The 72,089-nt window shown below is 40.5% G+C and overlaps 4 protein-coding genes across 5 annotated transcripts in view; 1 reads left to right on the top strand and 3 right to left on the bottom strand.

The window, feature by feature from the left end:
• The first annotated feature begins 13,261 nt into the window (after nt 1-13,261).
• On the top strand, nt 13,262-51,192 carry fbxl13 (F-box and leucine-rich repeat protein 13). Its single transcript, XM_034175504.1, is given in 21 exon segments — nt 13,262-13,271; nt 13,576-13,643; nt 20,619-20,797; nt 21,941-21,965; nt 22,521-22,628; nt 22,712-22,798; nt 24,818-24,906; nt 24,978-25,147; nt 33,728-33,780; nt 34,739-34,839; nt 35,299-35,337; nt 35,339-35,420; nt 42,632-42,718; nt 42,848-42,968; nt 43,054-43,216; nt 43,332-43,451; nt 43,545-43,668; nt 43,763-43,843; nt 49,300-49,434; nt 49,535-49,698; nt 51,033-51,192. Coding segments are annotated over 21 exon segments (2,166 nt in total).
• On the bottom strand, nt 24,462-35,588 carry LOC117515930 (leucine-rich repeat-containing protein 17-like). 2 transcript variants are annotated; one of them, XM_034176719.1, is made up of 7 exons: nt 35,361-35,588; nt 31,314-31,470; nt 30,746-31,222; nt 30,327-30,544; nt 28,827-28,982; nt 28,294-28,435; nt 24,462-28,199 (listed from the first exon to the last, which is right to left on the bottom strand). In XM_034176719.1, the coding sequence occupies exons 2-7, from the start codon at nt 31,433-31,435 to the stop codon at nt 27,917-27,919; spliced, it is 1,398 nt and encodes a 465-aa protein (XP_034032610.1). In that variant the 5' UTR covers nt 31,436-31,470; nt 35,361-35,588; the 3' UTR covers nt 24,462-27,916. The 2 variants fall into 2 exon arrangements, with proteins under 2 accessions (XP_034032610.1, XP_034032611.1); XM_034176720.1 differs by having other exon boundaries at nt 31,314-31,407.
• A 6,315-nt stretch (nt 51,193-57,507) lies between the features above and the next one.
• On the bottom strand, nt 57,508-63,796 carry fam185a (family with sequence similarity 185 member A). Its single transcript, XM_034176722.1, has 8 exons — nt 63,334-63,796; nt 61,238-61,347; nt 60,986-61,078; nt 60,714-60,852; nt 58,215-58,256; nt 58,045-58,137; nt 57,803-57,937; nt 57,508-57,707 (listed from the first exon to the last, which is right to left on the bottom strand). The coding sequence occupies exons 1-8, from the start codon at nt 63,734-63,736 to the stop codon at nt 57,595-57,597; spliced, it is 1,128 nt and encodes a 375-aa protein (XP_034032613.1). The 5' UTR covers nt 63,737-63,796; the 3' UTR covers nt 57,508-57,594.
• Nucleotides 63,797-68,351: 4,555 nt separating this feature from the next.
• LOC117515929 overlaps nt 68,352-72,089 on the bottom strand; it is a 6,216-nt gene continuing 2,478 nt past the window's right edge. Inside the window, exons 1-2 of the mRNA XM_034176718.1 lie at nt 71,015-72,089; nt 68,352-69,135 (exon numbers count right to left, since the gene is read on the bottom strand). The exon at nt 71,015-72,089 is cut by the window's right edge and continues 2,478 nt beyond it. Coding sequence (XP_034032609.1) covers nt 68,426-69,135; nt 71,015-72,089 — 1,785 coding nt within the window. The 3' untranslated portion in view covers nt 68,352-68,425. The remainder of the gene's footprint in view (nt 69,136-71,014) is intronic.

The following is a 72,089-nucleotide window of genomic DNA, read 5'->3' as shown; positions in this document are numbered from 1 at the left end:
CAAATCCATGCACAATAAAAATCTCTTAGTATTGGAGTTTTTCTCTTCAGTAAAGCAATGTCAAAGTGTAAAGCCAATTCAAGAAGTACTTTTAAGGATTTCGACATCATTGAGCTTTCAGTTCCATGTCAAAACTGAAGGTTCTTCCTCACTACCAGTTGTTAAGCAGTTACCTCTGATTTTTACACGAGGCCTTGACCTAGTTTAAGAGGTATTGTAAGAGGTTAAAAAGTCACATTCTGTTTCAGTCTGTTCAGTTTAGTTTTTGAGTGGCGGGGGTGACAGCCAATCAGAGTAGACCTGCACCATGATGTCACATTGTGGTTGTTGGCTGCAAACTAAGTTTTATTTGTGTGTAAATAAATATATCCTCTTTGTCATATATTATGTAAAAGTGAGCGAGAACTAAACACTTCTAAAACTGAAAACACTTTTTTTTTAGAACTTAATACCTCTGAAGTGATTTAAGACATTTAGCAGATATTAGCATGCACACTAATGTCTGCTAACACAAAGCTAACTTCCAGTCTTTTCAAAAGCTCATGTTCATATATTATGTAAAAGCTAGCTAGGAAGAAACACTTCTGAAACTGAAAACACTGTATTTAGAACCTAATAATTACTTAAACTGCAAATTATAAAGAACTCAATGCTCATACGGCCGAGGGTGTTTAAGAATTGCATTATATTTCAGTAATGCACACCTTTATGAAGCTTCACAAGTTGAAAAGAGATGTGCATAGATTTTATATTTTATTTACATATCCAAAATTTGTTTGAAGTAAATAAAGCCAGCCACACAATACACATTGATCTGATACTGCTGTATTAAAACTGCCATACTCAGTCATATTGCAGAACAATCATACACTTTATGGCATTTATTGCAGTCTGCTCTGTGCAGGGAGGAGGGAGCTGCAGGAGGTTAGCGCCACACTCTCACGAGCGCCACTAGCTTAGCTTATGGCAAGCTAAAAGTGTCGCTCCAATGACAGCCGCACACTGAGCAGGGTGGGTTAGCTCCAGTTTGATGGAAATATCTTGAAGCTGAAAGTACAACTGCACAAGCATGAAATTTTGTATTTTCCCACGATTTTATTAGTTTGCGTGCACATGGACAGCTACTCAATACCAAATTTGGAGAGCACATAACACACTGGATGACAGGCATTGTGCATTTATGGGTAATACAAACAGAAATACATTTGAGCACAGAATAGATTGTTTGCTCAGTAATGCAGCAGATAACTGAAAAAATGCTTCAAATGGTGATGCAAGCACCAAATTTGGCACACATACTCCTTAGACATTACCCTTTTAAAAATGCAGAGTGGCCACATGAACTTTCAATAAGCGGCCAGGAAGGGGTCAATCAAAGAATTACACAGGGGACAAAATTTTAAAATGCTCCAATCATACTGAATCATATTATTTGTCTGATCATAAAGATTCCAAAAGGGTATAGTTTGGATTATCTGTGAATGAATGGTCTGGAGTTATGGGGTAAATACAGCAAGAATGGTGACAAAGGTCAGTTTCAATTTGTACAGTGGTCAAAAGTTAATTTTAGTAAAAAGTGATGCAAATTATTAGTTGAGTGAATATGGTTTTAAAAAGGAATAGTTTGCATCATGTTTCATGCTTAGTTATGTTACAGGGTAGCATATGTCACATGTCATACAACCCCTGGCAAAAATTATGGAATCACCGGCCTCAGAGGATGTTCATTCAGTTGTTTAATTTTGTAGAAAAAAAAGCAGATCACAGACATGACACAAAACTAAAGTCATTTCAAATGGCAACTTTCTGGCTTTAAGAAACACTATAAGAAATCAAGAAAAAAAGATTGTGGCAGTCAGTAACGGTTACTTTTTTAGACCAAGCAGAGGAAAAAAATATGGAATCACTCAATTCTGAGGAAAAAATTATGGAATCACCCTGTAAATTTTCATCCCCAAAACTAACACCTGCATCATATCAGATCTGCTCGTTAGTCTGCATCTAAAAAGGAGTGAACACACCTTGGAGAGCTGTTGCACCAAGTGGACTGACATGAATCATGGCTCCAACACGAGAGATGTCAATTGAAACAAAGGAGAGGATTATCAAACTCTTAAAAGAGAGTAAATCATCACGCAATGTTGCAAAAGATGTTGGTTGTTCACAGTCAGCTGTGTCTAAACTCTGGACCAAATACAAACAACATGGGAAGGTTGTTAAAGGCAAACATACTGGTAGACCAAGGAAGACATCAAAGCATCAAGACAGAAAACTTAAAGCAATATGTCTCAAAAATCGAAAAATGTACAACAAAACAAATGAGGAACGAATGGGAGGAAACTGGAGTCAACATCTGTGACCGAACTGTAAGAAACCGCCTAAAGGAAATGGGATTTACATACAGAAAAGCTAAATGAAAGGCATCATTAACACCTAAACAGAAAAAAATAAGGTTACAATGGGCTAAGGAAAAGCAATTGTGGACTGTGGATGACTGGATGAAAGTCATATTCAGTGATGAATCTCGAATCTGCATTGGGCAAGGTGATGATGCTGGAACCTTTGTTTGGTGCCTTTCCAATGAGATTTATAAAGATGACTGCCTGAAGAAAACATGTAAATTTCCACAGTCATTGATGATATGGGGCTGCATGTCAGGTAAAGGCACTGGGGAGATGGCTGTCATTACATCATCAATAAATGCACAAGTTTATGTTGATATTTTGGACAATTGAAAGGATGTTTGGGGATGATGAAATCATTTTTCAAGATGATAATGCATCTTGCCATAGAGCAAATAGGGTCAATGTCATGGCATAGGGTCAATGTCAATGAGCAGATCTGATTTGATGCAGATGTTAATTTGGGGGATGAAAATTTACAGGGTGATTCCATAATTTTTTCCTCAGAATTGAGTGATTCCATATTTTTTTCCTCTGCTTGGTCTAAAAAAGTAACCGTTACTGACTGCCACAATCTTTTTTTCTTGATTTCTTATAGTGTTTCTTAAAGGCAGAAAGTTGCCATTTGAAATGACTTTAGTTTTGTGTCATGTCTGTGATCTGCTTTTTTTCTACAAAATTAAACAACTGAATGAACATCCTCCGAGGCCGGTGATTCCATAATTTTTGCCAGGGGTTGTAGAATCCAATGGATGCCGACATTGTTTAACCTTTACTTTGCAAACCAAGCATGCAACACAATCAAAACGATTCCATTTATTAATCCTATTAGCTCAACCAGTAATTTGCACCACTTTTTACCAAAATTGGAGCAACTTTAACTTTTGACCCCTGTACAAACTGACATTGACCTTTCTCAGTGTTTTTGCTGTTTTTACCCCATAACATAACATTCATTCACAGATAGTCCAAACTATACATTTTTGGAATCTTTATGATCAGACAAATAATATGGAATACCTTTCAATATGATTGGAGCATTTTTAAATTTAACCCCTGTGTAATTCTTCACTTGACCCCTTCTTGGCCGCCTATTGAAAGTTCATGTGGCCACTCGGCATTTTTAAAAGAGTATGTCTAAGGAGTATGTGTGCCAGATTTGGTGCTTACATCACCATTTGAGGGATCCCTCAGTAAATATTCACTTATCTGTTGCACTACAGAGAGATAAGTAGTTATATGAGCAGTATAAGAACTGCCTTTCCCTTGATACAGGAATTGCTAACTTGGCCATATGCACTGCCAAAATTTATGTCCTGCTGCACACAATTTAATCAATATGTGAACAAACGTATGGGGCCATTATTGTAGCAAAAGTATTTGCAAATGTGTATTTCAATCTGTGCATGTATAACCACATCCACAAATGTATAAAAAAAGTGTGTATTTCAGTTTGTGTGGGTGTGTGTACAAATGTGTAAAAAAAGGTGTGTGTAATCAGATCTACAAATATGCAAAAAAAAAAAAAAAAAAAAATCTGTGTTCAATAGTATTTGCAAATATGTATTTCGATCTGTGCGTGTGTAACCAGATCTATAAATGTGTAAAAAAAAAAAAATTGTGTCTGTATTGGCTGTGTTCTTACACATGACTTTTGCTAGTCTTGCCACGTTAGATCTGTAAATGCGTGCAGTGCAGCCAGTGGCGGTCCTAGAGTGATTTACTCACCGGGCGAAACCCCCTGCGTGCGCCCCCCCCCCCCGCGCACACTAACATGGCCACCACCTCCGCCCCACCACCCATGAAAACACTAACTTCATCCAGAACACCCACAATCCCACAAATGAACTCACAACAGCTATTTTCAAGAACAAATTTCCGGTTTTAATGACTACTGCAATAACAAACACAAAGAAATTGGCACAGTCTAATCCATGTCATCATCCATGGACTTATCTGCAATGATCATCTCAAAAGTTAGCAGGAGGGCATCATAATTGTTTGCCACAGTGCTCACTATCCGTGATGTTAAATTCCATCGAGTAGAAGCATTTCTGGGCAACCTTGAGCAGCCTGCACTCAAGAAAAGACATCCTCTTTGTGGATTTTGAGAAAAATGTGGTAAACCCAGAGAGTGATGCAAAAATATTCTGCACTCAGATAAGCATTTAGCCCCCTGAGACAGAACCAGATTCAGTCTGTGTGCATAGCAATGCACAAACATTGCACTGGGGGCTATTGCTTTAACTTTGGCCTGCAAACCATTGAGAGCTGTACTAGAGCCTATTTCATCAAAATCACATACATTATGATTTATTTCTCAGCTTGTAAGGTCAAAAATGCAAAAGTTTGGATCAACTAAAAGACAGGTCCTAGGGGATGTTGTGGATGCAAAAAAATTGAAAGTAAATAATACTTGGTAGGCGTAAATGAGTCCCCCCCACCAAAAAAATGAATTCCAATTTATGTCTTTATTTGCTTGGCGTTTCAGCTGTGGTTAGTTGATATGTGATTGAAGTGGATCCTTTTGTAGAGGAGACTTCGCTTGACATTTTGATGTATAATAAGTTTATGTTGCTGTCAGCACTGATTAGTTATGAGTGTTCAGATGTTCCAAAACAGGGCAAGTCCCCAAATTTGGGGACTCTAGGATTTAAGAGGTTTACAATTGAAACACAAAAGAAGTCATACTCTAGAAAAAAAAAATAATTCAGTTGTTAAATTGTCTGCTTTTTGTACAAATAGCTGTAATTGCTGGGCACTACCACAGCACTACATTTGAGCACGATGAAACAAGGCATTTTGGGAGCACATTAAACAACCTGACCACTCATTTGTGTCATGTGTCATGTTTCATAATTTAGACATCAAAACCACCTATGGACATAATTTTAACAAGCTTGAATAAATGTCAACATGTTCACCATAGCAGTAGCATAAAGCACTGCAATCTGCAGAATAAGGACGCATTTATTTATCAGTTCATTTTACCCAGAATGCATTGCATCCAATTTGAAGTGGTGGCCAGGCTTGGTAGGGGTGACATATCTTGCACCCCCTGGTGGTGCAAAGCTGAATAGCCATGGCGGCACAGACAAGTCTCCACACACACACACACACACACACACACACACACACACACACACACACACACACACACACACACACACACACACACACACACACAAATCGCAGCACTCATTTACAGATCTAGCAGCAGGAGTATAGCAAAAGTCATGTGTAAGAAAACAGCCAATACACACTTTTTTTTAATACACATTTGTGGATCTGGTTACACACGCACAGATCGAAGTACACATTTGCAAATAGTTTTGCACACTTTTTGATATATACATTTGTAGATCTGGTTACACAGGCACAAACTGAAATGCACACAAATTCCCCACATTTGTGGATGTGGTTACACACGCACAGATCAAAATACACATTTGCAAATATTTTTGCTACAATAATGGCCCCATACAAGCGTCATGTGCATACAATAGCTTCATCTTTTTTCCGCTCTCTCTGTGGCTTTGTGAGTGTGTCCTGGACTTTATGTCCACACCTTGGAAGGAATTTACTTCCTAGGTGGGCAGCCATTTTTAGCTGCTTGATTTTGGGATGCAGCAACAGAAACATCCACCTCACAAATTCTTTATGCAAGTTTGGTGGGCCTGTTTCTGAATTTAGCCACAGGCCAGTTACTCTATGGGCTAAGCAGCTTTTTGGTACCACTTAAGGTCTAACAAACACTTAAAATCCAGCCCTAGTATACTATGGTCTACACAAAAATGTAGGCTGGTCAACCTAAGGTAGTGGCTGTACTCAGGTAGGGGTTAATGTATGATGAAACTGGGCTCAACATTTAAAAATGCTCTAGATGTTTTCTAAAATCTAATAAATCTGATAAAGATTCCAAAAATGGTACCCTGAAGTTGGATTCCAAGTGTCCTTTAGTCCCATTCAGTGGTACCACTTAGGTCAGAATCAGATCTGCTCGTTAGTCTGCATCTAAAAAGGAGTGAACACACCTTGGAGAGCTGTTGCACCAAGTGGACTGACATGAATCATGGCTCCAACACGAGAGATGTCAATTGAAACAAAGGAGAGGATTATCAAACTCTTAAAAGAGAGTAAATCATCACGCAATGTTGCAAAAGATGTTGGTTGTTCACAGTCAGCTGTGTCTAAACTCTGGACCAAATACAAACAACATGGGAAGGTTGTTAAAGGCAAACATACTGGTAGACCAAGGAAGACATCAAAGCGTCAAGACAGAAAACTTAAAGCAATATGTCTCAAAAATCGAAAAATGTACAACAAAACAAATGAGGAACGAATGGGAGGAAACTGGAGTCAACATCTGTGACCGAACTGTAAGAAACCGCCTAAAGGAAATGGGATTTACATACAGAAAAGCTAAATGAAAGGCATCATTAACACCTAAACAGAAAAAAACAAGGTTACAATGGGCTAAGGAAAAGCAATTGTGGACTGTGGATGACTGGATGAAAGTCATATTCAGTGATGAATCTCGAATCTGCATTGGGCAAGGTGATGATGCTGGAACCTTTGTTTGGTGCCTTTCCAATGAGATTTATAAAGATGACTGCCTGAAGAAAACATGTAAATTTCCACAGTCATTGATGATATGGGGCTGCATGTCAGGTAAAGGCACTGGGGAGATGGCTGTCATTACATCATCAATAAATGCACAAGTTTATGTTGATATTTTGGACAATTGAAAGGATGTTTGGGGATGATGAAATCATTTTTCAAGATGATAATGCATCTTGCCATAGAGCAAAAACTGCAAAAACATTCCTTGCAAAAAGACACATAGGGTCAATGTCATGGCATAGGGTCAATGTCAATGAGCAGATCTGATTTGATGCAGATGTTAATTTGGGGGATGAAAATTTACAGGGTGATTCCATAATTTTTTCCTCAGAATTGAGTGATTCCATATTTTTTTCCTCTGCTTGGTCTAAAAAAGTAACCGTTACTGACTGCCACAATCTTTTTTTCTTGATTTCTTATAGTGTTTCTTAAAGCCAGAAAGTTGCCATTTGAAATGACTTTAGTTTTGTGTCATGTCTGTGATCTGCTTTTTTTCTACAAAATTAAACAACTGAATGAACATCCTCCGAGGCCGGTGATTCCATAATTTTTGCCAGGGGTTGTAGAATCCAATGGATGCCGACATTGTTTAACCTTTACTTTGCAAACCAAGCATGCAACACAATCAAAACGATTCCATTTATTAATCCTATTAGCTCAACCAGTAATTTGCACCACTTTTTACCAAAATTGGAGCAACTTTAACTTTTGACCCCTGTACAAACTGACATTGACCTTTCTCAGTGTTTTTGCTGTTTTTACCCCATAACATAACATTCATTCACAGATAGTCCAAACTATACATTTTTGGAATCTTTATGATCAGACAAATAATATGGAATACCTTTCAATATGATTGGAGCATTTTTAAATTTAACCCCTGTGTAATTCTTCACTTGACCCCTTCTTGGCCGCCTATTGAAAGTTCATGTGGCCACTCGGCATTTTTAAAAGAGTATGTCTAAGGAGTATGTGTGCCAGATTTGGTGCTTACATCACCATTTGAGGGATCCCTCAGTAAATATTCACTTATCTGTTGCACTACAGAGAGATAAGTAGTTATATGAGCAGTATAAGAACTGCCTTTCCCTTGATACAGGAATTGCTAACTTGGCCATATGCACTGCCAAAATTTATGTCCTGCTGCACACAATTTAATCAATATGTGAACAAACGTATGGGGCCATTATTGTAGCAAAAGTATTTGCAAATGTGTATTTCAATCTGTGCATGTATAACCACATCCACAAATGTATAAAAAAAGTGTGTATTTCAGTTTGTGTGGGTGTGTGTACAAATGTGTAAAAAAAGGTGTGTGTAATCAGATCTACAAATATGCAAAAAAAAAAAAAAAAAAAAATCTGTGTTCAATAGTATTTGCAAATATGTATTTCGATCTGTGCGTGTGTAACCAGATCTATAAATGTGTAAAAAAAAAAAAAATTGTGTCTGTATTGGCTGTGTTCTTACACATGACTTTTGCTAGTCTTGCCACGTTAGATCTGTAAATGCGTGCAGTGCAGCCAGTGGCGGTCCTAGAGTGATTTACTCACCGGGCGAAACCCCCTGCGTGCGCCCCCCCCGCGCACACTAACATGGCCACCACCTCCGCCCCACCACCCATGAAAACACTAACTTCATCCAGAACACCCACAATCCCACAAATGAACTCACAACAGCTATTTTCAAGAACAAATTTCCGGTTTTAATGACTACTGCAATAACAAACACAAAGAAATTGGCACAGTCTAATCCATGTCATCATCCATGGACTTATCTGCAATGATCATCTCAAAAGTTAGCAGGAGGGCATCATAATTGTTTGCCACAGTGCTCACTATCCGTGATGTTAAATTCCATCGAGTAGAAGCATTTCTGGGCAACCTTGAGCAGCCTGCACTCAAGAAAAGACATCCTCTTTGTGGATTTTGAGAAAAATGTGGTAAACCCAGAGAGTGATGCAAAAAATATTCTGCACTCAGATAAGCATTTAGCCCCCTGAGACAGAACCAGATTCAGTCTGTGTGCATAGCAATGCACAAACATTGCACTGGGGGCTATTGCTTTAACTTTGGCCTGCAAACCATTGAGAGCTGTACTAGAGCCTATTTCATCAAAATCACATACATTATGATTTATTTCTCAGCTTGTAAGGTCAAAAATGCAAAAGTTTGGATCAACTAAAAGACAGGTCCTAGGGGATGTTGTGGATGCAAAAAAATTGAAAGTAAATAATACTTGGTAGGCGTAAATGAGTCCCCCCCCCCCCAAAAAAATGAATTCCAATTTATGTCTTTATTTGCTTGGCGTTTCAGCTGTGGTTAGTTGATATGTGATTGAAGTGGATCCTTTTGTAGAGGAGACTTCGCTTGACATTTTGATGTATAATAAGTTTATGTTGCTGTCAGCACTGATTAGTTATGAGTGTTCAGATGTTCCAAAACAGGGCAAGTCCCCAAATTTGGGGACTCTAGGATTTAAGAGGTTTACAATTGAAACACAAAAGAAGTCATACTCTAGAAAAAAAAAATAATTCAGTTGTTAAATTGTCTGCTTTTTGTACAAATAGCTGTAATTGCTGGGCACTACCACAGCACTACATTTGAGCACGATGAAACAAGGCATTTTGGGAGCACATTAAACAACCTGACCACTCATTTGTGTCATGTGTCATGTTTCATAATTTAGACATCAAAACCACCTATGGACATAATTTTAACAAGCTTGAATAAATGTCAACATGTTCACCACAGCAGTAGCATAAAGCACTGCAATCTGCAGAATAAGGACGCATTTATTTATCAGTTCATTTTACCCAGAATGCATTGCATCCAATTTGAAGTGGTGGCCAGGCTTGGTAGGGGTGACATATCTTGCACCCCCTGGTGGTGCAAAGCTGAATAGCCATGGCGGCACAGACAAGTCTCCACACACACACACACACACACACACACACACACACACACACACACACACACACACACACACACACACACACACACACACAAACAAATCGCAGCACTCATTTACAGATCTAGCAGCAGGAGTATAGCAAAAGTCATGTGTAAGAAAACAGCCAATACACACTTTTTTTAATACACATTTGTGGATCTGGTTACACACGCACAGATCGAAGTACACATTTGCAAATAGTTTTGCACACTTTTTGATATATACATTTGTAGATCTGGTTACACAGGCACAAACTGAAATGCACACAAATTCCCCACATTTGTGGATGTGGTTACACACGCACAGATCAAAATACACATTTGCAAATATTTTTGCTACAATAATGGCCCCATACAAGCGTCATGTGCATACAATAGCTTCATCTTTTTTCCGCTCTCTCTGTGGCTTTGTGAGTGTGTCCTGGACTTTATGTCCACACCTTGGAAGGAATTTACTTCCTAGGTGGGCAGCCATTTTTAGCTGCTTGATTTTGGGATGCAGCAACAGAAACATCCACCTCACAAATTCTTTATGCAAGTTTGGTGGGCCTGTTTCTGAATTTAGCCACAGGCCAGTTACTCTATGGGCTAAGCAGCTTTTTGGTACCACTTAAGGTCTAACAAACACTTAAAATCCAGCCCTAGTATACTATGGTCTACACAAAAATGTAGGCTGGTCAACCTAAGGTAGTGGCTGTACTCAGGTAGGGGTTAATGTATGATGAAACTGGGCTCAACATTTAAAAATGCTCTAGATGTTTTCTAAAATCTAATAAATCTGATAAAGATTCCAAAAATGGTACCCTGAAGTTGGATTCCAAGTGTCCTTTAGTCCCATTCAGTGGTACCACTTAGGTCAGAATTGGCTTCTGGCTAATTGATCATTTATGCCCGTGCCAGGTGAAAATGTAACATCTGTCTGCACACATGCCTTTGTGTCCCTGTAGTTGTGTTCTTCTTTGCCTGTAATAAAACCATTGCATACATATATTGATGCTATATGGCACCGGATGTGCCACAGGATTTTCTGAGTATGCTGGAAAAACTCCTATGTGGTCGAGTCTCACGAAACCATTGTAATTGCAGTTCCTGCATACATACTTAAAACGTGTGATTGCCTGCACTCCTTGCCACAACTCAGATTTGCATTAGATTCTTGTGCACTGTAAGGCCAGATGATTCCAATGCAGCATTCAACTTTTGCTGTGTCATATTAAAAGTGGTAGATATTACAAACAAGTGCATTTTGTACTGAAGCAATATACCACCAGGGTGCATATTTATCAAGAGTCTCAAAATGCTTTTTTAGTCTTAAGTGCAGAGAATTCCTGAAATTTACTCCTACTTTCAAATGTTTTAAAGTAAGCATTTACATCCTCAGCATTCATTTCATGGGCCAGTGTTTTATTTTTTTAAATCATTGACACTGTACCATCTTATGTCTTGAATGACAAGATTTGTCACTGACTGAATTTTGACCGTTGGGGTTTTTATGTAATTATTGTATGGCCTTGTCTTGGGGCAACTGTTTGTTGTTATTTGGCGCAATATAAATAAAATTGATTGATTGAATGATATCTATGTTAGTTCTGGGTTATCACAAAGTCCACACCAGAGTTTTGCCTGAACACCACAAGGCCAAACATACAGAGGGTCCAAATAAAGAGAGCAATGGATAGTTCAGGTGGTTTATTTCTCTCCTTTTGCAGGCAATGAGGTCATGTGTTTTTTTTTTTGTTTGTTTTTTACAGCAAATAAAAACAAAATACACCAATGAATCTCTTAATCTCCAATAAACAGAATAAAGGGAGTACTGAAATTACTACATCTCCATTTGCCTGCAATAGCCACCATCACAGCCTTGAAAACACACTTCACCTTAGCATAACAACACACAAACATGATATGACAACATTTATGTTAACGCTCATTGTAAACTACACGAGCCGGAGCAGCAACATGTGACATACACTCGATCAGAAGGTGAGCTAAATGCTACAACCATCTTAAACAGTGATCATGGCAAGTGCTAAAGCTACACATCAGAACTGATCTACATCCGCAGCAACGCAAATACAGTACATCAATCATTGAAGTGGGAGTGGGTGTCTTCTGCAAGCCTCCCGTCCTGGACTCCTAAAATTTACAGTATATTTATATTATTGTGTCAGTAATATGGTCCAAGCGGAGGGTCACCCCTTTGAGTCTGGTCTGCTTGAGGTTTCTTCCTCAAATCAGAGGAGTTCTTCCTTACCACTGTCACCTGTGTGCTTGCTCTAGGGGTTGGTAAGGTTAGACCTTACTTGTGTGAAGCACGTTGAGGCAGCTTTGTTGTGATTTGGTGCTATGTAAATGAAATAAATTGAATATAGACACACGCATACTCAGGTTTCATCCATGCACAGACCACTTGTCGCATTGTTCATCCTTCACTGCTGACTCACCGGAGCACACTTTCTTCTGACCGAATGCAGTCATTTATGCTATATAACCAACAGGGGGGGTACTCCTGTATGAGCCGGACAACACTATCTACAAAAACATCACACGAACATAATATGCCCCGACTTTGGAGCCTTTTCTACAATCTAGGCTTTATATAGATGGTTCAGATAACAGCACATCACTTTCAAACTTTTGTGTTGGAATATGAAATTTTTTTCCAGTCATTTCCGACATCACACTCACTCTTCTTCGGGGGAGCTTGAGCCCATCCTAGCAGTCGGGGAGTGAGGCGGGGTGCACCCTGGACAAGATGCCAATCTGTTGCATGTCTTTGGATGTGGGAGGAAGCTAGAGCATCCGAAGGGAACCCAGGTGGGGTGCACCCTGGACAAGATGCCAATCTGTTGCATGTCTTTGGATGTGGGAGGAAGCTAGAACATCCGAAGGGAACCCACGCAAATTTCACAGGTGGGAATCGATCCCATGACCTTCTTGCCGTGAGGCAACAGTAATAACCACTAATCCACCGTGCTTATGTCACATCTGTAGCATATAGACTCCACTTAATTTCATCAGTGTGACATTTACAGAGAATATTCTTAAATATGGAAATTCATTCAATGTTTGATTCTTTATCTATTCATCCAAAATCCTGTTTGCAGCACAGCAACGTGTGATGAATTGGCTCCAAGACTGACACTAAAGGTTCAGCCTGAAATTTTGCTTAAATTAGGACTGCAAAGTGTGATAACATAAATGCAGCATTGAGCTAAGGTTTTTTTTTTAACTCTGCAATTCTTAGAAGTATTTTCCTGACTAATTCTGAGATGCATGATAAATATGGGCCCAGGTACCCAATTGTACATTGTGTTGATTAGCGCTAAATCCTAAACAAGTTACAAATTTGAGAGCCATTTCATAGGAATAACTTGTGAATTTATTTAGTCAGAGATATAAATGTTTTATTTTGGAGGTACCAATTTTTTGATCCAGGAAAGGATACAGCAACTACATTCCAGGACACTGTGGAACCAGATGATACTGTGGTACAGTATAAATTTAGTTGTTTGTATTGTCAGAAACTGAAGTAACCAGATTTCAAACAGTTTATACAGTTTTGCGCTTGTCAAAATGTGTTTCATGTTCCTTTGCAGCTACCTTCCAGTATGTACGAGAAGGCCTACTCCCATCACAGGCAATATTTCACAAGTTGTTGCTTCAGGTAGGCCTACAGTGAAGGCAAACAGATGATTGGCAGCGAGTCACATTTTTAAAAAGCCAAGCTTTAAGCGATTTTGGAAGAGTGAAAAGCGACTCAATTTTTGACTCAACACCATGCTTGTACACACTTCCTAAAAGGCTGATGTTCACCCTATAGTTTGAGGATATTTTCTGCTAAATGTCCTCTTTGAAGACTTAAAGCTGTCAACACAAAAGAATGTTCAGATACTCAGTTAACATCTTCATCGCCAGGATACCAGCAATTATGGACCTAGGTTTCTGTGACTACAATCCTAATCAATTTCCTATGTGACAAATAAAATGCAAAGAAAAAAGCTTTTAAAGTTTGGCATTTATTAATTGAAATGCCTGAATCACAGATGTCCCTTCAAGTGAAGCTGGCCTTGGATCCTGTTTATAAAAACAAGAGTTAAGACATTTTATTCAGCATGTCAGTTTTTTGTATTTATTGGGCGTGCATATTTCCAAGAGCACTGTCAGTTTATCCTAAGATTTACTAAAAAAAATATATTAAAAAACACTGTAGTAGGAATATTGGCATACCAGTATTTCCATGTAAACAGTAATGGCACATGACTCATTTTGTTACACTGATCTATCCGTAGGTTGACTTGATTCTATAAATTGAAATTTACTTACACTTGAATGAAAAAAAAAAAGTTAAAAATTTAAGAATCTACTTAATTAAAATGGCAAAACAAGTTGAGTTGTGAATAAAACAGCAGGTAATGGTAAAATAATTTCAACTCACCTTTGAAAAAGTAGATTCTGTACTGTTCTAGTTCTTTCACACCATGGGAGAGGCATTTTCACATTCTGTTGACAGCTGGCTTCTGTAGATTTAGAACAGTTTGGCCATTTGCTAGTCTGGATGGTGTATAACTGGTCTTTGAAAAGAACATCCTTGTCCAAATTCTTCTGGAGTTCACTACATTTGTAGTTACAGGTGGTGCTGCAGTATTAATTTCAACAGGTTCCCTTTGAAAGGGGTCAGTCGGATTAGAAATTGAGTGTTTGAATACAGACAGTTGTTTCCTAGGTTGGTGAAACATGTTGCTGGGACTCTTAAGCATACGAGCTGGATGCTTTTGTAGTGAGGCTTCAGTAGGCAGCAGCAAGGGCCTTGCAGCACTAGCTGTAGTTGCACTCCCAGGTCCCTTTTTGGTAGAAGAGGAGATTGGGGCATTTTGGTCCACATGTTCACCAAGCAAAGTCCTGCCAGAATATTTTCTGGTGCCAGCATTCTCCGATACCGCTCTATTGCCAAAATAATCATGCTTGATTTCCTTCAATGGTGGTGAAGCTTGAAGAATCTGTGGCACTGAAGTCTGGACTAAGTTATGTTTAGCATTAAACCTCCCATAGTCAGTGCGCCAAGATGAGATCCCATTTTGTGAAGAACTCAAGCCACTAGAAATAGGAATAACAGTATAGAGATGGTTTTGTTTTGGAACTTGAGTGAGGGAGACCATTTTCTGTTTGGAGAACTCCGTCTTCTCACCAGTCTGGCTGGAAAGGTGTGTCAAATTTTGATACCCAAGAAGGCCGTTGTATATGCGTGAAACATGAACATAACTGGAAGGTTTTCCCAACAGAAAGTGAGGATGGAATTTGCTTGACTGGTATTTGGAAAATGCTTGTATCTGAGGGTCAGGAGGTCTATTTCTTTGGATGCTCATGCGACTACTACTCATTTGTAAGCGGTCAGAGCTTGAACCAAAACCACTAGATTCTTGTGGGTAGACAGTTGAAGTGTGGTTTACATCATTTGACCCCTTACCAACACGCTGATTTGTCTGAATGGATGGGGTTATCCCTTCCTTACGTTTAGGGAGTCGATTTAGGATGTAGAGATGATGACCTCTTGGTACACTGAAATACATACTTTTTGTATATGTACGTGTGTGCTTTTGTGCAGAATGAATATCAGCTTGAGACATTTCACCCAACTTCTTCCTTTGGGAAAGCTTGGAATGTTGAATCCCATCAGAATGTTCTTTATATCCTGTAACAGAATTATTCTCGTGAGAGTCATAGTTTGGCTGTTGGACATTGTACTCAGAGTTCAGAGAGGATATGTTCCAAACTTTACTCGAGGTGTATCTGAAGTCTTTAGATTGACTGCTTAGAGGCCTGACTGGCGCTGCAGTCACAAAGCCTTCAGAAAATCGAGAGGCAGGCGCCAATGGTGGTGATGGAGACCTGTAGCTGAAGGATTTCATGTCTTTATATAGGGGATTTAAAGTACTTGTGAACACTGGCTTCTCAGTAAAAATCCAAGCGTTAGATAACCCGATATTGTTTGAAACAACTGTTGAATGAGGGTCATCGTTGCGATACATTGTGGTAGGAATGACACTTGGGTTGGTGATAGAGTCGGGGATAATGAGACTTTCACTTGGCATTTTGTAGTTAGAACTCTCTTCACTTTGTGCAGATACAACATTCATTGAGTCACCATGAACTGCTGCATTTCTGTCATCATGAACAGATCCATTTACAAAAGTAGACCTGTAGTCACTGTAAAGCTCTTCCCCAATATTTTGGGTATTCAGTGTGCCCCCGTTTTGTGTTTCATTTGTTGTTTGAAATTGTCTGCTCATCTCGCTTCCTGGCTTCAAGTGTGAATTTTTAGTCGTCAGAAAATAATGTTGCTCTGCACTGTTGCCATTTGTGTACACTTTCTTTGAAATATCAGAGGCTTTCTGATGACCATCACTTGCTTGCTCGTATAGTTGTACAAAAGTGGAGGGGACCACACGATACAGATTTGCCTTTTCGCTGTCAGACTTATTTCCCATCAGCTTGTCACTCAGAGCTTTAATAGAAGCGCCATCATTCTCGCTATGGTGATGTGAGACTGGTCCTTTCTGAAGGTAGGCAAAGCTCTTCTCACTCATTTCTTGCATTTTACTACCATTTGCCAAATCGGTCATACTCATTGGTTCTAAATCTTGACCAAGGGAGACCATTTTCTCTTTGGAGTTGACTTTTTCAGTCTGAGCAGCAAGGATGGACGGGTGCCTCAGACTGTGGTCCCCTTTATGGTCTTCATGTTTACCCAAGTCAGGATAACTGGAATGTTGGACAGAAACAAAGCCAGTGTGGATCCTGCCTGGTTGTTTTGGAACAAATGCTCAAGCCTGAGGGTTATGAGGTTTGCTGGTTTGAACACTCAGATGACTGGTACCACTCTGCAGCAAAAAGTCAGCTCTTGAAACATGGCCTCTAGGTTGATAGACTCTCAAACTGTCAATGTTCGAGTTCTTGCCAACAGTGGCGTGAATTGATGTGGCTGGTTTTTCATGACATTTCAAGTGTCCATCTGGGATGTAGAACTGACCTCTTGGTGCATTGATGTTTATACTTTTTCCACATGAACATGCAGGCAGGATATCAGCTTGAGGCTTTTTGTTCATCACCTTGCTTTGCAAAACTTTGTCAAGCTGAAGCCGAGTAGATGATTCAGCCCCTGTAACCGACTCCTTGCTGCGAGATGCATGTTTTGGTTGTTTGCTGTTCTTTGAACTTGGGGATGTTACATTGTGAGCTTTACTTGAGTGGTAACTGAAATCTTGAATTGGCATTCTTTGTGAGTTGACTGTAGCAGCAGAAACAAAGCTTCCAAAAGAAAAGTCTTCACCAGAAAATTGAGGGGAGAGAGCTGGTGGTGGTGGAGGCGGCTTGGGGATGGTTGACTGAACACCCTTATTTAACAGCCTAGGAAGAATTGTGTACTCCAAATTCCCATCATAAGACAATCTTCTGATATTACTTGAATCATCTATGACTGTTGATTGAGGTTTTTTGAATAGACCAGGGCGTGGGCTAATAGAAAAGAGGCTTGGGTTGGCAATAACAGGATTAGAGACAGTAAGGCTTTCACTTGGCATTCCGTAGTCAAAACTCTCTTCACCATGCCTGACCACTGCGTTTGTAGCTTTGTCCAAAATATTCTTTCTGGCATCATAAGAAGAACCAGATGTCATAGCATTATAGTTAGTGGAAGGCTCTTCTTTAATGTTTCAGGGAAGAGAAACCAGCTCGGCTATCGTTTCATGTGCATTTTGAAAAAACTTGCTCACGTCACTTCCTGGTATCAAGAAAGTGTTCTTCATTGACTCTATAAACTGTTTGAAATCCTTAATTGTTGGGAAACTCACACCCTCTGCAGTTTTGCTGTGCATATGGTCCTTGTTAGAGAAGTCAAGAGGTTGTTGATAACCAGCACTGATGTGCCCATACTTTTTCACAAGCGGAACCGTTGGTTTATCACAAACTGATCTTGCTCACGTCTATAGGCAGGTTTGCGTTGCACTAGCTTTAGTTTACCAGGAGTGGTAAGAGAACCACCAGAATTTTTGTTGGGGTGATTAACTCCCTTCCCTTTAAGGGCAACAAAGCTCTGCTGCCTCACAGGCTGCACATCTTCCCTTTGACTGAATGAATCATAGTTTGTGTTTAACGTTTCTCCAAAGTAAGGCCAGTCTGAGGTAGGTGGAACAAGTACATCTGCATAGGTACCAAGTTCATCTTCACTGACAACACCATGAGTAAAGTTGTTACCTAACAGAGAGCAAGACGGTAAGTTCATCACATGTATACATATGGCCATGCAATCAACAGTATACAGGATTTTTTTTTTTTTTTTTTTTTTTTACCATTTTGAGAAGAAAGACACATGCAGCACCATAATAGAGTATAAAGCCAAGAAACCCTGAAAAACATTTAAATCCAATTAGTAAGGCAGGTGATTCTTTACCAGGAATTACACCTTTATCTTTTACTTACCCAATTAGTAGAGCCATGCTGTTGATTTCAGTAGCAGCAAATTGTTTGACTGCCAGCACTCATGTGGAACCAATGCCTCAACTCATTTATGACTTACGATTGTACATTTGTTTTTAATCACTACTGATGCTGTTTACACGCCTTCCCCAGAAAGTGAATGAAAAGTGATTAAAAACACCAGGAAGAACATTAAATCCTTCCTGAAATTGCTGAGACTGACTACAATTAAGTTAACTGGATGCAGCTGGTGCTTTTGTGGAAAGCAGTTTAACGGCACGAGCACAGGTGGAGTCATTAGAGGAGGGAGGGGTACAGGTCATTGGACGTGATGCTGCCTTCCATGTTGTGTGTTGGGGGGCTTGGCTGGACACTGTTTTGCGTTTTTGTGTTTGTTTTCCTTCCCAGGTGGTTTGGGGCTGATCTCTAGGGAGAATGTGCTGCAGAAGAGTCTCTCACCTCTGTCACGGTGATCTGCTACACCTGTTGCACTCATGTGCGATTCTCTAATCGGGACGATCTACGACACCTGTGACATTCGCGTGCAGTTCTAAGGACTCAGCTGGTACCAATGAAGAGATGAAGAACTGCATTTAAGACAGCAGTGATCTGGGCTTAGGGGCCGGAGAATATGACCGTGTGACGATCGTTTGAGGACGCTGAGGGCCGCTCCAGAAGCTGACATTGCGCCTGTGACGGAGGACGAGGGTGAGAGGCAAGCGCTGTCAGCACACGTCAGAGGTGATTATTCTTAAAAGCTTATCTGTGAATATAATGTGGCGTTGTTGCGCAGCTAAATTTAAGTATTGAAGAGAATTGCTCGTTTACTCCTCGCGGCTGTGGCGTGCATTTTGATAATCCTCCACAAACTGTGAGCAGCTGTTCTTTTGAATTAAGCCTGAAATCAGTCCTGAACGTGTTGCTAAGTGTGCCTCTAAATAGTGTTTCTTGATATAAGTACTGAATAACCTCACCTCTGTTCCTCCTTCGCAGAGTACAGTCTTGGGAAAAGCCACCTGGGGGGTGTCGGCGGAACTCCTGAGTCCAGAACGTTCGGGCTCCGATCCGTTGAGGCGCTGGGAGAGCGCGCCGCCTCTTCACCCCACCAGACTCATTTATTTTGTATTTTGTGTACAGCACAGTGGGAAGAAAATAAATTTGTTTCTTTTGGAACTGCTTCTGGTTATTTAGTGCTGGGTTCAGTCAGACGCTGGACCGCTCCTCAACCTGCGTCCAGACCATAACATTCCACAAAACTTGGAACTCAGAAAATTTACATTTCAGTTTAAACCACCAAATGTAACCAAGAGCTCTGAGCTCTGTGGAACACAGGATGAGAGCACTGACTTTAAAATATATTTACGTATGCATTTTTTTAAAAATACTTGTCAGTTATTCTTTTGTTATTGATAACTTTAAATCAATATGGTAAATTAAGTACTCTCAGATACCCGGTGTCGCAGACCGAACGGTCCCCCCCAAAATTGGTCCACCCTGCCTCCACTGCGCATGCATCATTTCAGACCACAGCAGCTCTTCTGACTCTCTTCACCCAAAGCAATCAAATGGATCAATTGGATTATTAACCATCAGATGACAAGGTAAAACCTCTTAAATCATTCAAAAGTCAGTTTAAAGCAGAAACGAGGCGATAATCGCTGACGCTTTGAAATAACGGATGCTCAGTGAAGGCAACAGCTAGCAGCTTGTGTTGCTGCGGCACTCGATCGCTTCCTCCATCTTTTATGATATAATGCTGAATTTATGTGGAAATGATTGTTGTACAAAAGCTTCAGATGGCTGTTACTGAGACAGATGACTGGAGTGCAGTTTGAAGCAGAAACGAGGTGAACTGCAACTGATGACGCATGCGCAATGAAGGCAGGGCGGACCAATTTTCAGGGGGGACCATTCAGTCTGCAACACCGGCATTAGTTAACCCAATATCCTTTCAGCTCATTGTCCCTCCTGCAGACATCTGCATGATTGATGTTTTGACACTATAGTCACTACTGCCTGAATGTTCAAACCCACTTGATCTGGAATTACCTTTAAGAGATGAAGTTTAGAATTGATATTTAAATTTTTTTTTTTTTCAGCCTTACTGATACATGCCCTGTTTTGTTGTCAGCTGGCCTGCACACTTGTGCTCTGAATTAATGATGAGCTGTTTGTTGGTGGGAAAAAGAGGTGGAAGAGGTTCACCGCACAGAGGAACAGAGATGGCGTGGAGCTGAGTGTGAAGATGGACATGGCAACAAAGCATTACGAGAGAAAACGCCAGCAGCTCGCATTCACCAAATGGTTGGATTGGGTTCAGTTACGCAAAAGGAAACAGGCTGGTAGGTGACAACAAAAACATATTCATAGAGAGCTGCATTAACTGTTCTCAACTAATTTTTAATTTTTTTTAATTTTCTTGAAAGCAATGACTTTCCCAAGAAAATAGCCAGAGAAAACATACACTGCGGTTAAATGTATCCAAACTGAAAGTCAGTTCTGACAATCATTTATTCCTTACTTTGTACACCCACTCATGTGAGTCATTTTGTTCCATGCATATTCACTGTTTAACGCTTTACATTTGACATTTTATGAGCTATTTAGAGATTCAGCATAAACGACCGTTATTTGTGAAATTTTAATCTACCACATATTTCCATCAATTAAATAAATCTAGAGAGTGCACCAAGAGTACATATCTCTGCCAACATCTTACACATATGGTAAATGTCAGCAGCATTACACAAAAACTACTAGACTTAGTTTTTTTAAACTTAGTGAAAGAGTGGGGTGTGATGTATGGAAGAAAATTAACTTAAAATTTTACAATTATTTAAATTGGGGGAGATGATGGTCGAGTGTTGAAGTGGTGAGCTTGAGACCAGAGGATCCTCTGTCCAAATCCCCACCAGACTAGGAAAATTACTAAGGGCCCTTGGGAAAGGTCCTGCATCCCTCATTTGCTCCTGCTGTACAGTTGAGTCCCTTGCATGGCAGCACATTAGTGTGTGAGTGGATGAATGTGAGGCATCATTGTAAACCGCTTTGAGCTTCTGACTCAGATGGAAAAGTCCTATATAAATGCAGTTCAGTTTAATTTTTGGAGTGGCTCTAGTTAAGTAGATGGATCCAGGAATTTATATTGCTTTCCCCCTGTCTTTAACATTTTGAGATAGGACATTTTGGTGAATTTCTCAAAGGACAGTGTACAGATCTTTATGAGAAAAAAATTAGTGCATGTCGAGTAGTAATATCTATTATCTATTGAGAAATTCACTCAAATAATAAAAAATACCCTATCTCATGATGTTAACCCTCTAGCAACCAAGCTGTTTTAGTGACTATTATGGCAAGATAATTATAGTATCAAATATAGAAGAACCGGTGACTAACAAAAATGCCAATACTGACACAAATCTTAATGAACTCATCAGTTATCCTTTGTGACAATCATGAGCTATTTTCATCCTCACTCTGGGCATCAAGAATCAGTCTCAATGCTTGTGCTGCTGTAAATTTTGCTATTCTAGGTCTCTTGGCCTTGCTTCCCTGAAAAACAGTAAAATATAATGATTAGAGTTGGCAGAATACATTACCATCTGAAGTTATAACGTCGAAAATCTCATAGATCTTCCCGGGGTCATAAGTGACCCCACACAAGTTTGGATTATACTTGCCACACGGATCGGCCAGTTCTTGCCAAATTCTATGAACAAATGCAAGACAATTAGATTGACAAATTCATGGTAGGAAACTTTTTCCAATTAAAATTAGAAAAATGGTGCACAAAAATATATGCCCAGGGTCATAAATTACCCCACTTGGTCTCTTAAGAAGGTGGGGAAAAACAGAACTGAATCTGCCGCTTAATTGTATCTATTCCAAAACATAATGGTTTCTTACTTGGCCAAAATTGATTTACCGGAAGTAGTTTTTGTGTAATCATGTTAAAAAAACAAATGGCACTGAAAATATTACCTTGTTGGCAGAGGTAATAAGAAAGCAAACAACAAGCACTGGAACATTTGTTCTGTTAAGTGTATTGTTAAATTTATCTTCTCCTTAGCTGCCACTGATAAGGATGAAAGTTTCAAATGCTCGATGTCTTAAGCGCATCATATTTGCACGGCGCAGTGTTGCAAGAGAGTCAAAGAGGACAAAGGAGTACATTAAGGTATGAACGTTACTTGTTAATATACGGAAATGTCTTAAGATATTGCAGGTTTAAATATTGCTTTGTGTGTGGACGTCTTGCAGGAGTTGGATCTGGGGTTTTCTAAAATGGACATTGAAGGAAAACAGACTGATGTAATTTCAATGCTCCCCACGACCCTCTTACAGAAGGTACTTTATTACATACAGGAGCATTTATCTTTTACCAATTTTGCCCCGTTTGTCTATTTGTACACTGTAAGTCAAAATGTAGGTAACTGATTACAGAGAAATATTGCAGAGAGTACCCATTGTGGCAAGGAAAAGTTGAATTTTGAGGTAAATCTGGGTCTGATTCAAAATCTTTTATCTCTGTCCTGATATAACGTGAGAAAGATATACATACTGCACAAAGGCGTTTACAGCTCATTAGGCCCACTGCTGCCCTGATGGAGGTATGCACTTTTTGAGTGTGACTTCTGGTTTTAGTTTGAGACTAAAACCAGACGTACAGATGAAACACCAGAGTTTAACATTGTAGCAGGTTCACTTGGTCTGTGTGCAAAGATGAGATCACATCTGCTGCATAACCCTTTAAGTAGACTTCATTGTAAACATGACTCCAGTTTCCGTCTGGCCAGTTGATTCAGTCACTTGTGGCTAATTATGGCTTTGTACACTTATTATCCTTTACAAGACTCACACCTGCTTTTGTGACTTTTACTTTTTTCATGCAGAACTGTAGCATCTTAAAGTGGTAGTTATTTTTGTAGGGGATTTCTCAACCACAATGCACTTTTTTGAAGCGTTTGTTGTGTTTGACATCTTTTAAAATGTCAGCTTAATGTTTCAGTTTGCTTGCTGGCTTTTTTTTTAGAACTAAATCCAGTTGACCAGTGAGCTCATTTGTTTTTACTCAATGTCTGCTGGCATTGTAAGTGCAGTTTTGGCATTATTTGTGCTACTTTTTTCAGTCCCAACAGCCCTATCGATAAATCGTGCTTCAGTGTGACTATGTTTGAAGAAAGAGACTGTGCACATACATCACAGTGGCACCTGCAGAAGCACCAAGGAGTGTGCTGTGGTTTGGGTGCCTGCTGTAACGGCAAAAACATTTCCAACAGGACACTCACTCATCTGAATTAAAGGCTTAGAGTTCAAAACTTATTTTAGCAGTTGTTGGCAGTCATTGTTTTAATTATTTTTGTAATAATGTGGCACAAAGGAAGGTGGACTTGTCTTTGCACATTTTATGTGAACTTCTTGAAATCTTATACTGGTCTATCTGAGGTTTTCACAAATTGTATTTATTTCACATTTTTCATACAATTGAGTGTTAGAGAAATGCATGCTATGACCATACAACATCAGGAAAAAATTTGCACAAATAAAACATGCATTTCAACTAAGCTGCTAAAATAAATAAGTAAAAGGCAGCAGAGGGCTGATGCATGCCCTGCCTGCTTTGCAGACTGAGGCATAAGTTTGTATGATCAATTGTGAATACTTATTGTCAGCAATACATGCAGTGAGCTTTGAGGAACCACACATTGTTTTGTTTTGAACTTTTTTGTTATGACTTCCTTGTAACTTTGTCATGAAGTTACTTACTATGTCATTCATACATTAATTCATTTTCTATACCCGATTACTCCAATCAAGGCTCATGGGGGGCCGGAGCATATCCCAGCAGTCATGGGGGTGATGCAGGGTACACTTTGGATAGGATGCCAGTCTGTCACAGGGCCTTGCTTATCTCAGTCAATCACAAATACTTAATAAATTATGAGTGTATGAGCAAATGTCGAGCCACATTGGTAGCAGAGATGTTATCAAATCTGAGTTTTTTTTTTTGTTTTTTTTTCTTCGTATTATGTTTTGCATGACCATAATGATCTTGAGTAGACCTTTGGCCAATCTGTTCTAAACGCTAAATCATCTGGAGATACTAGCCAAAGTAAGATTCCCACTAAGTTCAGTGAAAATACACACACAAACAATTACAATAATCTTATGCAGAGTAATTCCTACTATTTGGAGGAAACATGATATTATGTACAACCCATAACAGAAATACAAGTTCACTTAAAATAAGTGCATAAAATTTACTTTAATTTTGAAAAATAGGATTATTTTTGGTGTTTTTATATTTAAATGTTCCGTTGCATAAATAGATACATTTTTGGGATTTCCAACATTTGTTTTCTTTAGATCTTTCAGTATCTGCAATTACGAGACTGGATAAATTGTGCCGAGGTGTGTTGCACTTGGAAAGCCATCATCCAGTCAGGGACACTGGAGTCAGGTCAGTATAGTGAGAGTACTTGTTCATCTCATACAGTGTTGTTAAACATTAGACTTAAAACAACAGTATTGATCATCTTTCTTAATGTTTGTCATCTCAGATCAACTTTTCAGTGGAGAGAGAATGGATAACGGACAGCACAGTGAAGCAGATTCTGCAGAACTGTCGCCCGTTTGTGATCCGTATCAATCTGTGTAACTGTGCGAACCTAAAATGGACCCGTTTAAAATTTGTCAGTGAGTGTCTTGCACCATGTCAGTGTTTTTGTTGTCAGTGCTTATAATGCATGTTTTCAAGTTAACAATACAAAAACAAATTTTTAAAAATACTGAAATGTTGGGGGCGCTAGTGAGCAGCGCATGGAGCAAATGCATTTGCACGGGCTCCTCCATGGGAACCCTTAAAAATATAATTAGGCCACATTCATTTGTTTATTTATTGCAGAGCTTTTTTGCTTGCGATAGCTCGTCTTTTTTTTTTCCTTCACATTATTGGACCAGTTATGCCACCTAAAGCTACCAAATAGCCAGGTAATTTAGCATCAAGCGCTAGCAGTCCTAGTGCTAACAGACTTCAGGATGGTACAGATGATGACTTGGGCAACCTTCCACTCATCTGGGAAGAGTTCTCTGACAGAATCATCAGAATGATTATCATTTTGACATGCAGATCCTGTAGACTGTTCAAAGTTCTCAATTGGAAATTCTGGAAATGATATCAGCTGAAGGGAAGCTCAAGTAGTATGAATGTGAGTCAGTAGTGTCTTGAAGACAGAACACTACATGCAAGGAAAAACAGGAAGACTTTGAGGGATTACCACTGCAACACCTTGAAGATTTTCTATATACCAGAGCTGGAAGGGTATAGATCATCATAATATATCAAGACAATTCCACAACCTCTGGGAACTGACAGGTTTACTTCAGTGAAGATCATCAGTTGAGCTCACTGAGCCTTTTGATCACAATTAGATCAGTCATTGCTCGTATTCACTTCAAAAAAGAGGAGAAACACATATAACATCTTCAGAATTGTCAGTGACTGGATTGTAAAGGCTATAAAGTCTACATCATCCCAGACTACACAGCAGCGGTAATGAGGCAGCGGCGCAAGTTCACATAGGTCTGTGTTCACTGCAGCAGCTGAAGGTAGAACAAGGCCTCCTCTTTTCCATTACAGGCCAAGTCAAACATAATAGACAATGTTAAAGTCCAGGAAATGAAGGCGTGCTTGTGAAGGACCTCAAAACAGTTTTGTGTTTCATGGTAAGTTTTTTGTTTTATGGATGCTGACATTAGGTCATGGATACAAGACAAATTTGGCGACAAGTAGTCATTTTGGAATCTTATGATTAGTGGCTAAATGTTTGATACAGGGCAGCACCAGGTGGAATAGTGGTTAGCACTGTTGCCTCACAGCATGAAAGTGGTGGGGTTGAGTCCCACCTGTGGTCTTTCTGTGTAGAGTTTGCATGTTCTCTTTGGTGTTTGTTTGGGTTCTCTCAGGGTGTTCTGGCTTCCTCCCACATTCAAAGACATGCAGGATAGGTGGACTGGAAACTCTGAATTGTCCGTAGGTGTGCGTGCGGGTGTGAATGTGTTTGTCTGTTTGTGACCCTGGAATAGACTAGCATTCTGTCTAGGGTGTACCCCACCTCATGCCCTGTGACTGTAGGCTCCAGCCACCCCGTGACCCTTAATTGGAGTAAGTGGTTGACAATGAATGAGTGAGTTATGTTTGATACACAGTTGAAATCTACTGGAGTTGGAGTTGTGTGGTTGAGCAATCTGTTGTGTTGTCTTACATGTTGCGATATCAGATGGGGTTTACCCCATCCATGTACTCAGCTCAAATTAATAATACACCAGCAGCTGTTTTGCCATAGACACTGTTGCCTTTCTAGAATTTACAACTAAACCAGAAAACTGTTTTTCATGTTTTGCTGCTTACACATCAAACTTCATCTGACTTAATTTGTCAAAGCATTTACATTACCTTGATGGCACTGCCAGTGTCAGGGAGGCTTGGGGCTCCATTATGAAATTAAGATAAGGACGAGTCATTGTCTAGTATTTGGAAGTGTTCCATTAATCCAAGCTACCAGCTTATACCGTTAAAGTATTATGCAGGTTGCATTTCTCTAAAACCAAACTAAATGCAATATTTGGTGCTATGTTGCCCAGTAGGTGATAAATGTCATGTTGCCAAAGGGTCTCGCACCTTCTGGCCAGTATTTCATAATTTTTGAGTATTTGGCTGGGAGACTGTTTTGGAAAACCAGGAGCTGTGTATGCGTTTCTTCTTGTATGAATGGAGTTGTGCCAGGAAGGTCATCTGGTCTAAAATGTTTACAAATTTTCAATGTGGATCTTGACTAGAACCACTGTGGTGACTCTGAGCAACCAGTAGCCAGTTTAAAGCAAAGCAAAAAAATGAATGTTTTTCTTGTATTTCTTTTTTAGTCTAGCAATTGTTGGTTGCTTTGATTTAAGGAAGACTCTTCCCAAACATGAAAAACAGGCTCTTATAGTGGGGGCGGTTACAGCCAAATCGTTAATTCTGTCTTGCTTCAATAAATGAATGAGCAAGATGCTTCTCTTTGCGAGGATGGAGCAGGCCTGCTCCGGCCACCAAAATGTTTTTGGATGTGCCTGTGTTTGGAATTTTACTGTGAATGTGTGTATTTTATAGAGTGTATTTGACATGTCTACATTTTACTCTTAATGTTCTTCCTTTTTGTTTGTTTGGATAAATGTTTGTGTATTGTGGACTATGTTCTATTTCTGAAAATTTTAAAATAACAATAACAATAATAATAACTGATCCTCTTTTTATGAAATGTACAATACAGAAAAAAAAATCATAAGATCATTGAAAATTTTACACCATCTGATGCAGACTGCTTTGGAAATACTGAAGGGAAATGAAAAACGCGGTGTGTGTGTGGTGGGGGGGGCAGGGTAAAGCCTTTTCAGAGTCAGTTGTAGGTCAGTTTTTCACTTCAGTTACGACAGCCTGAAGATCTCATATTTCTGCGGTTTCCTTAAGTGGCTGGGTTCCAGCTCCTCCTCCAGCTCTCCCTGCAGTTCCAGAGGTGTGTTCCAAAGTTGGGGGTCCGTATGGCCTTGATCCATTTTGCTGTGCTGCCTGTCCTTTGGACACTCTCTGTTGTAGGAATGCACATACACCTCCACACTGTCACTAGCGTGTTCCGGAGGGGAGTGACAAATCAGGCCGGTGTACCTCACTCCTGGGTGAAGGTGCAGCCAGTACACGATGTAGTGGATGCTGAAATAAATGCATTAGTTAATTAGGAGGGTTTTTTCCCCAAAATATAAACAACCAAAGACTTTATTACACAAATTCAAGAAGACCAGCCCACCTATAGTTGCACACCCAAGGGTTTCCTCCCAACTTTAGCTGTGACAAGAAGTAAAGGTCTTCCAGAACGCCGTACTGGACAGTGTGCAGGTTGTTGTCAGACAGATCCAGCTCACGTAAGTGCAGGAGCCCAAACAGGGAAGCTGGAAGAGCGACAAAGAAAGTGATTGATGCATGCATCCCTTCACTTGTTTCTTCCTTTCAGCTGGCCATCAGTATACTTCTGTTTAGACAGATCTGATTCTGTTTATTAAATGAGAAAAGGAAAACCCGCATATCCAGTCACACTCATGCAGGAATGTGTAGGCTGGCTCTCAACTTGTGTCAGCACGACTTGAGTACCACAATCACATCACAGACCCTCTTATCTTCCCCCAAAATACTGTAAACGGAAGAGAAGATGACAGTAGTTGTGTAAAATGTTGTAAGCAGTTTGGCTGTCCACACTATAATTATGAACTGAAGGAGAGTTCCTCTTTAGTTGTGTAGAACTGTAATCACTGATTGTGATGCAGTAAAACAACAAGCTTATACCTGTGTTGATGTGCTCCATGTGGTTATGGCTGAGGTTGAGGGTTCTAAGGCTCCTCGCATTTTGGAAGTCTTTGGCTTTGAGATGACTGATGGAGTTATGGGACAAATCCATATGAACTATATCCTCTGGAATACCCAAAGGCACCTCGGTTAGACCTAAAGTTCATAAAAAAGGGAAGATTTATTGATTATTTCATCACTTGGAGTTGTTTTACTGCTGCAAGAATTTTTATTGCGTTTTATAGATGTGCAGAGGTGTATCTGTATGTGTCAAAAGTGTTGAACTTGCACAGACATTCACTTATCTCGGCAGTGACATTCTTGTCTTTTGGTTAAGGAGAGATGCCTGGGAAGATCTTAGTCATGAGATTGGTGGACAGAGGTGTTTGGTGATACTGGTATCTTTGCAGGAGAACAAAGGCCCACGTTTTTAGGGTCTTGGTGCTTCCTGTCTGACTGTATGGCTGTGAAATGAGGACAGTAGCCACTGATCGAAGGTAACGACTTTATGTCATTGGTGATAGGTCTTTGGGGGATCATTGGGTAGCGCTGGAATGACTGTGTCAAACAAGCTCTTAGTTAGTGAGAAATAAATGAGAAATACCACTTGCATTGTGAGGAAGTTTCGGCCATGTGGCACATATATAATCCAGCACATAGATGTCTCCGGTGTTTTGACACATTATGAACCACTTGGAAAATTTTAGTTCAACAAACATAAACCAATTTATATTAACTTCATCAAAAACATACTTTCACGTAAGAGGGCCCCAGCAGCTGGAGAAGGATAAGTGAACGTCTAGGTTTCACCTGGCTGTGACAGATAGATGGTTACGTTTGAGAGGTGGGGATGCATTGGTTGTCTATCTGGGTGGCTGCCATTCAGGACCCAAGGCAGTACCATGATGCGGTGGATGTGGTGACGCATGACACAGCACATGTTCCTAGACTTGACTTCATGTACGTTTTCAGTTTTATTGCTAATATTATGGTATTTTTAAAATCTATTCCATTCACATCTGTTGAACGAAGGCAGATTTAAGCCACATGTCTAGACACAATATGAATTCCATAGTGAAATCCAGAGTCAGAGTTCCTGCCAGTACCCTGAGGCTGCACATTGTTTGATGTACTCTGCTCTTACAGTGTGTGAAAATGTGTTTGATGAAGTTAATATAAATTGGTTTAAGTTTATTGAACTAAAATTTTCCAAGTGGCTAAACTGGACTCAGAGGCAATGTAATCGAGCACATGATATTTTTAAAGAAAACACTTCACAAGCCCAAGGTCCTCCTCCAGTTCTGTGTCTGGCCCTGAAAAAACTGTGGCATGTCTGCTATTCAATTATAAAGACTTCTCTGATGTGGCCCTTAAAATATTTTTCCTAACCCCTTGATTGCATAATAACACGTGTGCTGAATTTGTGAAAACATGAGCCACAGGCGTGGTACAGTACAATCAATCAAACTGATTTAAAGAATAAAAGCTGACTGAACTCACCTCGGTTGCTGCAGTCTGTCCATAGTTGGGGGAACAGGTACGTGTGGCAAAATGTGGTGGCATCTGGTTTGGTGCGAATTGCACTGGGCTCTATGAGGTCTATGATTGGCTCTGTTTCATCACCCTGTGAGTCATTGCCCGGGTCTGCCTCCTTGCAGAGTATTTCGGCGTCAACCTTCTTCAACTTCATGCCTTTGAGCCTGCTAGGCTCTGCACACCTAGCATGAGAATTACACAGTAAAGTTGCATTTATTTAAGTTACAGTTTCAGTAAACTTCACTACTTCAGCAGTTTAGCTGGAAAACAGCTGACGACTTTAATGCTGTGGTGTGTTCATCATTGTCAGACTATTACACTGTACATTAATGAGATCTGTAACATATTGCGCTCAGTTGCAGGCTTTTTGACAAATCAATCACCTGGCATGCCTTCCTAGGTTACGGTTGCTTGGCACCTGAAGGGTTCGTATGAGACTGTCCATTGAGCAGAGGCAGTTCCAGGGATTGTCATACAGACGTAAGAAGCGAAGGTGTGGCATGGGGATGAGGGCCTCCTCGCTCAGTGTCCTCAGGTGATTATGCTGCAGCAGCAGGTTTCGAAGGCGTGGTAGACCCTGGAAAGCATCATCTTCCACCAGTGAGATCTGATTCTGTTGCAAATCCAGACTGATTAAGCTTTCAAATCCCAAAAAGGCCCCATTAGGAAGGACTTTGAGCTTATTACGGGCTAACAGGAGGTGCTTTGGTTGTTTCGACCAGATCTGAGAGGTGGGAATGGATTTGAGGCGTCTGTTCTGACAGTCCACATAGACGTCTCCAGATTGCGTAGATTCTGAGCAGTCAGGTATGATGTGCTTGGACAGGCCTGATCGGCTGTGGCGCCCGTTACCTCTTACCCTGACAGATTTCAAATAACAAAAAATGTATTTGTCATATTTATTGATTACTAGAGCAAATTGATAAATAGCACACTCGAGAAAAGTTGCACCTGTCTCGAGCCTGTTTGCGTTGAACACCCTTGAGACCCCGCCCCCTGCCCATTCTCATTTCAGCTAGTGGGAGCAACAGGAGGGTCAGGGAGACTAGGAGGAAAAAGGAGGTCACACGCATCCTGAGCCTTGCAGGAGTTGTCGTTTCAGTAAGAACTGAGAAGTGTCAGATGAAAGTCCAAGAAAGAGACAGAATGTGAAACAGAAGCGAAAGTTAAAGGTCAGCAGTAATTGTAGATGAAACACAGGCGGCTGTCACCCCGCAAAAAAAAAAAAAAAATTTACAAGGGAGTGCATTATGTAAGAAATACTCCTGAACTGAATGATATGTACAGCTTTAAATCTCACCAGACAACTTCCAGATGCCAGTAAATGTATACGTACATACATTCATACATACATTGCAACCGGAAATTATTCACAGCCCTTCACTTTTTCTACAGTGACATTACAGCCTTAATCCAAAATGGATGACATTCATTTTTTTCCCTCAAAATTCTACACACAACACCCTATAATGACAATGTGCATTTTTTTAGATATGCAAATTTATATATATATATATATATATATATCACCCTAATCATTTTTTTTTTTACAGTGTATTGTAGGATTTTTAAATACAATAAAATAATAAACAAAGACTGCATGTGCCTTAGATTTTATGTTATACTGTACTAGAGCTCTTGGTGAAATTCTATTTTACCTGCATTAATGGTAAATGTCCACCAGGTGGTAATATTGCTCCATTTCAAGAACCTTGAGGACAGGCTGTTCTGTGTGTGTGTGTGTGTGTGTGTGTGTGTGTGTATATGTATGTGTGTGTGTGTATATGTGTGTGCGTGTAGTGCCTTGTAAAAGTATTCACCCCCTTGGGCATTTAAACATTTGAATTTATTTATACCATTACCAACACAAAAAGGTAATTCTGGTTTGTTTTTATAAAAATTTCTAAATTTATCTTCCTTAAACTATAAATGAGAGTGAAAATCTACAAGTTGATATTGTGGTGAGTTATGTGGATGTGGAAGCTCTGAGCTTTTCTGCACTCTGCCACAAGGAGGTGTTGCTTTATTTTTCAACGCTCAACAACACAGACAGTGGTGGAAAGCATCAAAAACGATATACTTTTCACTTATGGTGGCAACAGGACACTTAACTAAAATTGACTAAGCCAAATGAACTACAAAACAATAAATCAATAACACTAACCACACTGTTAAACTAACATGAAATAATAACACTTAAAACTCCAGACCCTGAACTCCCATAATGCATTGCAGCATAACGACCAGCCCAGCGATCACTACAGTTATCAAAGCCCACTTTGGTATAACACATGTAGATCATTGGTTTTGTTGCCAGTTTTCTTCAGACAAGTCAGGGGATGGATATGTACATAAACATTTCGAAGTCATTGTGTCTTGGACCTAATTTACATCACTCTTTAAGAAATACATACAGCACTGGAGGAGGCAGTTCTCAAAAACTAAGTTCACTGTGCAAGAAGGAGACAAGTGAGGAAAGCCACCATAATCACCCAAACAACCCTGAAAATGTTATAGGCTTCTGTGGCTGTGATTTGAGAAATTGTGCACAGTGCAAGTTTTGAATTTTGTATCACCAGTTACACAGCTTCATGGTGAAGTGGTCCTTCATAGTGAAGGATGTCCTTACAAAGAAAACTTGAAAGTTCAGCTACAATTTGCCAGAAGGGAATTCAGAGATGCAAGCCTAGAATTGATCTATTTTGTTGAAAGTAAATCCTTCTCTGCTCCACTCCACTATGAAGCTATGAGTGGTGATGCTAAATGAAAAACTTGCACTATACAACATTTCTTTAATCGCAGCCACAGAAGCCTATAGCTCTTTCGGAGTTTTCTTGGTGGCTTTCCTCACTCTTCTCCTTCTTGCACAGTCACTCATATTTTTGAGAACTGTCTACTCCACACAGATTTACCATAGAGTGCCATACTGTTTGTATTTTTTCTTAATAGATGTAAATTAAGTCCAAGACATATTCAGTGACTTGGAAAGGTTCATGTGTCCATCCCCTGACATGTCTGAAGAAAACTGGCAACAAAACTAATGATTTACATGTTATATCGGGGGGTATGCAACCTGTCATCTTGGCATTGAAATTTTTAATTAATTTATGTCAAGTTGTAGAGATTTGCTTTCAGTTTGAGTTCAAGGAGGATAATTTTAAAAATTTTAATATAGAGGAGCTTGAATTACTTTTTGTGTAAAATGGCATAAATTAAAATGTGTAAAAGCTCAAGGGAGTGAATACTTTTGCAGGGCACTGTATAGAGTGTTCAAAAACCACAATATCTTTATATCTGTAGCTAAGGAAGTTCTAAACTATAAATATGTCTTTTGTTGAATGTTTGCCTTCTTTCTGCTTTATTAGGTGAATGTAGAAATCTGCAGGAACTCAATATATCAGAGTGTGACAATATCACTGTAAGTACAAAATTAAATCTGTAGATCATGTGTGGATACTTGCATATTCATAATGTTATTAATAGGAAGGTAGGTAAATTAAGGTGCATAAATTAAATTTGACTTGTGGTGGATAAAATGACCTGTTTTGCCACTCATCAAATGGAGCAGTCTGGCTTTCACTTAGCTTGTCTGGGTCCTCAGTGATAGAGAGCAAGAGACCTGGGAAAATCTTCTGGAGTCATTGAGTGTTTGCTGATGCCACTACCTTTACAGGAGAATGAATGTCCTGGTCTTTAGGGTCCTGATGTTTCTGCTCTTACCGTATGGTTGTGAAAACCAGTAACCTAAGCCAACAACTCAATGTTTTTGCTACTATGTCTCTTCGGAGGATCCTTCAGTGCCGCTGAATTGACTTTGTGTCAAATGCTTACTTAGGGACATAATCAGATGCACCATTTGCATTGTGACAGAGCATCAGCTATCACATTTTGGCCATGTGGCACATTTCTCTGGGCATGACCCACCATGCAGGTGTCTGTGTTGAGACGCCCCATTGGCTGGAGAAGATCAAGGGGATGTCCACATTTCACCTGGTTATGGCTGATAGATGGCCAGTTTCAAGAAGCAGAAAACCTGCCTGGAGGTTCTCATCCAGGACCTGTGGTGGTTTTCTGGTGTGGTGGATGCTGTGAAGCACCAGCACAGCACATGCTCCTAGACCTGAGCTGTGGGTAAACATTAGTTCTGTGCTTAAAAAAATACATCAATAATAAGAGCAGTTATGATGCGTCTGATCAAAAGTTAAACTTTGGTTTAAAAAATTTATGCAAATGGACTGTGAAAAAAAATTCATTGAAAATGTATGTTTAGAGATGACACTGTGGCATGTTGCATTTGCTTATAACAGGTTTCCTGTAACAGATATAGCTTGGTGAGAGCATAAACTCTAGGTGACATCTGAATCTGTCCTGTTTAGGATATGATGCTTCAGCGAATCCTCGAAGGCTGTCCCAGTTTGCTCTATTTAAACCTTTCATATACGCTTGTGACAAACACAACATTAAAACAACTGTCCAGGTAAATCTCCACAGTTACGTACATGTTGACAGTGAATGAGATTAGCCTTGATTTGTGCTCTAAACTGTTGTCCAACTCATTCATCATGTGACCATTTCATGAAACTTTTCCTGCGCAATACTTTATTTTTAGCCTGGCTTCCTACCCCTAAATTCCCAGAATTAGCCCCATTTCTGTTTCTTCACGGTTAAGCTCGCTGCCAGCTTGGCCATTTCTTAGAAGCACAGATGTGGTATGGAACACGACTTGGACTGTGTGATTGCCGTGTTAATCCACATTTAAGTGTCAGCTTTCTCTCAGTGGTTTTCTCCTTCTCTCTCATGGATTGTAATATTTTAACAAGAACTTGCACATGTATTGAACTTTATGCTTTTTGTTATTGCTAAAATGACACAGAATTCCAAGCTGCACAAAGATAAAACACAAATAATGCTTTACTTTCTTACTTCAACTTGTCAGGACGTGTCTGAACCTTCAGTACCCGAGTCTGGCTTACTGTCACAGATGAAGGTTTCAAATACCTGTCCGCTGGGAATGGTTGTCACAATCTCATCCACCTCAACCTCTCCGGCTGCACTCAGGTCAGTTGGTTGTGCTCCACGTGGTTTGGCTCTTATGTTCTCCAGTCAGATTCAGCTGCTGCCAGAGCTTTTTTTTGTTGTTTTGCTTCCTGTGACTTGAGTCCACCTTGGATAAAACTAGTCACTCCTCTGTCTTATCCAGTGTGTGTCTACACACTTGTTTCTACCTGTGCACTTGTGTTTGTGCTCAGTTCTCCCAGAGCTCTGAGGGAATGAAGACAGATCTGTAGGAGGGAGAGAGAGCATAAAAGGCACATGGCCAATTGGAGGGTTGGGATTGTACCAAAAGGAAAAAAAAAGCTTTGGCCCACCCACTCACCATGTACTCTCTCTGTAACAGAACACACATTCACCACAACATATAAACAGTCTTTGCTCTGGAACTGTGTTCATTTATCCCCACAATGGTTTGGCTTTAATAAATACTTTAAATATTGTGCAAAATCTTTTTATCTGTTGTTTACAGTTACTTGTGGTTGGGGTTTAATGATAAACATCCCTAAAATGCACAGTGCTATGCCTTTGCATATAGATGCAACCCTGCTGTAAGAAACATTTAGGTTTGAAATGGCTCATTTTAGTCTTCTGTGACAAACGTAAGAGCAGCACATTGGCTGTGGTTAGCATTGGTGCCTCACAGCAAGAAGGTCCTGGGATCACTTCCTACCTGATCCTTTGTGTGAGGGGTTTGCGTGAGTTCCTTTCAGGTGTTCCAGCTTCCTCCCACTTCCAAATAGTACAATAGATAACTGTGAGAATCGTTCAAATCCGCTTACAAGCACCAAAATTTGACTGTGTGTACCTTTTGGTACATATTGTAGAAAAATAATGTTAGCCATTTGGATTTTCAATAGGGGGCCAAGTAGGGGTCACTTGAAGAACTGTATAGGGGTAAAAACAAATGTTCCAGTCATTTTGAAAGCTATACCACATTATGTGTCTGATCACAAAGATTCCAAAAAGGTATAGTTTGGACTACCTATAACTGAATGTTATGGGGTAAAAACAGCAAGAATGGTGACAAAGGTCAGTTTCAGTTTGTACATGGGTCAAAAGTTAAAGTTGCTCCAGTTTTGGTAAAACGTGGTGTAAATTATTGGTTGAACTAATAGGATTAACAAATGGAATAGTTCTCACTGTGTTGAATGTTTGGTCTCCAAAGTAAAGGTCAAACAATGTTTGACCTTGTAACATGATAACTAAGCATGACACATGGTGCAAACTATTCCTTTTTAAAATCCTACTAACTCAACCAATAATTTACATTATGTTTTACCATAATTGGAGTAACTAACTTTTGACCCCTGTACAAACTGAAAGTGACCTTTGACACCATGTTTGCTGTTTTTACCCACAAGTCCAGAACATTCAGTCACAGATAGTCCAAACTATACCTTTTTGGAATCTTTGTGATCAGACACATAATGTAGTATAGCTTTCAATATGATTGGAACATTTTTTTGACTCCTATGCAGTTCTTTAATTGACCCCTACTTGGCCCCCTATTGAAAATTCAAATGGCTAATGTTGTTTTTCTAAAATGTACCAAAAGGTATACACAGTCAAACTTTGGTGCTTGTAACCAGATTTGAAGGATTCCTCTGCAAATATTCTGTTATCTGCTGCACTAAAAGACATGCAGGATAGGATAGGTGTAGGTTAGTAGGTTTGTTGATAAAGTAGTGTTCAGAATAATAGTAGTGCTAGTGACTAAAAGATTAATCCAGGTTTTGAGTATATTTCTTATTGTTACATGGGAAACAAGGTACCAGTAGATTCTCACAAATCCAATAAGACCAAGCGTTCATGATATGCACACTCTTAAAGCTATGAAATTGGGCTATTAGTTACAAAAAGTAGAAAAGGGGGTGTTCACAATAATAGTTGTGGCATTCAGTCAGTGGGTTCGTCAGTTTTGTGGAACAAACAGGTGTGAATCAGGTGTCCCCTATTTAAGGATGAAGCCAGCACCTGTTGAACATGCTTTTTTCTTTGAAAGCCTGAGGAAAATGGGACGTTCAAGACATTGTTCAGAAGAACAGCGTAGTTTGATTAAAAAGTTGATTGGAGAGGGGAAAACTTATACACAGGTGCAAAAAATTATAGGCTGTTCATCTACAATGATCTCCAATGCTTTAAAATGGGCAAAAAAAAAAAAAAAAAAAAAAAAAGATGCGTGGAAGAAAACAGAAAACAACCATCAAAATGGATAGAGGAATAACCAGAATGGCAAAGGCTCACCCATTGATCAGCTCCAGGATGATCAAAGACAGTCTGGAGTTACCTGTAAGTGCTGTGACAGACGCCTGTGTAAAGCAAATTTATTTGCAAGAATCCCCTGCAAAGTCCCTCTGTTAAATAAAAGACGTGCAGAAGAGGTTACAATTTGCCAAAGAACACATCAACTGACCTAAAGAGAAATGGAGGAATATTTTGTGGACTGATGAGAGTAAAATTGTTCTTTTTGGGTCCAAGGGCCGCAGACAGTTTGTGAGACGACCCCCAAACTCTGAATTCAAGCCACAGTTCACAGTGAAGACAGTGAAGCATGGTGGTGCAAGCATCATGATATGGGCATGTTTCTCCTACTATGGTGTTGGGCCTATATATCTCATACCAGGTATCATGGATCAGTTTGGATATGTCAAAATGAAGAGGTCATGTTGCCTTATGCTGAAGAGGACATGCCCTTGAAATGGGTGTTTGAACAAGACAATGACCCCAAGCACACTAGTAAATGAGCAAAAGCTTGGTTTCAAACCAACAAAATTAATGCCTCGCAGATGTGAAGAAATCATGAAAAACTGTGGTTATACAACTAAATACTAGTTTAGTGATTCACAGGATTGCTAAAAAAGCAGTTTGAACATAATAGTTTTGAGTTTGTAGCATCAACAGCAGATGCTACTATTATTGTGAACACCCCCTTTTCTACTTTTTTTACTAATAGCCCAATTTCATAGCCTTAAGAGTGTGCATATCATGAATACTTGGTCTTGTTGGATTTGTGAGAATCTACTGAATCTACTGGTACCTTGTTTCCCATGTAACAATAAGAAATATACTCAAAACCTGGATTAATCTTTTTAGTCACATAGCACTACTGTTATTCTGAACACTACTGTATTTGGCCTCGCGATAAACTGGCGACCTGTCCAGGGTGGACCCCGCCTCTCTCTCAGTGACCACTGGGACAGGCTCCAGCTCCCCTGTGACACATGCTGGCAATTTGTGACACACCTAATGAAGCTGTGTGCAATTCTGACACACCAACACAGTGTCTGCAAGAAAGTAGGTGTCCACTCTCTAAAGGGAGACAGGGTGTGGCAAGCTCCCGCTACTTTCCATTTTGTGCAACAGGCACAGAAGTGTCAATTTTTTTTTTCCAGAGTTTTTCAGTAGTTTGAGACAGAGATAAACACTGTTAGGTAAATTAAATATAAATAAATTAAACTATCACCATGAGGACTCCTATCTGTCTCTGAGCATTTTAGTATTACAGATTCACACTGGTTTCCCATGCTATTACAGCTTGAATTAAGTTCTCACCTGCTTCAACTCGATTTGGATCAGACCCCTCCCAGGTCCTGGCGTGTCTGAAGAATGCCCTCCTGCCACAAGCCTGAATAGATAGCTGGATAATTGAATTGTTGCCTGTTGTGCATATGTGGTTTGCACTGTGCCACAGCTGTAAACCATTTGCCATTTTTGTACATAACTCTGCCCCATTCCACTTAAAAAAAAAAAAAAAAAAAAAAAAAAAAAAAGCATCATCTCGATGTTTATGAGGTATTTTGACTGCAAATTTTAATATCTTTTATTTAAAACATCTGCGTGTGCATAAAACCCACATGTACACCTTTTCCCATGCATGAACTGGAATTTATAAAGGAGGAAGGTGCGGTGAGAATGTGGGCACCTCATACATTCTTCAGACCAGGCTTACACACAATGTTCTGAGCAAATCAAGTCTGATAAAAAGAGGGAGAAAAAATGGCAAGATTATTTGTTCTCTCTCTCACACACACACACACACATTTATATTGCATACAATTACTGTTCACAAATTGAATTATTACATTTTGTCAGGATTTGCTCCTGCCCAGGTCTTGACCTTTTTATTTTCCATCAGCTTTTCTGTATTGATATATTTTACTTGGTTTTTGATCATCTGTTTATTTTGCTTTTTTCACAGCTTATTTCTGTTCTTCACACATCAGCCACACATTTAGTGCCATTCCAGTTTTGTTTGTCTTTAATCCATTGTTTTTGATTTTGTTCATGATTGCTTTGGTCACAGTTTTTATTTGGCACATTTACCAGTGAAGTGTTAGTTTAATTATCTTGTGTTTTGTACTTTTTCCAGTCATCAGCTGTCCTAGTTTGTTTTGATTTACCTGATACCTTCTTTTCAGTTTTAGCCATTTGTCACCTGTTGTTGTTCTGTTCATGTTAAGATTCCATTCTATCTAGTGTTTCTTGTTTGTTTTTGGTCTGGATATTTTAGTATTATTAGTTTATGGATTCTGGTTATGTCACTGCACTCCCCTGTCAGTTCTGCCTCATCTTTGTTCCTCATGTTTCACACCCAGTTTAATCTGTATCACTGTCACACCCTCAGATCACTACACTCTCTTGCCCTTCACCAGTACTTCCTTATTCTTGTTGGCCACGTCCTGTTTTGTTTGTCTTCTGCTTTCCCATTTGTCAGTTTACTCTCTTGCCTTGTCTCTTTATCTTTGCCCACTTCCTGCCAGCTCACCACACCTGTTTTCCATCACTGTCTAATTATTCACCATGCATTTAAGCCCTGTGAGTTCTGTTTGAAACTGCTAGTTCATTGATTCTCATGTCTTCATACCAGCTCTTCAGCTCTTGATCTATGTTCCTTGTTTTGTACTTTATTGCCTCACCGTGCCTGACCGTGCTTGTTTCCTGGACCTTGTTTTTGTCTCTGCCCACTCACTGCTGTTTGCCGTGCTCTCAACCTTAGCCTGTTAATTCTTGACAACGCCATTGCCTTTTGCCTGCCTGTACCTTCGCCTCGCTGACTGCTTCTTTGTGTACCAGACCACTGCCTGCATTTACCATAAAGCCTTTGATATCCTACTACCTGTTTGAGAGTCTGCATTGTGCCTCCTATCATCTGCTGTGCTCAACTGCTCTGAAATCCTGACGCATTTTAATCAGGCCTCCTATTGTTTTTTATTCATTGATTGATTGGAGGTGTGGTAACAAGAGCCATGCACCATGCATGAGTTGATCGCCTCTGTTACTTCTCCCATTCAGTAGATTTTCTTTTCTTTGTGAAATCGAGACAAGGACAGTCTGTTTACCTTTTTTTTTAAAAATGTACTTCTGCATTTTTTATTTCTGCATTGTTCTTCACTGTGTGACAGAATGGATCTGTCTTTTGCGTGAGAGTCACAGATCACCAGTGTTAAATTAATGCTGCCAGTGTACATATGTTCCCACTTTAGCCAGAGTGTTAATTTAAGACTTTCAGTGTCAGTTATACACTGGTGATTTTACTGTGTAGCTTGCATGTGTAAATGAGTTTTGACGGTGTTTCTACATTAATTCATGGGAAAGGTTGAGATTGGACAGTGCATGCGTGTACATTTCAACGACCCCTGACAGTTATAAAGGAGAACAGTGCGTACATACAGCATTATACCGAAGGGTCACCTAATTCACCAAACTCACGGTTGGGTTTGGATGATGGTTTTTAGTCACAGACTGGATATCTTTCACATTAAAAAAACAATCTAGACAAATATAACTGCTGCGGTGGCACACCACTTTGCAAAACTCTGGAAAAGTCATTTAGGGCATAATCCTGTTGTGTCTGATTTGCAGACGTTCATGCTGGATTTTAGTCACACAAATGGATATTCTGCATATCATCAGACACAACAGGATTATTCCCATTCTAATCCACTCATCACTCACTCATCTTCAACCACTTTTCCAGGTTCGGGTAACGGGGGCAACAGCTCCAGCAGGGGACCCCAGACTTCCCTTTCGCAGGCCACATTGACCCGCTCTGATTGGGAGATTCTGAGGCGTTCCCAGGCCAGTGTGGAGATATAATTTCTCCACCTAGTCCGGGGTCTCCTCCCAGATGGATGTGCCTGGAACACCTCCCTAGCGAGGCGCCCAGGGGGCATCCTTACCAGATGCCCGAACCACCTCAGCTGGCTCCTTTCAGTGTGAAGGAGCAGCGACTCTACTCCAAGCCCCCCATGAATGACTAACCTTCTCACCCTATCTCTAAGGGAGACACCAGCCACCCTCCTGAGGAAGCCCATTTTGGCCGCTTGTACCCGCGATCATTTGCATAGTTTATTTTTCTGTAACTAATTCAGCTGACGAAACATTGTGAAAGGGTGTGGTCAGCTCATCAAAGCGTACCGTGGCAACAGCGTCTTCATGCCATACTGAAAATTCTGAGCAGACCCACAGATTTCTTCATCTCGTCAGCTGCATTGAGTTAAATCCATCAATCAATCCAGTTAAACTCATTAAAACCACACTTTTCGGGACCATCATCTCTGTACTAGTTTCTGTCTGTCTCAGGTGACAGCATCATTGTTGACACCTGCGCAGTAATGTGGTCAGTGGGCGGAGTAACACATCAAATGTGAAACGGTTTTAATATTTTGTCACCGTCCACGTGATAATTTATGGTCTGAAATCTCACATGATTAACCAATCAGATTCGTGGAAAAAATGTAATTGGATTAGTTGTTTCCCAAAGCTCAGTCAATGTTCAGCCACCTTGGCTCCACCCACACTTGGCTCAATGAGCTCAGGATGGTACAGGGAGAATGTGATGTACACACTGTCCTCAACTGTTGATCATTCGAAATGATTTTTTTTCATGCTTAGATCCTGACCTGCGTTGAGCTGTCTGCTTTTAAAAACATGCTCCATTTATGTGAGCACACATCTCCACCTCTGCATTGAGATTTACATAATTATTGCTTTGAAAACATTCACTGTGACAATCAATCTGTATCTCACTATTATGTAAATTTTGCAGTTAATCCACGGTTCATATGCAAGCCAAACTGTGAGGCGGGTCCGTATAAATCATGGTTCAACCGCAATCCTTTAAACCACTAGTTGTAACTCAGAGTTTTATAAATGAGCCGCCTGGTGATACAACCTAGACCCATATTTTCCCGTCCTTCTGTTTCTTTTACCAGATGATGGTGAACGGATTCAGATACATTTCTAATAGCTGCCCTACACTCAAAAAAATTGTGATCAATGACATGCTCCCTCTGTCAGATGTGTATTGGTAAGCATATGGAACATTGTTTTTAATTACATTTTTTGCAGTTTCAGCGGCGAATCATAAAAATTGATCATGAATAAAATGGGACCAAGTTTCTTTGTCAACTTCACTCACTGTCTGACAGGCGCTGACAGCCAGATGTCACTGTCTGTCTTCTGTTTCGCTATTGGGTGCTCCTCACCTGTCAGACACGGCCTTCAAAGCCATTGCTGAAGTATCCAAACTTAAGACTTTCAGTATAGAAGGTGTGGTCATTTAATTCTATATGCACATGAAAAGCTGTAATACTGGCCTCATGTTTGACTGTTAAACACTCATATTTGCTTTTAGGAAACGACCACATAACGGACATCAGCTGGAAGGCCTTGTGTCATAGCTCAAGGAGTCTCTGCAGACTCCATGCTGCACAGTGCCCCAGGATGACTAATGCCACCCTCAAATCTGTTGCCACCCTGAACAACCTGCAATATCTGGACATCTCACATTGCAACAAGTGGGTTTGTAGTTGTTAAAGTGGATTACTCCATAAATCTATCATTACAATTAGTGGTGGGGTTTTTTTTCATGACATTGCTTGGTATAACGCGTGCGCAGTCTCCGTATTTCAGTGTAACTGATAACGGGATCCGGTACCTAACCGAAGGGTCTTTTAACACCAAACTGCGAGAGCTGAATGTGAGTCATTGCAGCAACATCAACAACATCTCTGTCATGAGGATTGCACAAAGGTACACCATGCACGTGCCCACACAATCCTAGCTGTGGTCAGCCGTACCACATTCTAGCTCTTTTATGTATGTGTGGGCATGCACACTTCTCAGGTTCTGCAGGCTGTACCATCTCAACTTGAGTTACTGTGAGAGACTGACTGACATTAGCCTGGAGTGGCTGAGTGGCGGCTGTATATCCTCTCTTGATATGAGCGGTTGCAACATCCACGATCAGGTGCTGTGCGTCTGCTTGTTCTTGCCTTTATATATTCCATGTGTGATTAAAAATAATAACCTCTGGCCACTAACTCTGTGTGTTGTGTTTTTAGGGACTGGCCACTCTTGAGGGTATTTGCTTGAAGAAGCTTGTTCTTGCAGAGTGTGTTTGTATCACAGACGCTGGCATTGAGGTACAGATATAAGAAGAATTTAGGTACAGGACTGAATATGGTGTGAAAATGATTTACAGTTTTAATGGGTTATTTTCCTAATGTCAGCAACTGACAAAACTATCCAAACTAAATTCTAGCAGTGCACTCCATATGAAATATTGTTTATTATTTCCACTTGTAATTTGATGATAGGACCTTTGTCCTAAAAGCAACTAAAGACTCTACTTTTTAAACAGGCTTTTCATGGCCAATAATCTTTTAGTACTGAGTGTTTTACTGTATATTTTTATTGTTTTACCTTGTAAAGCGCTTTGTGACCCCTGTCTGGGAAAAGCGCTATATAAAGTTTACTTACTTACTTTGTATTTGTCGAAGGTATGAGTGGTTTTAGCAGTTACTACATCAGACCTAAATTATTTCTATCTAATGTTCAGGCATCCTTATGTCTTGCCCCATGAATCTACTTGTACTATTTTCCCAGCTATCTCTTTGATATAAAACAGTCAGACTAAGAGGTGAAGTAAGTCTCATATAATCACTGAGGCCCATTGATGCCGGTGCTTTTGCTCGGATTCTGCAGTGTGAAGTCTGAGTCTATAACTCTCCCTGGATAGGACTCCAGTCCAATAGAGTTTACTTCCCTAGCCTAGGGTGATCATATTTTGATTACCGAAACCCAGGACATTTGACCTGGTGTTGGAGACTGAACAGCCCCCCTACATATCGGGCCCCCTGCCTTCACTGTGCATGCGTTATTTAGGAATGTTAGCAGTGATTAACCAATTAACGCCTCATCTCTGCTTAACTGACTTTAGAATGATTTAAGAGGTTTTCCTTAGTCATCTGATGGTTAATAATCACATTATTCCCTTTGATCGGTTTGAGTGTTGAGCCAGACTCAGTGAGTCAGTCTCAGACGTGCTGGTGTTGTGCTGTGATTGGTCCTCCGTCTTTTATTACGAAATAATGCAGAATTTTTGTGGAAATGATTGTTGTACAAAAGCTTCAGAGATCTGTCGCTGAGATAGATGATGACTGGAGTGCAGTTTTAAGCAGAAACAAGGCGATAATCGGTGAATCAGTGCTGATGCTCCGAAATGACGCATGCGCAGTGAAGACAGGGGGGACCAATCAGACCACGACACCACCCATGAGATACTCAAATGATACTCAGAATTTCCTCAGAGATGCTCAAAGATGAAAAACAATGAAAACCAGGACATTTTCATCACTTTCTAAAAAAAAACCCAGGACAGCCAGATCAGGATGTGAAAACAGGACATGTCCTGGGAAAACAGGATGTCTGGTCACCCCTACCGTAGCCAATGCTGTACCCATTTGCAGCTGGGTGGACTGAAACAGTCGGTGTAACAGGTAACATGACTGGAAATCAAACCTAGGCCTACATTTCGGTAGTCCAGCTCCTATCCTACTGAGCTGCCTCAGTGGATGGGAGAAAGCTCATTTGACTTGCCAGCCCCCATGCTGATCAAACAGTTGTGTGGAGGTTGACCGTGTTGTTCAGTCTTCTGTCTGCTCAGTGAGAAAAAGATCAATCAATCAACTTTTTTCTTATATAGCGCCAAATCACAACAAACAGTTGCCCCAAGGCGCTCCATATTGTAAGGCAAGGCCATACAATAATTATGAAAAACCCCAACGGTCAAAACGACCCCCTATGAGTAAGCACTTGGCCACAGTGGGAAGGAAAAACTCCCTTTTAACAGGAAGAAACCTCCAGCAGAACCAGGCTCAGGGAGGGGCAGTCTTCTGCTGAGACTGGTTGGGGCTGAGGGAAAGAACCAGGAAAAAGACATGCCGAGAAGGGGGGCAGAGATCGATCACTAATGATTAAATGCAGAGTGATGCATACGGAGCAAAAAGAGAAAGAAACAGTGCATCATGGGAACCCCCCCCACAGTCTACGTCTAAAGCAACATAACCAAGGGATGGTCCAGGGTCACCCGATCCAGCCCTAACTATAAGCCTTAGCGAAAAGGAAAGTTTTAAGCCTAATCTTAAAAGTAGAGAGGGTATCTGTCTCCCTGATCTGAATTAGGAGCTGGTTCCACAGGAGAGGAGCCTGAAAGCTGAAGGCTCTGCCTCCCATTCTACTCTTACAAACCCTAGGAACTACAAGTAAGCCCGCAGTCTGAGAGCGAAGTGCTCTAATGGGGTAATATGGTACTACGAGGTCCCTAAGATAAGATGGGACCTGATTATTCAAAACCTTATAAGTAAGAAGAAGAATTTTAAATTCTATTCTAGAATTAACAGGAAGCCAATGAAGAGAGGCCAACACGGGTGAGATATGCTCTCTCCTGCTAGTCCCCGTCAGTACTCTAGCTGCAGCATTCTGAACCAACTGAAGGCTTTTTAGGGAACTTTTAGGACAACCTGATAATAATGAATTACAATAGTCCAGCCTAGAGGAAATAAATGCATGAATTAGTTTTTCAGCATCACTCTGAGACAAGACCTTTCTGATTTTAGAGATATTGCGTAAATGCAAAAAGGCAGTCCTACATATTTGTTTAATATGCGCTTTGAATGACATATCCTGATCAAAAATGACTCCAAGATTTCTCACAGTATTACTAGAGATCAGGGGAATGCCATCCAGAGTAACGATCTGGTTAGACACCATGCTTCTAAGATTTGTGGGGCCAAGTACAATAACTTCAGTTTTATCTGAGTTTAAAAGCAGGAAATTAGAGGTCATCCATGTCTTTATGTCTGTAAGACAATCCTGCAGTTTAGCTAATTGGTGTGTATCCTCTGGCTTCATGGATAGATAAAGCTGGGTATCATCTGCGTAACAATGAAAATTTAAGCAATACCGTCTAATAATACTGCCTAAGGGAAGCATGTATAAAGTGAATAAAATTGGTCCTAGCACAGAACCTTGTGGAACTCCATAATTAACTTTAGTCTGTGAAGAAGATTCCCCATTTACATGAACAAACTGTAATCTATTAGACAAATATGATTCAAACCACCGCAGCGCAGTGCCTTTAATACCTATGACATGCTCTAATCTCTGTAATAAAATTTTATGGTCAACAGTATCAAAAGCAGCACTGAGGCCCAACAGAACAAGCACAGAGATAAGTCCACTGTCCGAAGCCATAAGATCATTTGTAACCTTCACTAATGCTGTTTCTGTACTATGATGAATTCTAAAACCTGACTGAAACTCTTCAAATAGACCATTCCTCTGCAGGTGATCAGTTAGCTGTTTTACAACTACCCTCTCAAGAATCTTTGAGAGAAAAGGAAGGTTGGAGATTGGCCTATAATTAGCTAAGATAGCTGGGTCAAGTGATGGCTTTTTAAGTAATGGTTTAATTACTGCCACCTTAAAGGCCTGTGGTACATAACCAACTAACAAAGATAGATTGATCATATTTAAGATTGAAGCATTAAATAATGGTAGGACTTCCTTGAGCAGCCTGGCAGGAATGGGGTCTAATAAACATGTTGATGGTTTGGATGAAGTAACTAATGAAAATAACTCAGACAGAACAATCGGAGAGAAAGAGTCTAACCAAATACCGGCATCACTGAAAGCAGCCAAAGATAACGATACATCTTTGGGATGGTTATGAGTAATTTTTTCTCTAATAGTCAAAATTTTGTTAGCAAAGAAAGTCATGAAGTCATTACTAGTTAAAGTTAATGGAATACTCGGCTCAATAGAGCTCTGACTCTTTGTCAGCCTGGCTACAGTGCTGAAAAGAAACCTGGGGTTGTTCTTATTTTCTTCAATTAGTGATGAGTAGAAAGATGTCCTAGCTTTACGGAGGGCTTTTTTATAGAGCAACAAACTCTTTTTCCAGGCTAAGTGAAGATCTTCTAAATTAGTGAGACGCCATTTCCTCTCCAACTTACGGGTTATCTGCTTTAAGCTACGAGTTTGTGAGTTATACCACGGAGTCAGACACTTCTGATTTAAAGCTCTCTTTTTCAGAGGAGCTACAGCATCCAAAGTTGTTTTCAATGAGGATGTAAAACTATTGACGAGATACTCTAACTCCCTTACAGAGTTTAGGTAGCTACTTTGCTCTGTGTTGGTATATGACATTAGAGAACATAAAGAAGGAATCATATCCTTAAACCTAGTTACAGCGCTTTCTGAAAGACTTCTAGTGTAATGAAACTTATTCCCCACTGCAGGGTAGTCCATCAGGGTAAATGTAAATGTTATTAAAAAATGATCAGACAGAAGGGAGTTTTCAGGGAATACTGTTAAGTCTTCTATTTCCATACCATAAGTCAGAACAAGATCTAAAATATGATTAAAGTGGTGGGTGGACTCATTTACTTTTTGAGCAAAGCCAATAGAGTCTAATAATAGATTAAATGCAGTGTTGAGGCTGTCATTCTCAGCATCTGTGTGGATGTTAAAATCGCCCACTATAATTATCTTATCTGAGCTAAGCACTAAGTCAGACAAAAGGTCTGAAAATTCACAGAGAAACTCACAGTAACGACCAGGTGGACGATAGATAATAACAAATAAAACTGGTTTTTGGGACTTCCAATTTGGATGGACAAGACTAAGAGACAAGCTTTCAAATGAATTAAAGCTCTGTCTAGGTTTTTGATTAATTAATAAGCTGGAATGGAAGATTGCTGCTAATCCTCCGCCCCGGCCCGTGCTACGAGCATTCTGACAGTTAGTGTGACTCGGGGGTGTTGACTCATTTAAACTAACATATTCATCCTGCTGTAACCAGGTTTCTGTTAGGCAGAATAAATCAATACGTTGATCAATTATTATATCATTTACCAACAGGGACTTAGAAGAGAGACCTAATGTTTAATAGACCACATTTAACTGTTTTAGTCTGTGGTGCAATTGAAGGTGCTATATTATTTTTTCTTTTTGAATTTTTATGCTTAAATAGATTTTTGCTGGTTATTGGTGGTCTGGGAGCAGGCACCGTCTCTACGGGGATGGGGTAATGAGGGGATGGCAGGGGGAGAGAAGCTGCAGAGAGGTGTATAAGACCACAGCTCTGCCTCCTGGTCCCAACGCTAGACAGTCACAGTTTGGAGGATCCAAAAAAAATTGGCCAGATCATGAACAGCCCATGTAGAAGGAAGAGCCCTCATTCATTTTGAGTAATAGATGATTACTAATGCATCATGTGTTTGGAAATACAAATTACTGCATTAGACCTAGGCTCTCTCTTGTGGTACATTTGATTCAGTCATTGACTTTCTATTCATTTATGTAAATTATACTGCAAAGAATGCACAAAATAATGCACAAAATACTAACAGCATCTCAACTTAAAAACATCTGCCAGGTATAACAATAATAATAATAAAAAATTAAAAAGTGTACACACACACACAAAGCAAAGCAGACTGACTCTGAATTCTGTCAAACACACCATGATGGAGGATTGTCGGCTTTCACAGTTCACATCCGAGTTTGTCCTCTCACTTGTTCTTTATGTTGGCAGAAGATGTGTCAGAATGTGATGGCTTTGGAACACGTGGACGTGTCTCACTGTGTAGCTCTGCCTGACTCAGCTATCAGAGCACTTACGTGTTGCTGCAGAAGTCTTCTCAGTCTGCGGATAGCAGGCTGTCCAAAGGTACACATTCAGACTCACAGACTGGCTCAGTCTGAGTGTTTAAAAACTATTTCCCATTTCAATTTTCCGTCAGATTTTCCACCTTTCCAATGACCTTCAGATGACTGATATGGCCGTGCAGTATCTGACAAGTGGAGCTCCGTACCTTCAAGAGCTTAATGTGAGCGGCTGTGTTCTTCTGACAGATCGTACTCTCCGCCTCTTAGAAACATGTCATCTTCCGCTTAGGACCTTTGAAATGTCCTACTGCTGGGGCATCTCCAAGTAAGACAAAATGGATATTGCAGACTTAAGTGAGCTTAAATATGTACATTTTCACCTCCCTGGATGCTATTGTAATATTTAGCAGGCAGGTAATTTTATCAGGTTATGAGACTTGGCTCTGAAATATTTGATGTCATTTAATAATAGGTGAATTGACTTTTTTGGTTGGCATTAAAAAAAAGAAAAGCTTAATAGAAACAGCCCAAGCGACTTACTTTTCTAGAAATTTCCAAATTACTCTGGAAAACTGACAGCTCTTTCTAGTGAAAACAACACATTACATGATAACACCACAATCTGCAATAACTCAATAAAATAGAAAGAATTTTTACTTCATTATGAATAACACCCACATTATTTAATAATCTGGTGCATTTTGTAATAAAGAGCGTGTGTATACGCTCCCAGTGTGTAGTGAGTACCTTGTATGGCAACACCCTGACATCGGGGTGAATGTGAGGCATTACTGTAAAGCGCTTTGAGTGTCTGATGCAGATGGAAAAGCGCTATATAGATACAGTCCATTTACCGTTATTTATTTATCATGCTGCTTGTATTTCTTCATGATTAGTAACCAGTGCAGGGAATATGTTACTTTCTTCTTTCCTTTTAGACTGGACATACAGTGACCTGGATAAATGTAGGCTTAATAAAACTGTATAGACCTATACGTCCGTGTATGTTGAAAGAAGACAGATTATACAGTTCAGTTTTTTTCCCCCGCTGGACAAAGGCCTGAAGGATTTTGTCATGGCGATTTCTGTCTCTGTCCATCTGTCTGTCCTAAAAAAAAGGGTAAGCATTCTGAAATCAACTCCTCTCATACTTTTAGGACGAATTTTGCAAAACTTGGTACAAGTCCTTGTTATAGGTTAGTAATAAGCATATTATAATATTGTGCAAGATTCACACATTGTGTTAGTTATGGCCCTTGTTTGACAAACCTAGACACGACCAGTTTCATGAGTTGATCTGTCACATATACCTTGAAATGTTACCAGAATGTAGCAAGTACTTGTGCCAAACCAGCATTTGCCAGCAGGGATATTGTGCTTTCAGAGCACTCGTTTAAGTTTGTAGCTATATATATAGAGCCATCACCCAGAAGTAGCCTGATATGCTTCATTACCAACCCTGCATCATTATAAAATAAGGAACCGCTTGTGAGCAATTGCTGTCCTGAAATTCCTCGTATAAGGGAAAAACTCCTGGAAAAGGATTTCTTAAAAATAGTTCGAGCCCTGATAACAAGTGAGGGGAACATATATTTATTGCAGCTCGAAAAATATAACTGTACAGCTGTTTTTACTGCTACTGAATGTGTGTTCTTTCAGGCTGGCTGCTTTGAAGCTTCAGTCACGTGTGCAGCACTGGGAGCACAGCAGTGATAAACACGAACACAAGCCAAAAAAGAAGTCCTCACAAGACCTCTTAACAGTTCAGGAGCAGCAGAGGATGACACAAGGAGGTGGGATGATGCAGAGCACTACATAACTCCTGAGTTAAAATGAATAAATCAATCAAATGTAGTGTGACATTATTTTAGACACAGCTGTCCTTGGCACATTAAACTGCAGCCAGTGTGTACTTGGTCCTCCATCTTGCAGGAAGGTTTTTTTTTTTTTTTTTATGGTGGCAGTTTGGTACTCTAGCCAACACAAATGCAATTTTTAGTTTTTGTGTGCTAGAAGAATTGAGATCATCAACAGAAAAGCATGTTGCACTTTCATAATGAGTCTTCATGTTTATTAAACATAGAAGTACAGTGGGGTAAAAGTATTTAGTCAGCCCCTGATTTTACAAATTCTCCTCCTTAGAAAGATGAGAGAGGTCTGTAATTTTCAACAAAGGTACACTTCAACTATGAGAGACAAAATGAGAAAAAAATTTCCAAGAAATCACATTGTAGGATTTTTAAAGAAGTTATTTGTAAATTATGGTGGTAAATAAGTATTTGGTCACCCACAAACAAGAAAGATTTCTGGCTCACAGACCTGTAACTTCTTCTTTAAGAAGCTCTTCTGTCCTCTACCTGTTACCTGTATTAATGGCATCTGTTGGAACTCGTTATCTGTATAAAAGACACTTGTCCACAGCCTCAAACAGTTTACATGCCGTTAATATTCGGGTTAAGGTCAATATTCCGGTTTCTGAATCATTAGGAATAACCCGTTTACATACTTAAGCAGACAGTTACTCCTGTACGTACATTTACATGCAGCCAATAACCCTTTCATAACCGGAATATTAGCAATAACGTTGCGCACGGCCATGTAAACAGCCGCAAAAACCCGAATATGCTCATATTCCAGTTTTTAAAAACCCGAATAAAACCCCTGGGTTACTCCTTTTCTAACCCGAATATCAGGTCATATAAACGCATATCGGGATATCCCCATAAAAAGGAACATTATTTTGTGTTCTGCGCATGTCCTATCCGCTAGGAATCTTGGTCTTTTGAGTACGGCAACTACTTGTATGTGGCGCGCGCAACCCACCGGACACCACAGAAGCAGAGATAAACAGCGCATTGTGTTCTGTCCTTATCAGGCGGGCCGGTCGCGGCACCACCACGACGACTGAGTCTGCGGGCTCAGTAAACGCCGCAGCGGGCCACTCACACCGCCCCCCTCTCTGCTGTGCGGAGCTGCGCCAAATCTGGCAACAGGTCCAGAGACTACGTTCGCTGTTTTGATGCGGAGGCAGCCCGCAGGAGAGAAAAGTGAGAAAATGTTAATGCCTGTTTGAGAAAAGTGTGTAGTGAGGGATTTTACACGAAGCAGGATTTGCACAAACGCCAGACCAAATCAAACACCGGTGGAAAACGTGCGCCACTGTTTATGTTGCGGATGGAACCGTGGGGTGTCGCTGTTGCCCCACGGACTACTATAAGAAGCGGAAGTGGGGTGGCAAGTGCAAGCTTTTCCGTCGGAGGCTGGGGCGTTACCTGGGTCCATGTTTCATGCTGATGCAATGAATTGTTTGGGTTGCATTTAATTTGACGCTTTGCGTTGGCTGAACAACAGATGCCATGAGAAGTGAGACGTGTGGGAATTCGATGCACAGTGATACACTGTCTTCTGCTGTCCTTAGAGTTGTGTTTTGTTTTTTCCTAGTTGGTCCGTCTAAATTTTAGCCTGTTGATGTATGAATTAGTGTTTGTAAGGACGGACTAACTTGTTTGTTTTTGTTTTATTGTTTGTTTACTTCCCTAAACCTGCACTGCCGAGGTAAACTTTTTGTCACCCAATCCTCTGAAGTGCTGTGATGTAATGTGGTGCCGTGGTTGACACTGGTGTGTTTGTGATTGGGTTGTTCACAAAGTGTCCTCAGGGTGGCGCAGTTGAAGCAGGAATGTGATCCATTTATTTTGAGTGTAAATAAATAATATAAATTATACTGTTGACTCTCTGTGTATTTACAACCTGGTAACATTTAGATGGGGATATTCCAAATGATACACGTTTACATGCCGTCAATATTCCGGTTTCTGAATCATTAGGAATAACCCGTTTACATGCTTAAGCAGACAGTTACTCCTGTATACATGGTCATTGGTATCATTTGGAATATCCCCATCTAAACAGCAGCGCCCGTCTTCCGCCGGTGCTTGATTTGGTCTGGCGTTCGTGCAAATCCTGCTTCGCATAATCCTGCTTCGTGTAAAACCCCTCACTACACAGTTTTCTCAAACAGGCATTAACATTTTCTCACTTTTCTCTCCTGCGGGCTGCCTCCGCATCAAAACAGCGAACGGAGTTTTTGGACCTGTTGCCAGATTTGGAGCAGCTCCGCACAGCAGAGAGGGGGGCGGTGTGAGTGGCCCGCTGCGGCGTTTACCAAGCCCGCAGACTCAGTAAGCGCATCGGAGACAGAGCAATCGCAGTGATATGCCGACCGCTGCCGCGACCGGCCCGCCTGATAAGGACACAGAACACAATGCGCTGTTTACCTCTGCTTCTGTGGTGTCCGGTGGGTTGTGCGCGCCACATACAAGTAGTTGCCGTACTCAAGACCAAGATTCCTTGCGGATACGACATGCGCAGAACACAAAATAATGTTCCTTTCTATGGGGATATCCCGATGCACATTTATATGACCTGATATTCGGGTTAGAAAAGGAGTAACCCAGGGGTCATATTCGGGATTTTAAAAATCGGAATATGAGCCTATTCGGGTTTTTGTGGGTGTTTACATAACCGTGCGCAACCGGGTTATTGCTAATATTCCGGTTATGAAAGGGTTATTGGCTGCATGTCAGACTCCAAACTCAACCATGGCCAAGACCAAAGAGCTGTCAAAGGACACCAGGAAGAAAATTGTAGATGTGCACCAGGCTGGGAAGAGTGAATCTACAATAGTCAAGCAGGTTGGTGTGAATAAATCAACTGTGGGAGCAATTGTAAGAAAATTGAAGACATATAAGACCATTGATTATCTCCCTCAATCTGGGGCTCCACGCAAGATGTCATCCCATGGGGTCAAAATGATCATGAGAACGGGGCCATGTATCATGAGATTTTAAGCCAAAACCTCCTTAAATCAGTGAGAGCATTGAAGATGCAACATGACTGGGTCTTCCAGCATGACAGTCATCCCAAACACACCGCTTGGGCAACGAAGGAGTGGCTCCGTAAAAAGCATTTCAAGGTCCTGGAGTGGCCAAGCCAGTCTCCAGACCTCAACCGTATACAAAATTTGTTGAGGGAGTTGAAAGTCCGTGTTGCCCAGCAACAGCCCCAAACATCACTTTACTAGAGGAGATCTGCATGGAGGAATGGGCCAAAATACCAGCTACAGTTTGTGCAAACCTGGTGAAGAGTTACAGGAAATGTTTGACCTCTGTCATTGCCAACAAAAATTATGTCACAAAGTATTGAGTTGAACTTTTATTATTGACCAAATACTTATTTTCCACCATAATTTACAAATAAATTCTTTAGAAATCCTACAATGTGATTTCCTAGATTTTTTTTTTTCGTCATTTTCTCTCATAGTTGAAGTGTACCTATGTTGAAAATTACAGACCTCTCTCATCTTTCTATAAGTAGGAGAACTTGCACAATCAGGGACTGACTAAATAGTTTTTTGCCCAACTGTAGCTAAAATCTTTGAATCCTGAAGCTGTTTCCATTCCACTTTCAAAAATGAGGAAACTGAGCCCAATTTATTAAAACAGAAAGCAAAATTTGTTTCCTACCATTCTTGACAACACCGAGTACGCATGAGTGCAGTGACACGAGTGCCTGTACACATGCGCTATTCCACACAGACAATATGATACTCCTGTGCTAATCACTACACTTTTCCACAAAGTTCCCACAGTTATTACCACAGTTTTCCACAAAGCTAAAAGGTATCTATGAACATATTGGTTTTCATTGGATCTGTGCTTTGGATTTATGTTGCAGAGGAGAATCAGGAGTCACTGTCACTGCATGCTGTATTTTCATGTCCACCATCGGCTACTTTTGAGAGACAGATATCATACACGTGTATGCATCACCCATAGAGCTGTATGTGCACAGAGCTAGCTGTGCGCTCATACATAGCCCCCCTGCACAGCCATGGCAGACTGCTGCGTTTAAAACTGCTCTCCGCTCAATAGAAAGAAAACTGTGCTGTATTTTATATTAAGCCTTAAACTGTAGCCTGGCATCAAAATAACTGCAGCTGAATCCATGTTCAAGCAGAAATTGATATATTAATGAAATAAATAACACAGCCATCTGTAAAATTTAAGACTCATATTACCCCCACCTGCACAAAGTATTCATGTTTTGTGTATCACAGTGTGTCACAATTTTTTTCAAAACATGTTTAATACTTCCCTAAATTACATACAATACTCTACAACACTACTTTTACCACATCTAACACCTGTTTTCTGGCCCCAACTGGATATCCCTTTGTTTTTGGGCAGGGGGGGATTGGGTGTCATACATCAGCAGTAGCAGCCCAGCTTTAGTTACGTACAAAAGTAAAAAAAAAAAAAAAAAGTACATCGCCAACATCTCCCAAGATATGTCATGTCTAAGGGCCCCTTCACACACATAGTACAAATAAGTGCAAATCAGGGCAAATCACGGCGGAACAGCTCATATGAACGAACCACGAAAACATCAAGCCAACGGGCGTGAATGAACCCGCTGTGACGTGTCATGCACGCGAAGGTGTTGTGCACAAGTGTGCATGAAACCGTCGCAGTGGGAACACAGTGCGAGCAGCTGGAGCATGTGTAACCACATTGCACAGCTGCTGTGAAAAACAAAGAAAAATACATCGCTGACCTGTAAATGGTGCGGAAAAATGCCTGAACTCAAGGACATGGAAGAGGTGTGCTGTGTGCGGCCACTTCAGCCTGGCGCAAAGGCAAAAGATGTTTTAGGTATTTCCACATGAGGACAGCAGGCAGAAACACGTACCTCATGGAGGAATGTTGTAAGTTCATGTCCTTCAAAACGCGGTGTTCTCCAGCTGGGACATCCAGGAGCAGAGATGACAAAAGCAGCCACTGTGAGCAGACATGCCCCAGGTCCATTCAGCGCCCAGACCAACATGTCACTCTCTGTGTTATGTGGTCATTAATTTTCGTTATTTGTTATGTAATTGCGTATGTAGGTATTGTCGTAATTACTTATGTACCTGTCCTGGCGGTGGTTTCTGTGTTTTTAATGTGTGCACTGAGCTGTCATCTAGCTGTCAGTGTGCTGTAACCAGCTGACAGGCCCCTCCCTGTGCTGTGTGCGATCAGACCTCGCTGTCCGGTCCCCATGTGATCAGATCTGTACATACATTTTGCAAGTGTGCTCCCCCCCACCCCACGTGTTGGAGAGAGTGGGGGGGGGCACACATGCGAGACGCATACACCACATGTGCGTTGCTGTTTTGCAACACCACACTCATGGGGGCAGTTAGACAAATTTCACATCCAGCTCAAAAGTGACCATCTGCTGACTGTTTTCGTCCTAATAGCGTGAATGGTCACACATTTTCTAAGTGTGTGGCCACTAACACTTAGAAAATACTAACACTAACACATTTAACACTAGTGGTGTTAAATGTTCGTGTGTGTGACCTGGAATTTGGCCGACACCTGCCACAAGAGGGATCGAATGGACTCTCACAGCACACACTCTTTCAGCCGCTGGTGTGCGCAAATAGTTGTAGCAACAAGTGTACAAGGCGTTGGAGGCAGCTACGATTTTACATGTATTGCATACGATTCCTGCTTCATGCGCAATTCGACCACATTCGTAGTATGTGTGAAGGGACCCTAACATTTCAAGTTCTTCATTTTATTTGATCATTTTTTGTTCTTCATATCAGATGACATTTCATAGGTACATCATAACGATTCTATTGATTTGTGACTTTGTGTTTGTTTTCACAAAATTTAAAATTCTAATTACAGTTGATTGTTTAAAGTTTTCACTGCTCATCGAGAGAGGATATGAAACCCTAAGTATGTGTCCAGTGTTAAAAAAACAAAACACTATCAACCTCAAGTTGTTTCAACATCAGGTTTTTTGTAGTAAATGAGATTATTTTTTACCAATTTATTGTCTGGTTTACTGGTAAAATCTATGCACTGTGCACGTGTGTAGTTCCTATATGTTCACTCATTCACAAGGTGTTGTGTTCACAAAGTGGGTTGCTTGCATAGAAACGATAAAGTACACAAAATTACTGTTAAATGTTGCCCTGAGGGTATCTTTTATCTTTTCCTGCACTATTACATTATATAACCAGTTAGACCGGGACGGTATTTACATTCTGTATTAATACTGCATTGATTCAGTTTGCTTGTGTCCTGAGTGAACGTTTGTAATTTCCCCTTTAAGGCACCCTGCACCGATGCAGGAACATGGCTCCAGAAATCCTGCCACTCATAACTCAGCTCCCAAGTTTCAGGGACTCAAACCAACTTTGAGTCTTCAGTGTGACAGCGCCTCTGTCTGCCCGAGCTTTAACCCACTTGGCTACTTCAGTCTCTGCGTTCATATAACCTGTGAGAGAGACAGAATACAGAAATCAGCTGTGTGTGAGAAACTGATTTGCACATTGGAAGGCTTCAGTAACTGCCTGTAATGTAGCGGCTAACCAGTAACTGTGGTTTGGCCTTCAGTTGTGTTCTGTGCTACTCTACGTAGAGGAACCTCTGGGCCGATGTCCACCGAGGCTCCACAGAGCTCCACCCCAGCTCTCAACAATGGGGTCACCCGCACAAATACCGATCCTAAAGCGTAGAAGGAAGGGAAAAAAACCACAAGACACAAACACAGGAACAGAAATGATCCAGAGCGCAGAAGAGGAATGAGTGAAGGGTCATAAGGATCTCTTTACCTTCCTGACTGTGGAGTTCAGCACTGCCATCTCCTACGTAGACATCAATGCTTCCGCTGTGAGACAAAACCTTCAGCAAACTATTTGAACCATCTGCAAAGAAAAAGCAAACTTCAGTCATTCTGCTGTTTCACTTTACCAGCCAGTAGTCGGTTCCACATGTTGCTTACCTACAACTGTATCTCCAGACACATTTGTCACAGCTGTGTCCCCTTTAAAAAAAAACAAACAAAAAAAAACAAACTCAGCCTCAAGGCAATGAGTTACTGGCTCAGATTAAGCCACTCAGAGTATCAACATGTAAAGTGTCCTTGTCATAAAATAAGAATGCGTCACTGAAGTTTAATGAGATCATTTCTTCCATGTTTGCTGTTAAGAGCCTCATCAATATGAAGGAATGCGTCTTCATATTATAGTGGCATTTCTCTTTAAGATCCAAGCTTGATCCCCAGAATGTGCCTTTTACAACTCAGCCTTTTTATGATAACAAAAACAATTGAGCAAACTTGTGCAACAAGTACAACCGCGCTGCTGCTGATGAGTCTGGATCAGAGCCCAGCATTCCTGACAGAGCAAAGTCCCACTTCATCAAATTAAACTTTATGTTGCAATGGGGGATTTTCAAGATCCGCCGCCATCTTAAAATTGAGACTTCCGGTTAGTGAGCCTCTCGCTCACGTGTTTGGCGTCATTAGAAACACCTGCTCAGCTGTCAGATTTCCAGGGAGTGAAATACCCATTGGAGGCGAATTCTGTATCGGAAAGTAATTTTGTTGTCATTAACCCACAAGGAATGAGAAGGAGTGCTGCAGTGGTGTGAATATTGATCTAAAGCTCCGGTCACACGGCACTAACGAAGGAGACTGAAGCAAAAACCACACAAGAAATCTGGACTTACGTTTGACTTTCAGAGACTTAATTTAACCGTCGTCCAGCTTCGTTCCTGTACGAATCCCAACAACAACTTCAAGTCGTCCGTATTCCGTTTTGTTTTCTGTCTTGACAGGTCTTCATCATTTGCGTAATTCCTGTACCGTCAGCATTCCGTTTGACTGTCATCCAACTTCTTCCAATCTCCAAGTCTGACGTCTTACACAGACATTGTACACACACACAAACGGCTGTGTGCACAGCCCATGAATCAAACGGCTGTGTGCCACAGGCACAGTCGCCTGTGGCACACAGCCTCTACAGCCAAAGATGGCATGCGAATGTGTGCACACCCGTTTGTGTGAGTGTGTACAACATTTGTGCAAGGTGTCGGACTTGGGAGGTTAGACGAAGTTGGACAACTGTCAAACGGAACGCTGACGGTACAGGAATTACGCAAACAATGAGGAACCGTCAAGACAGAAAGCAAAACGGAATACAGACGACTTGTATTTGTCATCAGCATTTGTACAGGAACGAAGCTGGACGACGGTTAAATGATGTCTCTGAAAGTCAACGTAAGTCCAGATTTACTGCTTCATTTTGGCTTCAGTGTCCTTCGTTAGTGCCATGTGACCGGGGCTTCTTCGCTAGGAAAGTTCAACGACCAAGATACCAACATTCTGGGCGCAATGAACATCTTTTCACTATTATTTGATTTCTTTGTGCGACTGACGTTATTAAAGCATTCAAAAGGCTATTCCTTCCGCCACACAACTCCAACCACACACAATTTCTTGACAGTTCTTGTTATTGAAAGAAAACCCATCTCACTAACCGGATAGAGTTGTGACGCCATCATGCATGTGCATAGACGCTGTCTAGTGGGATCTTGAAAATCCCCCATTACACACGCTTGTTTTTTTTTTTTGTTTGTTTTTAACAAAACATTTTAGAACAAAACGGCAGTGACCTACAGTACCCCCTAGATGGGCCTAATGGGTAACTGCTGTGACCTCTGCTCTGCATAATTTTGTTTTGTGTAATTAATGTTCTACATTTGAGCGTTCTGAGTTGGCGTGACATTGCAACTGGCGGCCATTTCTGATAATGATAATGACCAGTGGCTGCCCGTAGCAGAGAACACAGATTTACATCTAGACCCATCAAGACCTGCCTTACGGGCTCTGGAATTTTACTATAAAGGGTAGCTTTACCTTTATTTTTTATATTTGAGTGGGTATTTCCACCCCTACATTAGTGTTTTAGAGGATAAAGTCTAATTTGTGTGCACAATAATCATGTTTAATATTAAAAGATGTTTTTGTCAATGACTATTCTATGATCACCAACTCATAGGCACTGTCAGGAAGGCAAACTTCAGCTGTAAATGCCTTTTTACTCAGCATAACGGAGGTACTCGTCAGCACAGTGTTGGAAGTGCATTAACACGGTTTTTGGCTATAAATAAACTGCGGCACTCAGAGTGCTATTGTTCAGCCTTTTAGAAGTGCTGTGTGACTGCGCTGAAACGATCAAACTTGTGCTGTTTCTTAATAATGTTAAGATATTTATTGTCCGTTTTGATTATTTTATTTTTCATTGTATTGTTTCACGATCTGTATTGACTTAAACTAATTAATGCCATGATACCACACACTCCGATACAGTAGGTGACAGTATGCAACTTCAAAGATGGTTTGCAATCTGGAACTCTTCCAAATATTATGCACAAATGCACTATAGTGAACACTGGCAAAACACCAACTAAATTTGGGATACTTGCTGCTGACGCTCACCGTGCACATGCCCCAGCTCTATTCTCCCAGAGGAGGAGGACATGCAGCTGGACTCAGAGTAGACGGCTTTGACGTTCAGAGGCCCATGTTCTGTTGAAACTGTCATTTTGTTGCCCTGGAGCTTCTTGACATCTACTGCCTGCAGATCAGAGCTCTAGAACGTCAGGCAAAACTTTACATGCAAATGAAGACTTTATCCAAGCTGGTGCTGCCCCCTGTTGGGTCAAATTAACAAGCACCAGCACACCATTCACAACAGCAGTGTGTCTTACACCATGTCCACGTGCATTAATGTCCACGTTGCCGTGGATGGTCCCCACACCTGTGACGTTTCCTCCACAGGACTGCACCTCAACCTGGTGAGCCTACGGTAAAATAAACACCAGCGACAGAACCGTGAGTGGCAGAAATTCATTGTTTCAATAATGAAGCATCTTCAACAATGTTGAATGTTTTAAGCAAATAAATTTTTTTCCATAAATTGGTCATGTGATTTTATTCCTTTCTGTTGAAATCCCACCGACCTTGACAGAGTGCAGCAGACAATTTCCCGTCTCCATTCGCACTTCGCAGGTGTCACATTCCATGTTCTTCACCTGAACGCTGCCTTTTCCATGAACTGTAATGTGCAAATCTGACAGACAAATGCACCAAAAAGTTCAGACGGAAAAGAGTGGCCTCCTGTAGAGGTGGACGATACCGGGAATTTTGGTATTGATCTGATACCAAGTAAATACAGGCCCAGTATCGCCGATACCAATACTTTTTCATATTTAAGCTTCATAGATCCAAAGGATCCAAAAGACCTAGGATAGAATTTCGCCAAACATTGTACGTGACAACAAAATACTTTATCACAATCAACATTTTTGTGTAAAAAAATATCACTCAACACAACTTAAAATCTCCTGAGGTAGAGGGCTGACAAACCACAATACAAGGGTGCGCTGCTCCGTGCTGTGTGACACAGCGCAGCGCTGCTCTTACAGACAGAGAGTAGACTTTGATGAATCTGCGTGCGCAGCAATCAGTGCATGTGGGAGAGAAAAAAAAGCCTTAGTATCGATCTTTTTACATGAGGATCGGTCAATATCAATACCAGCGTTGGTATCGACATTAGGATCGATCCGCCCACCTCTATCCTCCTGGTCTTGAAAGGAGCACAGTCCTAAATGTCACAGTTTCTCTCATAGCACCGCATGAATTTCTCATGAATAAAAATCAAATAATGTATGTCATCTTAGATGGACCCACTTAGATGAGATTATGGAAGGCTATTGTTTAATATTATGCTGACTGGCTGAAATATAACTTTGTCAACCAATAAAGACATGCGTCGCATCCAGCACTGAAAAATGTGACCTGCATCCCGCAGTTGATCACTGTGATTGAGGCAGAACATCATTCTTGCACAAACTCATATAGAATTTGATGCAGCATCATTTCTGAAGATTAGCCTGGCCGTCTACGCACTAAGGATTATGAAAGGAGAAAACAGTGATTAAGAGCGATCAACGGGAGACCCAAGTGCAAGTGAAGGAGCGTGCATTTGTAGTTTTCACTTCAAAGGTATGTTCTGTCACAAATGTTGTCCTGAGTCCATTTACTGTGCAATTTCAGTTCCATACGTTTTGCACACCGTGACCACCTTAATGTAAAAATACACGGCGGCGGCGCTTAGTTTAAAAACAAACATGGCAGCGTTTGTTTTGGTGATGGATGATGATTTGAACAAGTTTATTGATGGCGCTTATTCTTCCAACACAAAAAAGGCAATTGCAGTACTCACTTGGACGTCTCCAGGTGAAGTAGAACGACTGTAGGATGAAGAGCTCGACAAATTTCTGTCGCGATTTTTCCCTGGACTGAGGAAAGCAGACAGTCTGTACACAAACAATTTTGGATTGGGTTGTTTTTGAACTATCTGACTGTTTTTGCAAGTTGACCGAGAACAATTTTGGATTGGATTGCTATTTATAGTTTGTGTTGGGCTGTTTGGAACTGTTTAGATGTATTTTAGGTGTTATATAAAACAAATAATGAATGTTTTTCATTCATGCAATGGAAATATTTCATGAGGTGAAAGAATGTTCCATTCAAGGAGGCGCATAAACGTTCATAATTTTTTACAAATCAGGAAGTTTTCAGTCCTTACCAAAGCTCAACTTGGTGGCGTAGTTTTGCTGAGCTTCCATGTCTAACGGCAGCTACGTATGTTGAAACATGGGGCATAATTTCATGTTATAACGACTGTTGACGGTCTGTTTTGTGTAGGCCTGGTCCCGTCAGATCTCAGAAGCTAAGCAGTGCAGGGCCTGGTTAGTACTTGTATGGGAGACCTCTTTGGAACACCAACAGTTGTGTGTGTTGATGATGAAACTGAAGTTGCATCAGGAAGGACATCCGGTGTAAAACTTGTGCCAAATACCAATGTGGATGTGGCTGCATCTGCTGTGGTGGCCCAGCAATAACTGGAGCAGCTGAAATGACAAGAACACTTGTGTCTTCCTCGTCACTTCTGCATTTCTCCATCAGCTGAAGTCGGAGTGGCGCAGGTGTTTCTCTGAGTGCCATTCTAGGTCTGATTACTGCTGATACTCGTTGTGATTTCGTTACCCACTGTTTCTGATGGGCGCGGCCAGCTCCACGGACACGCTGCTGTTCACGTCCTCCGCGGAAATCAGCAGCTCTTTGCTCCGGTCGTCGTAGTGGGCGCGGAGGTGACCCACGCTGACCTCCTCCTCCTCGGTTCCGCGTACAGTGATGACGGCTCGGTCGGCATCAGGGAAGGAGTGCGGGTCCAGCGGGACAACGGAGATGCTGCAGGCCAGCTGTGCACGGACCGTCCCGAACGGGTCCACGGCCACAGTCCACCGCCTCAGCGGCTCGGGGACCCGTTCAGGAGACCGTGACGTGTACAGAAGACGGCACGGACACGTGTGTGTGCCCGCGCCGGTCCTGACAGCACGGAGGCGCAGCAGAACTCCAACACATGCCCGCTGACCAGCGGAACTCCACAACATGACAAAAACACCACAGCGCGGTGATCACCGGTCAGCAACCGTAGACATAAGGCGCACAACATTAACAGCTGACTGACTTCCGGTCTGACTCCTTCCAAATAATAGCAGACGGGTTCACACTCGGAACAGCTTGCGCTTTTATAGTGTTTCAGAGTAAAATTGAGTTTAATTTATTAAAAACAGTGAAGCATTATCAGCAATAAATAAACGAAATTAAATAAAAGAAAATACACTTAATTACACTGTAAAGTTGCACATGCATTTTTGTTTTTTACCAAGCATGGAATAAAGTGTTTTATTTATATTGTAAAAGTATTATTTATACACTTAATTCTAATCTGTTGGTGGCCTCCAAATTTCGCAACCATGGTATTATATTTAAATCCGGGTAGAGAGGTTGTCTATTATTTGCATCTTTGCCAAATCAAGAAGAAAAAGAAAACTTTCAAAACAAGCGCATTCTAAAGACACGAGGCAGCTTCCTGTTAGCGTTTGGTTTTATTTTGAAGGTAAAACAACCGATTCATACTTTGTAAATTTAATAACTTAAAGTCGGATGCACAAGCTTGCGTAAACCTTAGGTCCCGCCCTTATAAGTGATCTTGTCCAATAAATAGTCGTTTTAATTGCACGTGCATGTGACGCTATGGTTTGTGCAAAGGATTTTGGGAATTTGTTTTTTGTTTTGTGTGTGCCTTTTTTACTGCGACAGCATGCTGGTTGTAGTCTCTGAGATTAACACGTTGTATTACATATTCATACATAAAATAGGTGAATGCAAGTTAAGATGAGATAGTGATTGCATTTCCCTCACCCAAAAAAAAGTATATTTAAAGTTTATGCTATTAAGAAACTTACGTAAACCTGAAGTATACAACTCCTGGCAAAAATTATGGAATCTCCGGCCTCAGAGGATGTTCATTCAGTTGTTTAATTTTGTAGAAAAAAAAAGCAGATCACAGACATGACACAAAACTAAAGTCATTTCAAATGGCAACTTTCTGGCTTTAAGAAACACTATAAGAAATCAGGAAAAAAAATTGTGGCAGTCAGTAATGGTTACTTTTTTAGACAAGCAGAGGGAAAAAAATATGGACTCACTCAATTCTGAGGAAAAAATTATGGAATCATGAAAAACAAAAGAACGCTCCAACACATCACTAGTATTTTGCTGCACCACCTCTGGCTTTTATAACAGCTTGCAGTCTCTGAGGCATGGACTTAATGAGTGACAAACGGTACTCTTCATCAATCTGGCTCCAACTTTCTCTGATTGCTGTTGCCAGATCAGCTTTGCAGGTTGGAGCCTTGTCATGGACCATTTTCTTCAACTTCCACCAAAGATGTTCAATTAGATTAAGATCCGGACTATTTGCAGGCCATGACATTGACCCTATGTGTCTTTTTGCAAGGAATGTTTTCACTTTTTTTTTTTTCTCTATGGCAAGATGCATTATCATCTTGAAAAATGATTTCATCATCCCCAAACATCCTTTCAATTGATGGGATAAGAAAAGTGTCCAAAATATCAACGTAAACTTCTCATTGGAAGGGCACCAAACAAAAGTTCCAGCATCATCACCTTGCCCAATGCCGATTCGAGATTCATCACTGAATATGACTTTCATCCAGTCATCCACAGTCCACGATTGCTTTTCCTTAGCTCATTGTAACCTTGTTTTGTTCTGTTTAGGTGTTAATGATGGCTTTCGTTTAGCTTTTCTGTATGTAAATCCCATTTCCTTTAGGTGGTTTCTTACAGTTCGGTCACAGACGTTGACTCCAGTTTCCTCCCATTCGTTCCTCATTTGTTTTGTTGTGCATTCTCGATTTTTGAGACATATTGCTTTAAGTTTTCTGTCTTGACGCTTTGTCTTCCTTGGTCTACCAGTATGTTTGCCTTTAACAACCTTCCCATGTTTGTATTTGGTCCAGAATTTAGACACAGCTGACTGTGAACAACCAACATCTTTTGCAACATTGCGTGATGATTTACTCTTTTAAGAGTTTGATAATCCTCTCCTTTGTTTCAATTGACATCTCTCGTGTTGGAGCCATGATTCATGTCAGTCCACTTGGTGCAACAGCTCTCCAAGGTGTGATCACTCCTTTTTAGATGCAGACTAACGAGCAGATCTGATTTGATGCAGGTGTTAGTTTTGGGGATTAAAATTTACAGGGTGATTCCATAATTTATTCCTCAGAATTGAGTGACTCCATATTTTTTTTTTCCCTCTGCTTGGTCTAAAAAAGTAACAGTTAGTGACTGCCACAATTTTTTTTCTTGATTTCTTATAGTGTTTCTTAAAGCCAGAATGTTGCCATTTGAAATGACTTTAGTTTTGTGTCATGTCTGTGATCTGCTTTTTTTCTACAAAATTAAACAACTGAATGAACATCCTCCGAGGCCGGTGATTCCATAATTTTTGCCAGGGGTTGTACTTCCAAGATATACTTTTACACTTGTAAGTGTACTATTTCAATACTTCTTTGGACTAAATTTAAGAGCAGTAAAGTTTGACTGCGCAAGTGAACTTATGCTATATTCTTGTAGCCTATTTTTAAGTTTTTGAAAGTATGTACACTCACCCTTGGAATTTCAGTGAGTTGTACTGGGATTTGAACAAAGAATCCTCTAATCACAGCCCTACTACCTCTCTGACACGAAGAACTGATTTTTGTGTTGCCTGAACACACTTACTTGTTATAGTCAAGTATAAACCACTAAAAGTATATTAGTCAGTTTATCCAAGTATGCTTACACTTTCACATATGCTATGAGTATAGTGCATCAAGAAAGTATTCACAGCACTACTTTTTCCACATTTTGTTGTTCCAGCCTTATTAGTCCATGAGGCAGTTATCAATTTTGACCTAATCTGTACCACTTAAGGGGACTAAACAGCACTTACAATCCAACCTCAGTGTACCATGGCCTACACAGAAATGTATGATAGCCAACCCAGGGTGGTAGGGTTACACAGAGGTCAATATTTAAAAATGCTACAATCATGTTGAAAATTATAGCACATTTGTCTGATCATAACAATTTCAAAAAGGTATAGTTTGGACTAACTGACTGAATGTTATGGGGTAAAAACAGCAAAAACTGTGATAAACGTCAGTTTCAGTTTGTACAGGAGTCAAAAGTTAATGTTGCTTCAATTTTGGTAAGAAGTGATGCAAAATATTGGTTGAGTTAATCGGGTTTTAACAAGAAATAGTTTTCACCATGTGTCATGCATCATGCTTAGTTATCACGTTAAGCAAGTTGACTTACAGGGTAACATATGTCAAATGTCATAGAATCCAATGTACGCCAACCTTATGTGACCTTTACTTTGGAGACCAAGCATTCAACATGGTCAAAACTATTCCATTTATTATTTCAACCAATAATTTGCATAATTTTTTTACCCAAATCATATGCTAACAACAATGGTGCGCTCAAAAGTTAAAGTTGCTCCAATTTCAGTAAAAAATGGTGCTGAAGCTGGATTCTAGTTTGTCCCCTTAAGTGGTACCGAAAACCTGCCTGGCCCATGGACTGTATTCCAAAATGAAGTAAATTCATGTTTTCCCTCAAAATTCCACTCACAACACCCCATAGTGACAATATGAAAAAGTCATTGTCGTTTAATGTCTTAAACTAAGAAGTTAGAAAACATTCACCCCCGGTACAGTTGGTCTATAGAGAGGAAAACTGTTTTTGTACAAGGCTGTATGTGTTTATTTCTGCACTAAGGTTGGACATTATAACACGGTGGAAAAGTGTTCTGTTTTGGAGCCAGCCTCAAGCAGCCAATCAAGGAACTGCACACCCACCTTGGCTTCATTGGTAGCCGTCTCAGGTTGCTGTTAGGCATTTTTAACAGGTGCAAATTCTACTTTTTTTTTTAGTGTTCTTTTTAGAAACATTGGAGTGGGATGTTTTGTTAGTAATCCATTCATCAGGCAACTTCTTACCGCAATATGATAAGGTTGTTCAAAGTTTACTCACTGTTTCTACTGAGATGGCTAAAAACTTACCACCTTATTTGGCTGCTTCATCTCATCTCCTTTGTCTGATAACTGGTGGAGAAGGTTTCTCAAATAAAATTCAATCAAACAACAACAATAATAATACAACAATATGATAATGATGTTGGTACAGTCATTATACATATAATTTTATTTAATCTATGTATAATTTACTTGTCTGCAGCAAATTTATAAATGAAAGATTTACATTTATTTTTAACCAAGTCAAGATACTCTTGTGTGTATAATCTTTTTTTATAAAAAGCACAAATAAACCATCACCTGTCATTCCAGTACTGTAATAAAACATGTCTATCATCACAAAAATAATTCTTAAGAGGATATTCAACTCATCTTGTTGAATAAGTTGTACCCTCAATATTATATTACTATCAATATGAAAAAGAAGCTATTAAAAGATGCACTGAAAATGTGACATCTGCCTTGTTCCTCTAACAACATACTGTAGTATCAGATACCACAAGGTGGCAGTAATGTGCTAAAAGTGTAAAAAAAAAAAAAAAAAAAAAAAAAAAAATTACCTGGGCTGCAACACAATTTTTTTCAAACAATAAAAAGTGTAATTAACAGCTTGTAGTTGTAGTTATTAGCACTGTCATGCTTGGATAACATCCTTTTTCCCCTCAGGCATGTCCAGACAGTCAAAGCTCATGGTGCAAAGCCTTTAGGTCTGATAATCATCCGCACACTTTTGAAAGACTGTCTGTCATTAGTGAGGTAATACTCTTTTGTTATGTTTTGCCATGTCCCCCAGAAAATACCGTCCCGGATTCCTTTGTAACGTCCCACATAGTACTTCCCATTAAGGTTTGCAGACATGCAGGCATCAAACCACCAGCCGGAGCTGTAGTAGGCCCCACAGTTCCCTGATGGATAGCGGTCGTGGTCCTTGTCCGGCGTGGTGAAAGCTCTGTTGTTGTGATTGTACCTTTTGCTGAAGCGAAGCGCGTCGCCTGCGGTGCCTGAGTAACCTCCTACTGTCAGTCTGAAATGCGTCCGTTCATTTGCCACACTAAAGTGCTCATACTCTGCATACCCTGTAACCCCATCAAAATCCTCCAACTCCACTCGCAGCATCATGTTTCTGTCACGGGTCAGGAGGTGGATCAGATGGTTACCGAGCCAAAATTCCCCTCCGTTCAGCTCCCCGAAACCTGACCGATACTCCTCCCAGGTTCTGTTGAAGCTCATGCTGCCATCCTGTCGACGCTGCAGGACGGTCCACCCTCCACCATGCAGCTCCATGTCACACACCACTGTGAAGCTTCTGCTGCCAAGGTGGGGGGTCACCTGGTAGACGCCACTTTTTTTCTCCCCTCTGATAAGATGGTCCGAGCAGTCTCTCCTCTCCTTGTTCACTGCAGATGATCAAATCAAACTAATCAGACCAAATTAACAAGCAATATTTTTCCCTTCATGTTGCAGCTGAGACTGTGGTGGTAATAGGGTGATCACAAATGCAAGAGTTATTCATTTTTAGCCTACATACAGTGTGCCCTGCAGCCCATTGGTCTACGACTCCAGTCCAGCGCAGGTTACTTCCCCAGCTAATGTCAGTAACTTTTTCTATTGGGTGGACTGAGACAAGTCACATGAAGTTTCTTGTCCAGGGACATAAGGGAGACATAAGGCATGACTTCAAATCAAACCAAGGTTACCGTATTGGCAGCACAACTCCCATCTATCTGAGCTCCCTGCTCCAAACCATAAAGTACGCATGTTCTATTATTTAAAGGTAGACTTGTGCATTGTGTGGCATCTTTGACGTCTGAAAGTAAATGCAAAAGTTATTTTAAAATGACTATCATTACCCTGAAATGAGATTTTTAGTCTTTTAAAGAGATCCCATTGTGCAAATTTGGCTGACAGTTAAGAAATTGAAGAAGTTAAGAAATTAGAAATTCTCTTGCTGTAAGTAATATTAAGGCATAGAACGTCTCATATTAGTCTTCTGTGACATACGTAACATATAGCCATATTGGAATATGTGTTGCCTCAGGTGTGGAAGTTCAAGTATAAATCAAATGCTCAGTGAGTATGATCATGTTACTGCTGTAAAATAAATTCAAATGGTTTTTTTTCAGAATTTTTCAAGAATTTTACTAAGTTTTGCTGATTGTTAAATTTTTCATTTGGCAGTGGGACTATGGCCTTTTCTGCTTGTTAAAAGGGGAGATGAAAGTGAAAATATTGAGCACCACTAGACATTGAGTGTTGGCTTCTGGAGTAGCCACTCCCAAACTTAATCTGAAACTCTCCTGAGGCCCACTCAAGCCTTTAATCAAAGTTTCGCCCCCGCTGACGATAGTGTTCCGTGAACTATGATTCCCCACCAGCATCAAAATTTAAGCAGGATGAAAGTCATGTGTTACTGTGAGTGGGCACCAAAATACGGTGTGACGCATTAAAACAGGTCAAATAAATGCCTGATTACATTAAAAAATAACAATTTTTAAATCATTTTAAACTTTATTACAAAATTGAAATAAAATCAGCATTTATTTATTTGTCTGTCTGTTTTTTAGCAGGATTACGTCAAAACTACTGTATGGATTTTGAGTAAATTTTCATCACAGACATATTAGACCACGGAAGACTACGGATTTCAATTTGTATGCTTCACTTTGTCGGATATTGAGAACTGCGTCAAAACTACTTAATGAATTTTCACCAAATTTTCTCCACACATTGGTGTTAGGCCTTGGAGGACTCCATTCAGTTTTGGAGGTGATCTGGATCCGGATTCTGGATCAGGATTTCACATTGTAGACTTTTAAGGATTCCGTCAAAACTACTTCACGGTCATGGTTACGAAATCACGATGTAAAACCAAGATCGACACTTTTGTTTCAGCTTGTGAATTAAATATCATATTGCAACATCTTGATCAGTCGGACCATTCTGGATCAGAATGCAATTATTGCTGTATGTTGTGAAATTTGGATTCAGGTAAAATCCGGGTCACAATGTGAATTGCATATGCATCCCTGACATATAATGAACATCCCGTAGTGTCTTCAGAAGATGCTGTGTTTATGTCATTATTTCCCAAATTGGCCTATTTCCCTAGAAACAGTATTCTAATGTGATCTGTCTTCCATAGGCCACTGGTCCACTTAATACTAAGTGACAAGATTAAATAAACTGCTACATTTACCATGAATATATGAGTTAGAATTAATTATACAGTTATAAACACTGTGAAGTCATGATCGTGGCTGTCTAAACACCACTTACCTTTAGATGGTATCAGTGTTGAGAGTTTACGGCGTGTCCCGTCGGGCTGGCTGCCCCCCTTGTTGTCCTTAGGATGCTCTTTTGGATGGCTGTCTGGCAACCCGCCATTTGGATTCTGACTGTTGTTGAAGGAAGCAGCCAGCTGGCTAATTTTCACACGCAGCTCTCGTGGACTGGGAGTGGATTCCTGAGGTAATGGAGTCGCTGCAGTGGCCTCAAAGTCAGATATGACAGGGGTTGATGACCTGAAGTCAGAACTGACAGTGGAACTACTTTGAAGCCTTGATGGAAGGATTGAACTTGTCGCTGTGTCCCAATTTGTTGTTTCCTCTACCTTGAGAACTATGTTTTCTTCTAATCTGGAGTCACTATCAGTAGCTTGATTGTAATTTGAAGTTCCCAGACTGGTTTTAGGGATGATATGTGGGAGCATCTCATCACCAAATTTGCTTGGGCTTAGTGTCATTAGGATCGATGGTGGTTGATCTGCTGTTTGTGGCTTCAGATCAGATGTAATCCGGCTGTTTGGACTCGTTGCCAATTCTTGGACAGGGTGTGAGTGAGTCGGTGGACCAACCAGCAGGCTGTTTAAGGTTTCTTGACCCATTGTTACTGTTTTCATGGTGCTGGGACTGAAATCTCTGTCCACTTGAGAATTATTTACTTTAGCACTCTTTGTTACGGGACTCGAAGTAGATGACGTGTCCCTGTCAGAGTTTTGGATGCTGTCTGGAGTAATCCCAGTTGTCTGAAGAGGATCTAATGTTTTTGTTTTCTGGGTTTTCTTCGGTTGCATCACTGGCTTTGGTGTTTGAAGGGGGGTTACTGGTAGCTCGAGTTTAGGTCTGACTGGTATTTTGTTTCTGGGTGGAGGCTTTGGTTTGTATTTTTTGACAGATTCTGCTTCAGGTTCTTGATTACGCACAGATTTAATGTTAAAGTTGTTTTTTTGGTCAGGCATTTTAGGCTTTAGGTTAGTTTGTGGTGCCTGGTCGGGTTGAACAGGTTGTGGGTGTGTTTGGTTATGTTTAGTTGATTGTGCAGCGTCTGGGTCGGTTACATTTATTTGGGGTAG

The sequence above is a fragment of the Thalassophryne amazonica genome, chromosome 8 (assembly GCF_902500255.1).
Source record: "Thalassophryne amazonica chromosome 8, fThaAma1.1, whole genome shotgun sequence".
NCBI lineage: Eukaryota > Metazoa > Chordata > Actinopteri > Batrachoidiformes > Batrachoididae > Thalassophryne > Thalassophryne amazonica.
The sequence above is the reverse complement of the archived record's forward strand: the minus strand, read 5'-3'. Positions and strand labels throughout refer to the sequence as shown.

Excerpts from the sequence above, each read along its gene's own strand:
- LOC117515930 (XM_034176719.1), bottom strand. The coding sequence starts at position 31,435 with ATGCGTGTGACCTCCTTTTTCCTCCTAGTCTCCCTGACCCTCCTGTTG. Across the intron at positions 31,223-31,313 it reads CGCAAACAGGCTCGAGACAG|GGTAAGAGGTAACGGGCGCC; the intron begins GTGCAACTTTTC and ends GAAATCTGTCAG. Across the intron at positions 28,436-28,826 it reads CATGGAGCACATCAACACAG|CTTCCCTGTTTGGGCTCCTG; the intron begins GTATAAGCTTGT and ends TCGCTCTTCCAG.
- fam185a (XM_034176722.1), bottom strand. The coding sequence starts at position 63,736 with ATGTTGTGGAGTTCCGCTGGTCAGCGGGCATGTGTTGGAGTTCTGCTG. Across the intron at positions 61,348-63,333 it reads GGCCGCGCCCATCAGAAACA|ATTTGCACATTACAGTTCAT; the intron begins GTGGGTAACGAA and ends TTTGTCTGTCAG. Across the intron at positions 57,708-57,802 it reads AGGCCAAACCACAGTTACTG|GTTATATGAACGCAGAGACT; the intron begins GTTAGCCGCTAC and ends TCTCTCTCACAG.